At 36.8% G+C, this 72,089-nt stretch overlaps 1 long non-coding RNA gene across 1 annotated transcript; it reads left to right on the forward strand.

The window, feature by feature from the left end:
- Positions 1-26,210: 26,210 nt before the first annotated feature.
- LOC108311811 lies at positions 26,211-46,283 on the forward strand. Its single transcript, XR_001828372.2, has 3 exons — positions 26,211-26,224; positions 37,284-37,286; positions 46,203-46,283. It is a non-coding gene; the product is annotated as an uncharacterized LOC108311811 (long non-coding RNA).
- The last annotated feature ends 25,806 nt before the right edge of the window (positions 46,284-72,089 follow it).

Consider the following 72,089-nt stretch of genomic DNA (forward strand, 5'->3'; position numbering starts at 1 on the left):
AGTTCTCAGTGTCCATTGCTCCCATCTTGTATTTTTTTATTATTATTATTATTTTGAGAGGGAGTCTCACTCTGTCACCCAGGCTGGAGTGCGGTAGTGTGATCCTGGCTCACTGCTAGGTTCAAGTGATTCTCCTGTCTCAGCCTTCTGAGTAGCTGGGACTACAGGCACACACCACCATGCCTGGCTATTGTTAGTAGAGATGGGGTTTCACCATATTGGTCAGGCTGGTCTACTGTCTACCAACCACCATGCCTGACTGGTCTACCAACAGCCATGCCTGACTCTACTCTATTGTTAGTGGAGATGGGGTTTCACCATATTGGCCAAGTTGCCCAGGCTGGAGTGCAGTGACACGATCTCGGCTCACTGCGACCTCTGCCTCCCAGACTCAAGCAATTCTCCCACCTCAGCCTCCTGAGTAGTTGGGATTATAGGCACACACACCACAATGCCTGTTTATTTGTTTTGTATTTTTAGTAGAGGTGGGGTTTTGCCATGTTGGTCAGGCTGGTCTTGAACTCATGACCTCAAGTGATCCACCCACCTCAGCCTCTCACAGTGCTGGGCTTACAGGTGTAAGCCACCATGCTCGGCCTGTTTTAAGTTTTTTGAGAAGTCTCCAAACAGCTTTCCACAGTGGCTGAACTAATTTACATTCCCTCCAATGGTATATGTGAGTTTTCTTTTCTCAGCAGCCCTGCCAGCATCTGCTGTTTTTTGACTTTTTGATAAGAGCCACTCTGACTGATGTAAGATGCTATTCCATCAAAGTTTTGATTCATATTTCTCTGATGATTGGTGGTGTTGAGCATTTGTTCATGTGTTTGTTGGTCACTTATATGTCTTCTTCTGAGAAGTGTTTGTTCATGTCTTTTGCGTATTTTTTAATGGGATTATTTGTTTCTTGCTTGTTGAGTTGTTTACGTTCTTTATAAATTCTGGATATTATACCTTTTTCAGATGTGTAGTTGGCAAATATTCTCTCCCATTCTGTCTTTTACTCTATTGATTTCTTTTGCTGTGCAAAAGCACTTTCATTTAATTAGGTACCACTTTTCAGTTTTTTTTTTGTTGTTGTTGTGATTGCTTTTTAGGACTTAGTCATACATTCTTTTCCAAAGTTCTTGTAGAATTTTTATAGTTTGACGTCTAACATTTAAATCTCTAATCCATCTTGAGTGAATTTTTATGCATTGTGAAAGGTAGGGAGTCATTTCATTCTTTTGCATGTATCTAGACAGCTACCCCTGTACTATTTATTGAATAAGGAGTCTTTTCCCCTTTGCTTATTTTTGTTAACTTTGTCAAAGATCATATGACTGTAGGGGTGTGGCTTTACGTCTGGGTTCTCTAGACTGTTTCCTTTGTCTATGCATCTGTTTTTGTACTACTACTAAGCTTTTTTGGTTACTGTAGCTTTATAATATGGTTCTAAGTTGGGTAATGTGATGCCTCCAGCTGTGTTCTTTTTGCTTAGGATTGCTTTGACTATTCAGGCTCTTTTATGGTTCCAGATGAATTTTGGTATAATTTTTTCTAGTTTTGTAAAAAGTGATATTGATAGTTTGATAGGAATAGCATTGAATCTGTAGATTGCTTTGGGCAGTATGGCCATTTTAATGACATCAATTCTTCCAATCCATGAGCATGGAATGTTTTCCCAGTTGTTTGTGTTATCTATAATTTATTTTGGCAGTGTTTTGTATTTTTTCTTGTAGAGATCTTTCACTTCCTTGGTTAGATGTATTCCAGGTATTTTATTTTATTTTTATTTTTTTGCAGCTATTGTAAATGGGATTACATTCTTGATTTTGTGCTCAGGTTGAATGTTATTGATATATAGAAATGCTACTAATTTTTGTACATTCATTTTGTATCCCAAAACTTTAATAAAGTACTTTATCAGTTCCAGAAGCCTTTTGGTGGAGGCTTTAGGGTTTTCTAGGTATAGAAGGTGGAGCCTTTAGGGTTTTCTATCATATAGTCAGTGAAGAGAGTTAGTTTTTCTTCCTTTCCAATTTGGATGCCTTTTCTTTCTTTTGTCTCATTGAATTGGTAGAATTTCTAGTGCTGTGTTGAAAAGTAATAATGAGGGTAGGTATCCTTATCTTGTTCTCAAGAGGCATGGTTTCGGTTTGCCCATTCAGTATGATGTTAGCTGTGGGTTTGTCATAGGTGGTTCCTATTATTTTGAGGTTTATTCCTTTAATGACTAGTTTGTTAAGGGTTTTTATCATGAAAGGATGTTGAATTTTATCTAAAGTTTTTTTCCACATCTATGGAGATAATCATATAGTTTTTGTTTTAAGTTTTGTTTCTGTGGTAAGTCACATTTATTTATTTGCATATGTTGAACCAATTTTGCATACCAGGAGTGAAGCCTACTTGATCATAGTGAATTAAATTTTTGATGATTGGGTTTGCTAGTATTTTTTTGAGGATTTTTGAATCTATGTTCATCAGGGATATTGACCTGTACCTGTAGGTTTCTTTTTTTGCTGTGTCCTTTCCAGGTTTTGGGGTCAGAGTGATGCTGACTCTGTAGATTGAGTTAGAGAGGAGTCCCTCTGCCTCAATTTTTGGGTTAGTGTTAGTAAGATTGGTACTCTCTTTTCTTTGTCTGCCTGGCAGAATTCAGCTATGAATCCACCTGGTCCAAAATTTTTTTTGGTTGGTTAGGTCTTTACTATTGATTCAATTTTGAAACTTGATATTGATCTGTTCAGGGTTTCAATTTCTTCCGGATTCCATCTTGGGAGGTTGTGTGTTTCTAGAAATTTATCCATTTCTTCTAGATTTCCTCATTTACAGAGGTGCAAATAGTATTCTCACAGATACTATCGTATTTCTGTGAGATTGGTTGTGATGTCACCTTTGTTTTTTCTGATTGTGCTTATTTAAATCTCTCTTCTTCATTAATCTAGTTAGATGTCTATCAATCTTGTTTATCCTTTCAAAAATCCAACTTTTGATTTTGTGGATTCTTTGCATGGATTTCAGTGTTTCAGTTTCCCAGAGATTTTGGTATATTGCGTGTCTGTTTTCATTTATTTTATAAATTTTCATATTTCTGCCTTAATTTTGTTGCTTACCTAAACGTCATTCAAGAGTAAGTTGTTTATACATCAATTGTGTGGTTTTGAGGGATCATTTTGGTATTAATTTCTGTTTTTATTCTGCTGTGGTCCAAATGTATGGTTGGCATTAATTCAATTTTTAAATTTTATTCAGACTGCCTTTATGGTTTAGCATGTGGTTGATCTTGGAGTATGTTCTGTGTTTGCACTCATTCTTTTTCATGTCAGGCTCATCTCATTCATCCCATTGATAGTCCTATGGCTCATTTCCTCCTTTATATTCTGTCCAAATATCACCCACAAACTGTTTATTAAACAGTTTATTTTCAAGATTATGGAATAAAAGCAGAAGAGAGTAGACAATAGAAGCAAGTACATTTTCAGGTGGTCAAGCAACATTTCTCTCATTTTAATTATTAAAAGTTGCAGACAGACTGAGTAGTACCATCTAAAATTACTGCTTAATGATAACTTGGAGTTTCAGGAACTGGTAAACATATTTCACCTTTTTAAAACTTCCCATTAATTTTATAAGTAGAATCACTGAAAAATTATCAATTAAAATATGTGTGCCTTTGGATGAGAATAGCCTAGTGCTGTATAATTTTAAAATCTGTTTAGTTTTTAATATAAATGTTAGTAGTGCAGTTTAATTTCCCCCAAAATTTTCAAGTATCTGCTATATACTGAACACTGATTCATATTCTAAAGAGACATAAATAAAGAAATATCCTGGTTCTTTTCCTGAAGAAATTTACAGTCTAATAAAGGAAACATGCATTTTACAAGAAGTGATTATTATCAAAGGTGTTTTGCTAGAGTGCGCATAAAAGACTGCGGGAATCTGAAGAAGGAAAAGGATAATATCTCATGGAGGATAATTAAACTAAAAGGGGATCGATAAAAGTTGTAAAGGGAATCACATTGGCCTTGAACTCTGGAAATCAGTTTTTAAATAATAGTTTGGTAAGAAGCATCACAGCGGTAAAGATGGGTTTTCAGGAAATAGTGAAAAAAGACCAAAAAGTGAATAGGCAGAGAAGAATTCATGACATTGAGATGCATTATGGATAGGATGAAAAGTTAAGAGACTCACTTTTTCTCTATATATAAAATTATAAAGAATGAATGCAACCTGACAGATTTGAAAAAGATTTCAGAATTAGATTAGACAACACACACTGACTGAATTTGTGTGGAGAGAATGGAAGAAGTCAAATTGGCTCCTAAACTTCTAGTTTGAGAAAATAAATGCGTGAATAGTAACCCAAATATTGAATAAAGTAAGGATATCCGGTTTCAAGAGTTGGATGATGGCTGCAGTTTGGAACACAATGTGGAGAGGAACCACTATAACATTGCTTGTATAGGTAAATTTATACATGAAGCCAATTCATGCAATGAATTACACAAACCATAGAGAAGTCGAGGAAAGGGAACTGAGTTTCAAGACCTGAAATAGATGAAGAACAATTATGTATGCGTTTGGCCATATAGATTTTGCCCTGTACCATTTTCGGAAGACAATTCATTTATACAATGAAGTGAATGGTGCTACTGGACTTGTTCAATGAAGGCATCCTGAGATTAGAAAAAATAAATCAGATAGAATATCTCAAGAGAAGGGACAAGAGACTTAAGATCACTGAGGAACGCCAAATGTCAGGAGTAGAAGACAAAAAAGAATCAAAATATATGAATGAGAATTGTCAGAAAGAAAAGATGTAAATTAGAAGTATTATGCTTGGAAACAGAAGAGCCTTGATTCTCAATTTTAAATTCTATGAAATGGTCAAGTAAGACGCAGAATTCAAAAAATTATTTTTTCCTGAAATTAAGGAATGATTGCTGGTACCAGTAAGATCCAAGATTAAGGGATGGATCAGAAGTCATAGTGCAGTAGGTTAAATAATAACTTATAAAAGATAACATGGAAGACATTGGTTTAATATTTTTGTTATTTCGGTGTACATTTTATCTCCCCTTCTAAACTCTTTTTTCTTTCCATTCAGAGATTATTTCTTTGGCTCTCATATGGCATTCAATGGTGTTCTACAGAAATTATACATTTTAAATTAATGAATAGACATTAAAGTTTTGCCCTTATTTACTTAACTCTACAAATTATATTTTACTGATTGACTATTAATTTACATGACTATCTGTTTAGCTCTAGTGGAGATATCTATCTCTGTGCTATTTCTAATAAATAGAGTTCTTGCTTTGAGAGCTGTATCCATAAAGATTTTATATCTACTCAACTCAAAAGTGCAAAAATATCTGTCACAAAAAACTGGGGAGTGCCCCATGCTCATTTTGAGAATAACAGCTTTATCTGTCTTTATAGCCCCAACACCTTGTGCAATTTCTGTTCCAGACAATGAATAACTATTGAGTGAATGAATGAAGATAGTCTGAATTATAGTTGATTTGAGTTGAGTCTCAATAAATAAACAGGATTCAATTTGACTTGATCAGTGCTTTTCAATCAATGCCATGATACACTGCTTGTGGCATGAGCTATAGATAATTTGCTGCTAAAATAATTTTCAAAGCCTTGCCAATTATTTCATTTAAAACAATAGATTTGATTCATGGTGTATGATTCTCACTTATATTCCAATTTTATTTCCTGAATGAAAGATAAAAGGGGAGATTTAGAACTGAATTTCTAAGAAGCATAAGAGATGCTGGTTACATGCAATTATGGTGGTGTTTCCCAGGCATGGGCTTCATCCATCATAATAATGAGGTACATAGAAAAATCATAAAAAGTGTTGAGTCACTAGAGATAAGGGAGAGAAAGAAAAATGCCAGACAGAAAGGAGGTATTCCAGGTCATGGGAATGTTAGGAACACAGAGGCTGGAAGGAGCTTGGCATGAGCAAGGACATACGCTAGCCTTGTTCAGCAGGATGGAATGCTCTGAAGAGATGCTGTAGAGATATGAAACAAATTAGGTTTCATTACTGTCATGCATGAGGTAAAATATTGGGAAATATGTTTTCCCTTCACCTGGACAAAAAGAATTGGATTTCTACTTAATGAGGGAGTCAGTGTGCTTTATTACCAAGACCAAAAAATGCGATAGAAATAAAAAGCCATGCAATATAATTGTAGCTTCTGGTTGAAAGAGGGCAATGCCACAGAAACATTTACTGGTCAGGTTTTTCAGATTGATCTTCAAAAAGTGAAATACCCATTTTCCTAACAGCGCATGAAATGCATACAATGTAAGTAAGTAATATCATTTTGTCGTTTGAGGTCATGTTAACCTTGGAGATAGAGCCAAGTACTCCCTAAGTTACTCATCAGTTACTTTGGACTTGGTGGCTATTTTGGCTTTAAGTTTTGTTTAGAACAAGCATGTGAAAGGCTGTTGAATTGCTATATTTGTTTATGTAAGGTCAGACTAACCTAGAGGTCTTCAAGTACTATAAAGTGGAAAAAAATTTAGATTAGTCCACTGTTGTGTGTTTGATTGTGCAAGGGATAAATCCTTCTTTGCCACCCTACAAGGTCATACTACTCTTAATGCTAAGTACACTTTACTGAAATAGTAACCATTCAACTGAATGTGAAATACACTTGATGCATAAGACTTATCTAGAAAGTTGTATCACAAAACATTTTTTTTTCAGTGTATAGAAGGGGAAAATGTAGACATTGAGAGTAGTGTCAAATCTTGAGAATTACTTTAAGACATCACAGAAAAAAGCCCTCAGTTATAAAGTTTAATAATTCACTGACTCATGTCTAAACAATCAGCGTATTTCTTGGTGAAGGGAAGACTACTGGTCTGAAAATTAACAATTAATTTTATATTAAGTTTGGCAGAATGGGAACGGCACAGTCAATAGTGCTAGCAAACAGCATGATTTATATATCACTTTTAATTAAACATGAATTCTTTAAAGTTATTATAAAAATGAACACATTGAATTTGGTTCCTTTATGATAAATATTTTAGTAGGGATATAATGGGTGAATTTTTATACATGTGTATTTATTACATACTATGTGTACCACCTACTAAATGCCAATATGTGTATCAAAACAATGATTACAAAGATAAATGACCCAAAGGAAAATTTCAGAACAACTGATAATGGAGCTGAGATGAATTTGATATTTTCAGTGATCTTTCTCAAAGAACAGTGTGTTATTTGGAGGTAACCATTCATTTTTATTTTAGCATTAAATGTTTTCCAGCTATTGAAATGGAAACTTGAACTAAAAACTTATGACTAAGTAAAATTCAGGGGGAGATAAAGTATTTCTATATGTTAAGCTTGGGAAAAAACCTTGACTAGGAAGCCTACTATTTTTCAAAAAATAAGCATTTTCTTTTCCTTACTAAAGTTCAGTTTACAAGTCTTTAGAAGGACTTAAGATGATTGTCTTTAAATTGAGTAACTTCAATAAAATAGAGATACATGATCTCAAGTACTGCTTTTCTAAGAAGTACAGTGCAAGAAATGTTGTGGCAAAGGAAACATGAATGATAACACAAATGAGAGGGAAACTTTTACCTCTAGAAATCTACTGATAAACTACAAAGTTGAACAATGTGGAAAAACAAACAGAAATCATACTGTAAATATTAAACTTTAGAAATATATCTATAACCCTCTAAATCTAAGTCATATTCTGTGAATTATTTGATGAATGTTTTATTTAAGAAATATTAATAGACTATTCATTAATTTCCAGTCACTGTGCTGGAAAACATCATAGTACAGGAATTTAAGAGATAGATTTGATTCCTGATCACCTACAGCTTACAGACCACTGAGGGTGACAGAGACTCCAGCAAGTATATGATTACATCTGATGCCTATAGGCTCTCAAAAGAAAGAAAAGGGATTCTGACAAAGAACTCTGGCTTTTACTGAGGATTCTGACAGTGTCTGAGCTTTGGTTTTAAGTTTGAGTTAAAATTAACTAGGGGAAAGGAGAACTCTCAAGTAATATTTGTTAAATGAATAAAAATAAATTCCAGATAGTTGTCCTGTGGCAATAGGTAGCATAATTCACCTGAAAAATTGAACGAAAGTCAGTGAGTTAGAGCACAGAAAGCAGAGTTAAATTGGTTAAAAAAAAAAAGTAGACAGAGATCAATACATGTAGAGATTTGGTCTTTGAGGAATAAGAATGTACTAGTCCATTTTCACACTGCTATAAAGAAATGCCAGAGACTGGGTAATTAATAAAAGAAAGAGATTTAATTGGCTCTCAGTTCCATGGTGAGGAAGGCTCAGGAAATTACAATCATGGTGGAATGGGAAGCAGGCACCTTCTTCACAAGGTGGCGGGAGAGAGAACCTGTGAAGGAGGAACCGTCAAACACATAAACCATCAGATCTCATGAGATCTTATTATCATGAGAACAGCATGGAAAAAACTACCTCCATGATCCAATCACCTCCCTCCCTCCACATGGGGTTTACAGGTTCCTCCCTCCACACATGGAGATTATAATTCAAGATAAGATTTGGGTGGGGACACAGAGCCAAACAATATCAAAGAAGAAGCCATTAAAGGATTTAAGTTAAGTGAAATGATCAGTTTATGGTTTTTTGTCTTTTTTTTTAAGACAGAGTCTTACTCTGTTGCTTGGGCTGGAGTGCAGTGGTATGATCTCAGCTCACTGTAACCTCCACCTCCTGGGTTCAAGTGATTCTCCTGCCTCAGCCTACCAAATAGCTGGGATTACAGGCACCTGCCACTGCGCCCACCTAATTTTTTTGTAATTTTAGTAGAGACAGAATTTTGCCATGTTGGCCAGGCTGGTCTCAAGCTCCTGAGCTTGTGATTTGCCCACCTTGGCCTCCCAAAGTGCCGGGATGACAGGTGTGAGTCACCGCAGTTGACCAGTTTATGTTTTTAAGAGCTCCCTCTAGCTACTGTGTAAAAGATGGATTCTGAAAGGATATGCATGGATATGAGCAGAAGAGGGCAGAGCCATTGCCTTGGAATGAAAATAGGTGCTTTAGCTTGGACTTTAATAGTTGTAGAAATGAAGATTGAGGCACATGGAAAGTTTCCAAGATAATTAGGAATGAAAACTGAAAGTCTTTAGCAATTGTGCTGATCAAGTTTCTTGGTTGAGAATAACAAGAAGATGAAAAATTTATTGGAAAGATATCAGAAAGCTAACAGAATTGATGGGAAATTGGAAAACTGATATTGGAAAACATGTGAGAACAAAAGAAGAGTAGCTAGCCAAAGACACAGCCAAAGTCATTCCAGAGGAGTAGGCTGGTAAGAACACCACACTGGGCTCTCAACGTCAAGATGACAACTGTGGACAATCACAAATTGTTCTTGCATCTTTGCAGCTTTACATCTCAAGAATCAAAGACCTAGCTGGACCATCAACTTTCCATGGCCTAATTTATGAGCCAGTGACTTGATGGCTCTGGAAGAAAGGAGAGAAAATATTTGCTCCTGTTCAGTTTCTGTCCTTGGATAATGAGCCCTGTCTCCCACAGTGACCCAATCAGGGAATCCCCTATTTGTAAGTGTATTCACAGTATGCCCAACAATAGAATTGCAATGAGTGCACTAGACAGTGTTGGACTGGATATGACTGATAATGGAGAACAAGACAGGAGAGATGACTACTTCCTTAGATGAGAACCCTGAAAAAATGATCTGTTTCATTTAGGTTTACAGATTTTTTTCTGATGAAAAGGGGAAATCAAGACGGTTGTGTTTTTTTTGGACAGGTAGGTACCTTTGGGTAAGACTTGGATCTAAATTTTATTATCTTATTCCCTTTGCCCCAAAGCGTTCAAATATTGATATCTCTAAGGAGGGAGCTCTGTCTGCTGTTAGTTAAAATGAGCAAAGTTGAGTCATTATTACTAATGGAGTATTTATCTTTTCCAGCTTAATCATTTAAAACACTTTTAGTTCAACATATGAATCAGTTTCTTAAACGTAAAAAAAAAAAAAAGGTGAGATGGTTCTCCTCATTCTATCGCTCTATAGGACACTTATTTTATTAGTGCTTTAGGTAACAGACATGGATGAGAAACATTTTACTGCTGGTTATTACAGGTACCTACCAAAATCATCCAGAAAATTAATTCTATGTATCACTGAATTTTTGATTAGTAACTTAAAAATGTTTTTTGCATGTTAAAAGAACTTGAGTCTGTATTTACATAGTTCAGGCTATGAAAGATATTACCTGCAAGTGAAGAATGACACTCCATGGGAATCAGTTTTAAATAGTATATTTTGAGGAAGGACTATTCTTAAAAAGGTGCTCTAGCTCCCAATTAGTTTAAAATATTAATATGCAGAGTGGTAGAAAATATTGGAATTAGTGTACAACTCAAAATAAATGATTTTTAAAGTTCTTTTTTAAACTCAGCTATAATTTGTATAACATGAAAGACACCATTTAAAAAATAATGTTTAATTGAGAAAGAGAAAATGTATATACATCTTGTATAACATGTTTTTAAATATTTATACAGTGTATAATGGTTAGATCAAGCTAATTAACATAAGCATTACCTTACATATTTATTTTTTATGTTAAAAGCACTTACAATCTACTCTTTTAACAATTTTCAAGAAAATAATACATTGTTATTAACTGTTGTCAGCATGTTATACAAGAGATATCTTGAGCTTATTGTTTCTATCTAATTGAAATTTTATATCCTTTGACCGACACCTTCCCAACTGCCTTCTTTCCAACCTCTGGTAACCATCATTCTATTCGCTGCTTCTGTGAGTTCATCTTTTTTAGATTCCACATGTAAGTGAGATCATGAGGTACTTTTCTTTCTGAGCCTGGTTTATTTCACTTAACATAATGTTCTCCAGATTCACTCATGTTGTTTCAAATTACAGGATTTGCTTCTTTTTAAAGGCTGAATAGTGTTCCATATGTACTACATTTCTTTATCCATTCCTTTGTTGATGGACAAGTAGGTTGATTCCATATCTCAGCTATTCTGAATAATGTTGCAATGAACATGGGTGTGCACTTGTCTAACATACCGATTTCCCCTCCTTTAAATATACATGCATTAGTGGAATTGCTTGATCATACAGTAGTTCTATTTTTAACTTTTTGAGAGATCTCCGCTGTTTTCATGATGGCTGTGTTAATTTTTATTCCCACCAATAGTGTCCCTTTCTCCACATCCTTGCCAACACTTATTTTTCTTTTTTCTCATGATAGTGATTTTAACAGATATGAGGTGATATCTCTTTGTTAATTTGCATTTCCCTGATGCTTAGTGATGCTGAGTATTTTTTTAATATACCTATTGACTATTTGTACGTCTTCTATTGAAATGTCTATTCAAGTCCTCTGCCCACTTGAAATGGAGTTATTTGCTTTCTTGGTGCTGAGTTGTTTGAATTTCTTATATATTTTGGATATTAACCCTTATCAGCTATGTAGTTTGCAAGTAGTCTTCTCCCATTCCATAGATTGACTTTGTTGGTCCTTTCTTTTGCTGCATAGAAGCATTTTAGTTTGATTTAGTGCCACCTGTTTATTTTTACTTTTTGTTACCTGTCCGTTAGTGTCATTTACAAAAAAATTGCCAAAACCAACATCATAGGACATTTCCTCTACATTATCTTCTGGTAATTCACAGTTTCAGGTCTTATGTTCAACTATTTAATCTAATTTGAGTTGATTTTTTTATGTAGTGTGTGATATGGGTCTAATTTCATTCTTCTGCATGTGGATGTCCAATTTTCTCAACACTATTGAAGAGACTGTCCTTTCCCCATTGGGTATTCTTGGCACCTGTGTCAAAAATTAATTGGCCATAAACATATGGATTTATTTCTGGCTAAATCTACCATTTTATAGTATATGATTCAGAGAGTTTTCAGTATATTCACTAGGTTGTACAACTATCATTGTTATCTAATTTTAGAACATTTTCATCACCTCAAAAATAAACTAATGTGTAATAGCCATTAGGCCCAATCACCTCCCCCGACAATCTTCTGCACACATTTTCCATTTGTATGGACTTGTCTATTCTGGACATTCTATATAAATAATATCATACAATAAGTGCCCTTTTATGTCTGGCTCATTTCACTTAGCATAATGTTTTCAAGGTTCATCTGTGTTGCAGCCTGTAACAGTACTTCATTTCTCTTTGTGGTTAAATAATATTCCATTGTATGAGCATAATACATTTTGTTTATTCATTAGTTGATGAACACTGGGCCATTTGTACCTTTTGGGTGTTATGAATAATCCTGCTATGAACTCTTGCGTTCCAGATTTGATGTAGATATATGTTTGTACTTCTTTTGGGTATATAATTAGGAGTGGAATTGCTGGAGTATATGGTAATTCTATGTTTAACTTTTTGATGAACAAAGCTGTCTTCCATAGTAACGGCAATATTTTATATTCCTTCCAGCAATGTATTAACATTCCACTTTCTCCACATTTTCACTAACACTTGCTCTCATACTTAAAAAAGTTATTATATTATCATCTTCATAATTGTGAAGTGATTCTTACTAAATGTTTGATTTATGTCTTCCTAATAATTAATGATGAATATTTTTAAATCTGTTTTTCTTAAAAATGTCTCTTTTGATTCTTTATTTTTTGATTGGGTTACTTGTCTTTTTATTGTTGAGTTGTAAGTGTTCTTTATGTGTTCTATATACTAGACCCCTTAACAGTTGTACGATTTGCAAATATTTTCTCCCAATCTGTGGGCTGTCTTCTTACTTTCCTGACAGTGTCATTTAAAGCACAAAAGTTTTTTTATTATAGTAAAATTTATGCACTGTTTATTATTATGCTTTGGTGACCATATCTAAGAAACTATTCTCTAGTCCACAGCTTTGCAGATTTACACCTATGGTTCCTCCTTATAGTCTTAAGGAGCACTATATATTTAGCTCTTTGATCCGTTTTGAATTAATTCTTGTGTATGGTATGAAGCAGGGGTCCAATTTCTTTCTTCTTCAGGTGACTATTCATTTTCCAGCACTCTTTTTTGAAAATATTATTTTTTCCCATTGCATGACCTTGGTACTTTGTGGGAAATCAGTTGACTATGAAGATATGGATTTATTTTTGGACTCTCAACTCCATCCCATGGGTCTGTATGTGTGCCATTATGCTGCTACCTCACTGTCTTAATGACTGTAGCCTTGCAGTAAGATTTGAAAGTGAGATGTGTGATTCTCCCAGCTTCCTTTTCTGTTTTTGAAATTGTTTTGACTATTCAGAGTCCCTTGAATTTCCATATAAATTTTAGGATAATCTTGTCTGTTTTTGAGGAAAAAAAAAAAGAAGCAGTTGAAATATTGATGAGATTATATTGAATCTTCAGAAAAATTTTGGAATTGTGATCACCTTAACAATATTAGGTCTTCAAGCCCATGACACAGGATGTCTTTTTAAAATTATTATTAATGTATATCAACAATGTTTTATAATTTTCAGTGTACAGGTCTTTTACTGCTTTGGTTAAATTTATCCTTATGTGGATAAAGAAAGTATGCGTACACCAGAGAATACTATGTAGCCATGAAAAGAATGAAATCATGCCTTTCCCAGGAACTTGGATGGGATAGGAGGAGATTTTACTAAGTTAAATAACTCTGGAAAATTAAATACCTCATCTTCCCTCTTATAAGTGAGAGCTAAACAATGGCTACACATGTTCATAACGATAATAAACACTGGGGACTCCAAAAAGTAGAAAGTAGGACTGGGTTGAGAGTTGTAAAGCTACCTATTAGGTTCTCTCCTTGCTATTTGGGAGACAAGTTTACTAGAAACCCAAACCTCAGCATTAGACAATATACCTATGCAACAAAACTTCATATGTACTCCTTGAATTATAATTAAAAAAAAAGAAAAATTCTCATGTGTTTTATTCTTTTTGATGCTATTATAAATTAACTTGTATAAATTTTACTTACAGGTTAATTCCTAGTGTTTAAATATCCAACTGATATTTATATATTCTTCTTTTATCCTACGACTTTGATGAATTTATTTATTAGCTCTAATATTTTTTCTATGGACTTTTAGGAGTTTATATATATAAGATCATGTCATCTGCAAATACAGATAGTTTTACTTTTTTCTCTTCAATCTGCCTAACTTTATTTGTACTTCTTTGTCTTGTCTAATTGTCATGACTAGAACCTCAAGTATAATGTTTAATGGAATGACAAGAGCAGATATTCATGTTTTATTCTTGATTTTGGAAAGAATTTTCAATTTAATAAATAATATTTTAGATTAGATTTTCTTCTTGTACTTTGTTTTGAGTGCTTGTGAACATTATTTGGGAATTTGTAAAACTCAAGTAAAATATTTTGAAAATCCATAGTGAAGCCCTCAATTAGCAGCAGCAGGAAGTAACTCATGTTTTCCCTTTTCCTCTTTTTTGTTTGCCAATTCAATTTCACATTCAAATTGTTCTATGACATTAGCTTTAAATGAGTTTTCCATTTATTGAATCACTTGCTTTTCAGCATTTTCTCTTAGCTGAAAAGCACAATAAAATATTTTATCTTTAAAAACCTGCCTGGAGAGTTATATCAACAAGATGGTGGAGATATCAGCCTTTGCCTCCCCACCAAAATAATAATAATAATAATAAACACAATTAGAAAGCTATCCATGAAAGAAAATAACCCTGAAATGGCTCAAGAGTCCAATTAAGAATATGCAGCGGCCAGGCATGGTGGCTTACACCTGTAATCCCAGCACTTTGTGAGGCTAAGGTGGGTGGAACACGAGGTCAGGAGTTCAAGACCAGCCTGGCCAAGATGGAGAAACCCTGTCTCTACTAAAAATACAAAAATCAGCCAGGTGCGGTGATGGGTGCCTGTAATCCCATCTACTCAGGAGGCTGAGGCAGGAGAATTACTTGAACCCTGGAGGAAGAGGTTGCAAGGTTGTAGTGAGCTAAGATTGCTCCATTGCACTCCAGCCTGGGCGACAAGGGTGAAATTCAGTCTCAAAAAAAAAAAAAAAAAATTGGAATGTGCAGGAACACAGTGGAGCAAAAAAGACAGAATAACCACACAGAATTCTGGGGAAGATCAGAATACTTAGGACATCTAGATATGACTAGGAGCAAAGAAGGGCAAGGGCTATCAAAATCAGACACAGGGCAGGTGACAGCACAGTCACCAGTAGCCTAATCTGCAGAGGACCCCATCAGTATTTGCTATTGAGGACCTCAATAGCCTTATGGTAACTACAGACTCCCTGCAACTTTCACAGTGAAATATGTTCCCCTAGTGTTCATTGGTGTGGATACACACACACACACACACACACACACACACACACACACACACACACACACACATATATATATATATATAAATAGAACAGAATCCAGTGCTCCGAAATAAACTCATGCATATTTGGTCAACTAAACTTTAACAAGGGAACCAAGAACTCACAGTGGAATAAGAATATCCTCTTCAATAAGTGGTGTTGGGAAAACTGGATATCCCCATGCAAAAAATAATTAATTAAATAAAAAAGAATAAAAAAGAAAAAAAGAAAAGAAATTGGACCTGTATCTTACACCACTTATACCGATTTTCTATTGGTAAAAGTTTACTTAGAAAAAATAACACCCAAATGATTAAAGACTTACATTCAAATGCAAAACCTGAAACCATAAAATTCCTAAAAGAAAACAAGAAAAATGCTCTTTGACATTGATCTCAGCAATGATTTTTAGATATGACATCTAAAGAAATGATTTTTCAATATGATATCTAAAGCACAGGCAATGAAAGCAAAATTAAGCAAGTGAGACTAAATCAAACCAAAGTTCTGCACAGCAAAAGAAACAATTAACAAAATAGAATGGTAACCTATGGAATGGAAGAAAATGTTTGCAAACCAAATGTGAGGATATACGCGTTTGTATGATTTTCTTGTACATTTTAGACTTTAAACCCTTTCTTATATCTGATAAGTATGATAATTTTTAGCATGCAGAATCAACATACAGAGTTTTTTTTTTAAACTCTTTCTGCAATAATAAGTTAAACTTAGCTTACTATAATGTTTTAACTTTATAACCCCTTATCACACAGCTGATAAGGGGTTAAAATCTCAACTGTACAAGAAACTCTTACCACTCAATACCAAAAAAACAAACAAAAAAAAGTAAATAGCCTCATTTTAAGAATGGACAAAGAATCTAAACAGATATTTTTCTAAAGAAGATATAGAAATGGCCAACTACTATAGAAAAAGTGCTTAACATCACTAATCTTCAGAAAAATGCAAGTAAAAACTGCAATGAGATATTACCCCACACCCCTTAGGATGGCTATTATCAGGAAGACTAGAGATAAACATTGGCAAGGATGTGGAAAAAAACAAAATATTTGTATACTTTTAGTGGGACTACAAATTGGTACAGCCACTATGGAAAATAATATGGAGGTTTCTAAAAGCATTAACAATAGTACTAGCATATAATTCGTCAATTGTGAGTGCATATCAAAAGGAAACAAAATCAGTACCACGAAGATATATTTGCACTCTCATGTTCATTGCAGCATTATTCTCAACAGTCAAGTTATAGAAACAATCTGAGTGTCCTTCAAAGAATGAATGGATAATTAAAATAGGTAAATAAATCAAATGTATATATAAACACCACACACACACACACACACACACACACACATACTCACACATAATGGCATATTATGGAGCTATAAACAAAAAATTCTGCCATTTATTTCAGTATGAATGAACCTTGAATTAGTCTGTTTTCACACTGCTGATAAAGACATACCCAGGACTGGGCAACTCACAAAAGAAAAAGGTTTATTGGACTTACAGTTGCACGTGGCTGGGAAGGCCTCACAATGACAGTGGAAGGTGAAAGTCACATCTCACATGGCACCATTTCCACTTCCCACCCCAAACTCCAATGCTCTGTGGGCAAGCAGGGCACCATCCCAGGGCCAACTCCACCTTGGGGCCCCTCTCTGCCCAACTGTGCTGCTTCACAGCCAGCGAGCAACTTGGCCAGGCCCCATTGCAATGGCCCCCCAAGGCAGTGGGTTCCAGGGACAATCCACCTCCTCCCCACACTCTCTCTGCAGTGGCAGCAGGCAAGGTTGGCAACATGGGGCCAGGGTCTGGAGGAACTGAGGCTCTTGGCCTGGGGGTGGGTCCCACCTGGCCACATGCAGGTGGGGGCAACCCACTTGGCTTCCTTGGGAACACAGGGCACAAAGGACTCAGGGCACAGGGGTCCCACCACAGCTGCTCCTGCCGCCTCTGCTTGCTCCTCTTCACTGCAGCAGGCACTGTGGCAGCCGCTGTTCCGGACAGCCTGCTGCTGCCATCAATGTGTTTTCCTGCGGCTTTAAAGCCAATCTAAGTAATATGATTCACAAATTTAGTGACTGATGAAGAAAAAAATAAGTTTATTTATATGAGTATATATAAAACAAATATTTTAAACCATCTTTTATTCAGAGATTTTCTTTGAAATTTTCTAAACTATTTTAAATCAAGTCTTTAAATTGCAAACACATGTGAATAATAGTTTTGCACTTCTCAAATATGCAATCCTAAAAATAATATGTTTTTAAAAGCAAGCAAACATATTTTTATTTTTTATGTAAAGGTGTTGACTTGAATAAATTAAAATTCATTTTACCGATGATTTCCATGTTCTCTGATAAATGATGATGACTTGTCCAATAAAAAGAGACTAGTTTATTCTATAATTACAGTAGAGATAATCTTTGTGGAACCAATCAGAAATTCAGATTAATCAAAATATTGAAAGAAGTTTATAGTATTTTGATAAAGATATACTTTATCAATGACAGGTTGGAAAAACAACTCTTTTTCCTCATTTCATAAGTTGATGTAATCTCAATGTATTAATTTGTTATTAGTTATATTAAGCAAAGTCAGCTTTCATGAGTATTTACCAATCTCCAAACTGATGCTTAGAGAGCCAACAAGATTCAGTGGTTACAGTTCTCTTACCATAGATACAAGGATTCTAAGTTTTTTCACTCATATCTAGTTTATTCTGCTTGCCTATATGCCAAAGATGTGATCTTAAGGTTTTACTAGATATTTGATTGCTTTGTTGGAAATGACCTTCAGCCCTCACATGAGATGACCCTCCAGATACATCTTATCTGGAACATTATGTCCTATTTCAGATGATCAGCTACAAAGGTGATGGTGTCAGGGATGAATGGGAGGATTTTTATTTTTTATTCTGAAACCACAAGTAAAATCCCTGGTCAGTTTATGACAGGGTTCAATAGTCATACAGGGCTGTTGGGGAAAAATCCAACTTGTTCGATTTAGTAAAAGGCAGCGCTCTATGTAACCATTCCATTTTATTGCTTATTGATTTGATGGCAATGATGTTCATGTGCATCTTTTACTTCTATGACAATTGATTTTAATAGCATATTATGCAGCACAACATTTCATGCTAAATATGGTGGAATTGCAAATTAGGATATGTGAAAGTCTAAGTTGTTATTGTGTTAATAAATTGTATTAAAACAGCAAGGGCACTGTTTATAAATCTAGACTACAATGGGAGCATTAGGACATCTACGTCCCATCCCCCCTTTTGGAATAAAGGCAGGATTAGCTTCGTGGGGTTAAAAGATCAGAACAGAAGGTCATCCTTTTTGTCACTATTCAAATGGAAAGCTGATTCAGACAGAAAGATACAGCTTAATGGACCAATGAACTCAGTCATTAGTTTGCCAAGAGTATTTTCAAAGTTGAAGGCTGATCTCTGAAAATGTTAGCATCTTTTTTTTAACATTTCCTAATTCAAAACAAGCTACCTTTACTGCCTTGATGACGACCTAGTATTATAACAAACCATGCCTGTTTAGTAGTGACTGCCGACGTGACAGCTTATACCACACATTTCCAATGACGAAAGTTACAGAAGCTAGGGTAGATGCAGAATTTTTGAAAGTTGAAACCTCATATCTTCAATTTTAGATTTATGCAGTGGATAACAAAAGTCATACTATATGCCATATTTTCACTCCACAGAAGATGTGTTGGAAATTGCACAGACTTAGCTACATATTTTCAAGGACTTGAATCACTGAAACCTAAAACTGAAGGGCAAGATCATAAAGTTCACCCAGGAATACTTTACCAGGCATCATCAAATGCAAACAAAATACAAAAGGACTATTAAAACATAAATATCCTCTTTTACTTTAACGTTTTCCATAAAACATGCAACTTTCATCTGGGAGTAAATGACTACGAATTCTTTTTGTGACAGTTTATTCTTTAAAATGGTAGGGACATCATGATGTTGTTTGTTAAAAGTAGACTGCAAATAGCAATTTTTATCAAATTAAAATTTACAATAGTTAATAAAGCACATTTAATCATATGCATATTGTTATCATAAAATGAAAAACCAACCAACTATACAGCATTGACATAAATGACTATTAATTTCATACAGTCAAGCCTTAAATTTGTTCTTCCTTCGTTTTCCCAATTAGTTCTTTCATTTCTATAATCAGGATCAAGATGGAGAGGAAACCATTTAGTCATCACTGTAGGTAGACACTCTCTCACAGACACATGTTAAAACAAATGTTCAGAGATCTGACCTCTCTGGCCCCAGGCTGATGGTCTCTAACCCTTTTCAGTATCTTTTCACCTCTCTAGTCCTTTCTCAGACCCCAGGAACCCACTGGGCCCTCAAACAGCTCATGCAGCTGCTCCTTCTGCACCCTGACCTTTCCTGTTTCCTCTCACCCCTGAAAAATATTCTCTACATTCTGGAGGGCTTGTAGTAACTAAAAATCTTGACCTTTAGTATGTTTTTTTTTACTACTTCAGATAAAATTATCAATTCTATTTATTGAATAGAATGTGAATCTTGATATTAGAAGATATAAGCATTTTTCACAACTAATGAATTGAATAAACCAGACTCATCCTCAAGAACAACACTCATAATATAGTATGACTTCATTGGTTAAGGGAAGATCTGACAGGTACCTCCTTGGTGGTTGGTGTCTGAACTTTCTTTAAGGTGAAAAATGTACTCTATAAATAAGTTAAAGATTAAAGACTAAAAATACCACTATAAAGCCAGAGAACAACTGATTGAGGTCAGAGCTTCTCTCATGGAAGTAGTAAGGGAGGTGGTAAGAAGGAGGATGGCTACACTAGAGGGGGCATTACAAGACAGCAGCTTTAGATAAATTTTGGTTCATGGCAGCCTCGTTTAATATTAATCATGTTGGAATATAGAAAAGACATTACATGTGCTATTCATTTCTGGGAACAACAGTTCTAAACCATGTTAAGAAGGCCATTTAATATTATCATTTTACTTAAAATAGCCAGTTGTATCAGGCATCTTATTTTGCGCAAACTCCAAATTATTCCACATTTTCAGTTTTAACTGCCTCACAGTATTTCACTCGGTTTTCAATTCAACAGATGGTTGTAAAATACCTACTCAGTGTCAGCCACTTCGACAACACCTGAGGATGAATAAAACAAGTTACATTTGTTAAAGTGTGTAGAGTCTGGTAGCAATTCTACTTTTTAAAAGGTAAAATTTAAAAAATGTGGTAAATGGTATAGTGTTGTATGTAGTCTGGAATAGAGCAGAAAGAAAAATTTGCCTAAATTTACTTTCTGAAGTGAAGGAAGCTAACAGAGGTGCTATAGGGTATCCTTTATTTATTCAACAAATGAACATATTAGAGACAAGGCCTCACTCTGTCACTCAGGCTGGAGTGCAGTAGCACAATCTCGACTCACTATAGTTTTGACCTCCTGGTTTCAAAGACCCTCCCACCTCAGCCTCCTGAGTACCTGGGACTACAGGTATATGCTGACACACCCAATAATTTTTTTTTTGTTTGTTTGTTTTTAGAGATGAGGTCTCACTATGTTGCTCATGCTGGTCTCAAAATCTTGGGCTCTCAATCTTCCTGCCTCAGCCTCTCTAAGTGCTGGGATTACAGGTGAGACCACCACACCTGGCCCACTCAACAAATATTTGCCAAGTACCTACAAATACTAAGAAAATACCAGTAAGTACAGAAGGTACCATTGTGGGCAATGAAAACAAAAAATCTCTGCCCCCACAATACATATACTCTAGTGGGTAAAACATAAATTAATCAAGATAAATAATTTATAATATATAAGAAGTGAGAATAAAACATAAAATAGAGATCACTGTAAACAAAAATAAAATAAAAACTTAAAACCTCAAACTATAAAACTACTGGACAAAAACAGGAGAGATGCTTCAGAACATAGGTGCAGGCAAACATTTTATGGCAAAGATATCAAAAGCACAGGCAATGAAAATAGCAATAGACAAATGGGGCTGTATTAAACTGAAAAGCTTCTGCGTAGTAAAGGAGACAATCAACAGAGTGAAGAGACGACCTGTAGAAAGCATTTGCAAACTATTTGTCCAACAAGGAATGAATACCCAGAGTATTCAAGAAACTCAAACAACTCAACAGCAAAATAAATAAATAAGCTGATTAAAAAGTAAGCGAAGAATCTCAATAGACATTTCTCAAAAGAAGACATATATTTAGCCAACAAATATATGAAAAAAAACCCAGCATTCAACATCACTAATCATTGGGGAAAAGCAAATCAAAACCACAGTGAGATATCAGCTCACCCTAGAATGACTATTGTCACAAAAACAAGAAATAACAAATGCTGGAACTCTTATATATTATTAGCGGGAATCTGACTTTGTACAGCCATGATGTAAAACAGTGTGGAGGTTTCTCAAAAACTGAAAACAGGCCCACCATATGATCCAGCAATCCCATTACTGGGTATTTTCCAAGAAAAAGAAATCAGTATATCGAAGGGATATCTGCACACATATGTTTCTTGCAGCACTATTCGCAATAACTAAAATATGGAATTAACTTAAATATCCACCAGCAGATGAATGAATGGTGGTATATATACACAATATTTAGTCACAAAAAATGAATTTCTATCATTAATGCCAATGTGGGTGAGCCCGGAGGGCACTAAGCTAAACAAAATAAGATAGGCACAGAAAGATCAATACCAAATGTTGTCACTGATATATGGAAGCTATGAAAGACAGTTTGAGCCCAGGGAAGTGGAGAATAGAATTGCAATTATTAGAGGCTGAAAAAAAGAGAAGAGAGGGGATGGGGAGGAGAAGGATATTAATTGGTATAAAATTGCATCTAGATGGGAGTGATGAATTCTAGTGTTCTGCAGCCCTGTAGGGTGAATATGGTTAACTATAATTTATTGTATATTCTTGAAAATCTAGAAGAGAAGATTTTAAATGTTCACAATGCAAAGAAATGATAAATATTTGAGTTGATGGATATGCTAATTATCCTGACTTAATCATTATACTTCGTATACACATATCAATATATCACTCTATATTCCCCCAAAACATGTACAATGACTATGTATCGATTAAAAATAAAGAGAAAATAATGGAGCAGAGGAGAAGAAAATGAAAGTTGAAAAGAATGACATTTGGGTGTTCATGGATGATCTCTTTGAGAAGATGAGTTATGAATGAAGATTTGTTTGGGGAGAAATTTGCCAAGTAAATGAGAATGTAGAAGAAACATTTGAGACAGAAAACTTGCAGCATAATAGATGTTTAGGGAATAGTAAGTTGTGGGGTTGAATTGTGTGGGTGTGAGCGCATGCACTTGTACTGTTGACAAGAAAAATAAGGTAAAGGTTGGATTGGGATGAAGGTGTGAGGCATTCTGCTCACTTTGCTAAGGAATTTGAGCCTTATCAGGACAATGAGGCTATCTCATAAGCTTTAAACATGGTAATAATAAGCCTTATGAATCTAGAAGGTTGGCTAGAGTAGTGTCACTGTGGCATTGGGGGGTATGGCTAGCGTTAAATTGTGTATATCCCTAAACAAACCAAGACACTAAACAAACCACGACCTACTCAAGCAGTCGTGAGCTCTCCTTGCACTTATATATACAGATTTCATTTTGTACATAGATGGCAATGGACAGAGTTACTGATGTCCAAGAGAAGAAAAACAAATGGGAAGGTGACACTACAACCAAAAGAGGTCTAAATTGGTGCTACAAAAAAAAATAATAAATAAATAAGAGAATCTTACGAAAAGGAGAGAAGAACTGGGTGGTAAACATTTAAGAACATTTTTAGATCTAGTCCATTAGTTATTACATACATGGAAATATAAAAACAATAAAATTGTTTTGTATTTTTAAAGTAGCCGTTCTCAATGCTGGATATGCAGAGTTGTTGCGGTCTCCAAGACTTTTTCAGGGATCCACAAACTCCAAACTGTGTTTATAATTATGCTATGAAGCCATTTATTTTTTTACTGTGCTGACATTGAAACTGATGGTGAAAAAGCAATGGTGCTGTTACTTTGGTATGAATGGAGGTAGTGGCACCAGACTGTAACAGCAGTCACTGTGGTCTTCATCGCCACACCCTCATAGAGAAAAGAAAATTTAAAAAGCTGATTTCACATAAGAATCCCTTATATTAAGCATTAATTTCATTAAACCTTTACCTGCGAATACACTTTTTAAAAATTGTGTGTGATGAAAATATACTTACATGGGAAATGCATGTAAAGTTTGTCTGCTGATGTATGACAGTTGTCATGAGGAAGATGTCACTTATGTAACCAGCTGAACCAGCCATTTTTTTGTTTTTAATAGAACATCATCTCTTCTTGAAAAAAGACTATGGTTATTGATACTTGCACATTTAGCATAAATTTTTTTAAAATAATAAAAATGGGCCTGTTACTTCAAGGAAAACAACTGTTAGGATTTATGGCCAATGTTAAAACTTGAACTTTCAAGCAGAAATTATTATTTTGGGGAAACTTCTATCCACTTCCTTGGGCTTGACATCTTCTTAATACTTAAACAGACTTCTCTTATGAAATTAGTGGTGATATTAACAAATGTGACTTTTTTGATATTGTAAAAAGGTCATTTGAAAGAACTACATACATCAATAAACCAGTTATTTTTCAAATGGCCAATGTCCATGGTGTTATAAAAATAAGGCCAGAATAAGATCCATTCACAGCATAAGACAGACAAACAGATTTTAGTGTGGCCAAATATGAAAAATTCACTGCTATGGTTTCAGATGTTTTATTGCAACTAACCTTTAAAAAACTTTGAGTTATTGGCCGGGCATGGTGGCTCATGCCTCTATCCCAGCATTTTGGGAGGCTGAGGCAGGCAGATCACTTGAGTTCAGGAGATAGAGACTAGCCTGCCCAACATGGCAAAAGCCCATGTCCACTAAAAATTAAAAAAACAAAACAAAAAAATTAGCTGGGTGGCTGGGTGTGGTGGTGTGTGCCTGTAGCCCCAGCTACTCAGGAGGCTGAGGCAGGAGAATTGCTTGAAACTTAGAGGTGGTGGTTGCAGTGAGCCAAGAGATTGTGCCACTGCACTCCAGCCTGCACAACAGAGCAAGACTAAAAAAAAGAAAGAAAGAAAGAAAAGAAACTATTAGTTGTTGATTTTGAGTGTAGCATCAAAGAATAATATCCACAATCAGCTAAAAAAGCATTAAGATACTCTTCCCTTTTCTGAAGTACATATCTATGTGAGGCCATATTTTTTTCATGTAATTTAACCAAAACAACATACTGCAACAGTGTCAGGGAAAATGTAGTAGGAGAGTCTACCTACCTTCTATTGAGCTAGATATTAAAGGGATTAGCAAAAATGTACGCCAATTTGTTCATCATTTTTAGGAAAAATGAATATTTTTCATGAAGTTGTTACTTATGCAATAGGTCTATTGTTATATCAATGAATACAAATATTTTTAGTTTTAATTTATGATATATAAAATACTAATAGATATAGCTAGCATAAACAAAATGAAATAGCGTTTGTCAGATTTAGCAAATAAAAATACAAGACACAGAGTAGATTTACATTTTAAATAAATATGAATACTTATTAGTATACATATGTCCTATGTAATATTTGGGGTATACTTTTTTTTTAATTCACGGTTTTATTTGAAATTTGAATTTACCTAGTCATCCTATATTTTATCTAGAAAGCCTCCTTGGGAGTACTCAATAATTTGTAATGCTATAAAGGAGTCCCAAGCTTGTGATTTGAAAAACAATGCTTTAATGCGTTCTGTAGGTTAGCCTTTTTCCATTTTCTGTTTCTTTTTTCTTCTACTTACTCGGAATTAGTGAGGTTTAACTATAATTAATTACTATACATGCCTTATTACCTCTAGACTTAATTGCTATTGAAACTTTTGTTTTCACAGTCAGTTCTAGACACAGCTTATTCATCTATGTATATTCTGCTCAAGTAGAAAATGGATATGTTATAGCAGCAGAACTGATAAATTTATTTTAAGCATATTTCATGGAGAACAATGGTGGACCACATGCATGAATGCTATGAAACCATGTTGGAGATGCTTTTAGGAAAATATTAAGTATGATGAAATAGCTCTTACATTCTCTTTGTATAGCAATAGAAAAATGAAGTATTTGGTCGAGATATTTAAAAATTTGTGATTTTAGGCAAATGTTCCAGAAAGAGGGCATAATGAAATGTAATGTGTCTCAGAGACATGGTATCAGTTTTTTTTTTAATGCTTGCAAGTTCCTGGCCTGTCCTGGGTTGACTAAATGGCATAGTTGCCCTGCAAATAATAGCACTTATGAGAAAACAATAGACTTTGAAATGAGATGCTAAAGTTGTATAAAACTGAACCGAAATTTATTAAACAAGTTAGTTGTCTATGTTAGCATATGGTATTCATTCGTTTATATGCTGCTGATAAAGACATACCCGAAAATGGGCAATTGACAAAAGAAAGAAGTTTATTGGATTTAAAGGTCTACATGGCTAGGGAGGGCTAACAATTATGGCAGAAAACAAAGGAGGAGCAAGTCACATCTTACGTGGATGGCAGCAGGCAAAGAGAGCTTGTGCCGAGAAACTCCCATTTTTAAAACCATCAGATCTCACGAGGCCTATTCACTATCATGAGAACAACACGGGAAGGACCTGCCACCATGATTCAGTCATCTCCCACTGGGTCCGTCCCACAACACGTGGGAATTATGGGAGCTACAAGGTGAGATTTGGGTGGAGACACAGAGCCAAACCATATCACATGTAGAAACCATACCTGTGAAGAAATCAATGGACCCCTATGGGTTTTTTTGTAGGAAAAATGAAGAAATTCAGGTTGCTACAAACCCTTGAGTACTGTGGCACTGACAAAACAAATCTTATTCCTAAAAATAAAAATGTGAATCTTAAACAAAGATAAATTCATTTAAAAGTATGATCTAAAGATTTTATATTGGGGTTGGATATAACGGCTCATGCCCGTAATCCCAGCACTTTGGGAGGCCAAGGCAGGCAGATTACAATGTTAAGAGATCAAGACAATCCTGGCCAACATGCTGAAAGCCGGTCTCTATTAAAATTTTAAAAATTAGCTGAGTGTGTTGGCATGCACCTGTAGTCCTAACTACTCAGGAGGCTGAGACAGAAGAATCACTTGAACCCGGGAGGCAGAGGTTGCAGTGAGCTGAGATCACACCATTGCACCCCAGACTGATGGAGCAAGACTCTGTCTTCAAAAAAAAAAAAAGAAAAAGAAAAAAAGATTTTATATCTACAGAAAAACGTATGCATACACACAGAAAAATACTGCCATTATCACAGGATATTAGGATTATAGAGAACTTTCACTTTCTATTTCATATGCATCTATGAAATAGATTTATGTGTTTGTATTACACTTAAAATTTGAAAAAAAGCCATCAAGAAAATGCATTTTAAAAATTACCTTTCTTTTAAAAAATGAGACCTTCACAAGCTACTCTTTAACTTGTGTTTACAACATGTCTTAGATCTCTTTTCATATCAGTATCTATATCCATACCTTTTAATTGCCACATAGCAGGATATACCAACGTTGTTACCCTTTCTCAAGCACTTTTTATTGCTATTTCTAACAGTGTTGTCATAAACAAATGATTATGCAAATCTCTGTGCCACTGTAGGAAGTTTACAGGGCAGTGGGATAAAATAAAAAATTGTTTTGAGGTAGTGGCATGAATGGAAAGGAAGGATGCACACAACTATTTTTATTTGTATATCATTTTGTGGCACTTGTACACAGGACTTTATCTTCCTGAGAGCTCATGAAAGGTTTGAAAACACCAAAGAATCTGTCTTAATGGAAACTGTCTTTTTGTTATTAGGCTGTGTCCAATACCCTAAATTGCTTTATCCAGCATCCATTCTAACCTACCAGTAACCTGCAGCAGCTGGAAAGTTAAAAATTACATTTCTCAGACACATTGGAGGCTAGAACATGATTTACGTTCCTTCATACTCTTACAAGAATGTTTAGAATCTGAATCAAATAGAAGAAAAAGCCAAGTTTGAGGCATACATTTTGCTGGCGAGGATCAAGGCCGAGGTGGCAGCTATAGCAGTGACTGCCCAATGTGGTAGGTGGATTCCTGATTCAGCAGCTTCCTGGAGCAGCAGTGGCATATTTCTGGATCATGGCAGACCAGCCTGGGACTGAAGTCAGCAGTATTAGCAGCAGATTCATAATTTGTCAGCTTCCTGCATCTGTGGTGGTTGTTTACCTGCTCAAGGCAAAGGCAGAGTGCTTCTGGGAGCTGCTATTTGTTCCTGGGTGTAAGAATAAAACTGTTCTAATAAATGTGTTGGTTTTCAATTCTTAAAATTTCTTGTTACCTATATGATCTAGAGCATAGGTCAGCAAACTATAGCCCATAGGCCAAAGCTAGCCTACTGCCTGTTTTTGTATAGCTTACAAAATTGTTTTTACATTTTTAACTGATTAGAAAAAATTGTAAAGAAGAATAATATTTTGTGACATGTAAAAATTACATGAGATTCTCATTTCAGTGTTCATAAATAAAGTCGTATTGGAAGACATCACTTTGATACATTTGCATATTAGCTGTGGCTGCTTTCGCACTAAAACAGCAGAATTGACAAGCTACAACAGAGACTATATGCCCACAAAGCCTAAAATATTTATTATCTGACCTTTACACAAAAGTTTGTCAATCCCTAAATATACAGTGAACTCTCTTGATTCAACTGAATGCTGAGTACTATAGATGCCACTGTATTAAGACATGTAAGAACACAGAAGCACAAATTATAAACAACACATTAATTACATTGCACTTGAAGTTGCTGATATCTTTTCTATTTTTCATATCTAGTCCTGTCAGATAATTTTCACGTTGGAACAATAATCTATAAAGTGACAAAGGGTTTACAAGTGATGGTAGCCATTAGCACTGTTCACCAATGATTTCTGTTCCTACTCATGGGTTTATGGCAAAGCTGTACTTCTACATCCACTTGATATTAGATATGACCATGTGGCTTGCTTTGGCCAATAACATTTGAGCAGAAAGAATACGTCTCACATCAAAGGAAAAGTTTAAGAGCCAGTGTACGACTCACTATGTGCTCTTTTTCTCCTGTCATGGTTATTTATCAGCAACCTTGTGATGATGATACTCATCAACCAAGGTCTCTGAGTCACTATGATGAATTGTAGCCCCTCAACCCTCCTGCATATAGCATGAGTGAGAAATTAATTAACCTTTGTTGTTTTAAGGGAACAAGATTTGGGGGATTTGGTTACTGCAACATAACCAAACTATCCTGACTGATACTCCATTACATAAATTGTGATGATGTCTTTAAATCTTATAGGTTAGATATGTAAAATACAAACATGCTTTTTCTGTTTCTAAAAAAAAGTACATTTTGATCAGAAGATCCCATTCCCACAGATAGTGGGGAAATATGTTAAAACTTGTCAATAATGAGTAACTTGTTCTTTGTTATTGTTAATACGTCTCTTTAAATCAATAAAGAAATTAAAAGTGTTTTTGTTGGGTGAAGAAATATTCAACATATCCAAAATTTAAATCCTTACCAGAGATACTTCTTTACTCTCAACAGATGTGTTTTTCCCTTCCTTGCAAAGCTGGCATCTAAGTGAATGGGGATCCCTAAGATTTATAGGGGAGGGTTGGGGCTGTAGGTATATGTCCTCTTCCCCAAGTGTTTTTGCTTCAAATGGCTGACATGTGTTGTGTAGTCTTTTCCCTGTGCAGCTGACAATAATGAGGCTAGATGGCCATGCTCATTAGATCTTGGGGCACGATACTGGCACTTGCTGCTGAACAATGTGAAGGTCTCTGTACACCATGGTGTTCTCCTCCTGACTCCAGGTTCTGTCATCCTCTCAGCTCTTCTTTCATTCAGTGGAACTCTTAAGTTGCTTTATCTCACTCTCACCTGAAGTGCACAGAGCTCAGGGAAGCTTTTTCCAAGCTTATCTTTCTTGGCTTTTTCTAACCTACTGCCTGGTTTCTTGTGGAATTTAGCCCTCAAAAGGCAACTTCTCTAAGAGAGTTGTTATTTTATTTTCCAGGACGTGTCTAGGATTTCCCAAAGCCTATGTGAGTATTTCTATGCCCGTATGTCTTTGGATTTGAACCAAAAGGAGGAAGCAAGAGAGCCCACATGTCTTACTCTTGCAGTTATCTTTCTACAGTTCTCAACCTCCCCTTTATCTTTCCGAGTCAGGGGTCTTTCCACTGCTTCTCCCAGCTGGTAGGAGTTTCTCTATGCTCATTCTTCTTCATTTCTGGGTATTCATCCTTCTCTCCTCTATTGTAATATAGGTGAAGAGCCACAGGGCATAAATTTGGCTACCAGGAAGAGAATATTACTTCAGAAGGTATTTCAAAAATATTATCCTTATTATGTTACTCCCTGTATTAGGCCATTCACACTGCTATAAAGATACTACCTGAGACTGGGTAATTTATAAATAAAAGAAGTTTAACCGACTCACAGTTCCACATGGCTGGGGAGGCCTCAGGAAACTTATGTTCACGGTGGAAGGCGAAAGAGAAGCAGGCACCTTTCTTTACAAGGCAGTAGGAGAGAGAGAGCATGCAGGGGAAACTACCACTTATAAAACCATAACATCTCATGAGAGCTTCCTCATTATCATGAGAACAGCAGAGAGGTACCCTCCCCATGATCCAATCACTTCCCACGAGCTTCTTCCCTCCATACCTGGGGATTACAATTTGAGATGAGATTTAAGTAGAGATACGGAGCCGACCAATATGACTCTCCATAGACCCAATAATTAAGAAAACAAAAATATTATATATGTTTAAATATAAGCTGAGTTGTTTTTTCAAAATTATCACTTAGAAATAAGAAAGTCATCTGAAATAATTTTTCATGTTAAATAGTACCCTAGCATTTTAACAATAAATTTATATTTGGGAAAGATCCATTAACCCCAAACACTTATGATATTACATTTTTTTAAATAGACAAGTAGGTCGGGTGTGGTGGCTCACGCCTGTAATCCCAGAACTTTGGGAGACCGAGATGGGCAGATCAGGATGTCAATAGGTGGAGACCACCCTGGACAACATGGTGAAACTCTGACTCTACTAAAAATACAAAAATGAGCCGGGCGTGATGGCGCACTCCTGTAGTCCCAGCTAGTTGCGAGGCTGAAGCAGAATCACTTGAACCCGGGAGGTTGAAGTTGCAGTGAGTCAAGATTGCACCACTGCACTCCAGCCTGGAGAGAGAGCGAGACTCCTTCTAAATAAATAAATAAAAGAGGCAAGTAAATAGACTTACATATACTTAATTCCTGGAATACGCCATGAGAATCACAAGTTTTGGCTATCAACATACCTTTTATGTATCACTTCCAAAAGTAAAGTGATAATGACTAAGTTGTCCAAATAATAACTCCCAAATGAATATTTGTGGCTTGAGGTAAAATTTAAGTGATCGCCTTTCCTGCAAATTATAAAAAAGCTGTATCTCCAACAACTTATGTGGAAGGGAAGGTCATAAGCTCTTTGGTTTAAAAGACTCAAAAAGTAATCTAGTTATAGCAACCATGAGGTCTAAAAGATACTTAAAAAAATACTTTTCATTATATAAAGGGATTATAAAGTATTCATGCAAGTGCTGAGGTTTTCTATGGTTGCTTCCCAGAATGGAAGCAAAAAAATAGCAACATTTGGTCATCAATGCGTTATTTAAAATAATATGTAATTTTTAAATTGTGTGTAGCCAATACAGATGTTCTTTGCCCTATGATAGGGCTATATCCTGATAGACCCATTGTAAATTGAAAATATTAAGTCAAAAATGAATGTAACACAGCTAATCCACTGAACATCATAGCTTAGCCTACCCTACATTAAATGTGCTCAGAAAACTTATATCAGCCTACAGTTGGGCAAAATAATCTGACACAAAGCCTATTTTATTATAAAGTGTTGAATATCTCTTGTGCACAGTACTTTGCCAAGATGGGGAAAGTTGAAAATTCAAAATTTGCAGTATAATTTCAATTGAATGTCTATAACTTTCCCAACATTTTAAAGTCAGAAGGTCATAAGTAGAATCATCATAAATCAGACTGCCTGTAATTGAATTTCATAAAAAGATCTTAAAGCCACATCTCTAAAATAATGTATATTCAAGTTAACAAACAGAACAAAACAAACACTCATTAATAAAAAAAACTCCTTTTAGAATCCTCCCTTAGGAAAATGGGGGATCATCTTACATTCAGGTCTGCTTAGTATTGAATACATTACAGAATTTTAAGTCTCTCCAACCAATTTATTTTTTGCATGAATGTAGCTCCTACTATTTAGGAATGAAAGTTTTCAAATTTCTGTCCTGATGAGCATTCTGTAGTTAGCAGGTTTATACACATTTTTTGAAGTTTTCATAATATCTTCTATTTACTAAATTTCAAGCTAACATTTTCAGCATCTCTTAACAGCATTATCAGCAACTACAACCTAATGAAAAAAATCCTTTCTCATTGGATATTGCTATTCCTCTTCTACCTATTCTCAGACCCCAAACTAAATCTTGGGCAATTCCGGTATGATATTCATTGGACCCCAACTGGTCTCTGTTAGATCTGTCTTTCATAAAATTACAGTGACCTCTGCTTTTCAAAATTTACCCCAAAGACTATTTTTTATGTCATTTGACAAAAACAAAGGAGCTCTTTAGTTTGAAAATAGAAACTATTCTACAGCAGATAAAGAGAGAGGAAAAATGCAAAAGAAGGAGAAAAGACAACAAAAAAATGAAGAGCGTGAAAGGCCCTGTGGAAAGCTAAGGGAATTTGGTGCAAAACCAGCTTGCAGTGTCTAAAAATGTGATTCCAAGTTTGGAACCACTTTCATTTTCCAGAAATGGCAAATTTCTGCTTGAAGAGGTCTTACACAATTTTTTTTTAAATATTCTTAATTACCAATCTGAAATAAACCTAGAAGAAAGTATGTATTTCCTAAATTCAGGAACTCTTTTTAAAATTGTCCATCCCCACAGTTGTTTCTACTTCTTAAAAGAACTTTCCTCTGTTTTATTTTGGAATAGACAAAGGGGAATTATCTCTTCCTTTTCCAAGAAAGCCAAAGGCAAAATAGGTTCAGTGACTTGCTCAGGATCACACAGCTAAGCCAGAGGCAGAAGGAGGACTGGACCAGACCCAGGGTTCTCCTAGCATCACTGCACTGCCAGCTTCAATTATGTAAAAAGTCTCCCAAGTTCTCATCTGGATTCAACAACGTTAGCAGAAGAGATGCCCAGTAACAACTCTCATCTAGTATTCTAAGTCACCAGGGCAAGGTGACAATAATTTAACCTCAGCAGTTTTTTCCTCTTACCTTTAACCTGAGGGATGAATACATCATTCCAAGAAGCAACTGCCCCATGGCTGGTATTGTACATTACACTCTAAAGGCTGATGATTTATTACAAGTGGTTACTATTTTGGGTCCAACAAATGGGCTCAACCCCAGTAATCACATTGCAGTTTTCCATGCAGCAGAATCTAAATCTACTTTCTTTTCCTACTTTTTGCCTCTGTGCTAGTGTGCACAGGTGCACCGATCTAGTGTGCCAAAAGCAATCTCTTTGTGCGTGCTGAGTGGATTTCGTACACTCTTAGCAGAGCAACATCTACATTTGGGCAAACACCAAGAGAAAGTTGCCTCAGCAAATTTTCAGTCATTTTGGATTTAGGGATTAAAAAGATCTGATCATATTTTTGTGGTGTTCCCTGTGATTAATAGCTAATTTCTGGAATTAGCCACAAAGAAAGAGAAGAAAACGTGGCTCTAGAGTTTTTCATGCTATTGTGGATAGGGTTTTGAATGTCTTAACTGACGTGTATCCACAGGCGTAACGAAAACAAGTTTCCGAGGTCTTATTCACATTATAAATCACTCTGCAACAGTTCACAGAGTATGTTGATACTTGCTGGCAGAGGAGGAGAATATTCAATTACAGGAAGCATTTCCTAGTGATGTGTGAAATATGTCGTGAAAAATCATGACTAGACAAATGTGCTACCTTGGTCTCTGAGAGGTATCAACTGGGTGGATCAACTTCATTCTCCCTTGACTTCAACAAGGCTACACTCTTCAGGTTCTCCTACTTTTCCAACAACTTCTTAATTTCCTTCCATGATTCCTCTTCCCCAAAAGGAGATAGCATTTCCCAACATTCAATCTTCAGTGGTCTCTTCACTTTGTGTCCCTCATACTTTATCCTCTCAAAGCTGTTAATCTGAATAGCCATTACCTTCAATGGCTTAATTTTAAGCCTTCTAACAAAGCATTTGAAATTTAGTCAAACTTTGCTATTAGAATCATCTCTACGTCTTAATTGTGCCTCTTAAAACGATTTTCAGACAGATATTTCTCCTTCAACTGACTGCTTTGGCATTTAACTCAAATTCCACATTACTAAAATGTATCATTTCTAGGCTATCCCTGTCTCATCTCTTATCCAAACAATTTCCTCCCCAACTTTCCTAGCTCCACTAACTTGCCTCTCTGCCTTCATTCTTTCCCCGGCAAAGCAGCCAGCAATCTGCTGCCAGATTCATCTGTCCAAAGAACAGTCATTAGCCTGCTAAAAACCCACAAAATGATCATCTTCTGCCCATAACTAGGACTATTCAGCCTGAAATACAGAACCTGCCAAAACATGGTCTTATCCTGTCTTTGCAAACTCTTTCATTGGTACTTTAGGGACTCTACTCCTGTTTCCTCAGAGTTTCCAATACATTTTGAATTTTAAAATCTTTTTCTTTCTTTCTTCTTCTCTCTTTCCTTCCTTCCTTCCTCCTTCCTTCCTTCCTTCCTGCCTTCCTTCCTTCCTTCCTTCCTTCCTTCCTTCCTTCTTTCCTTTGTCTTTCTTTGTCTTTCTTTCTCTCTCTCTTTCTTTCTTTTTCTTTCTCTCTCTCTCTCTTTCTTTTTCTTTCTCTCTCTCTCTCTCTCTTCTTTTCTTTTCTTTCTTTTTTTGTTCTGTTGCCCAGGCTGGAGTGCAGTGGCATGATCTCAGCTCACTGGAACCCCCATCTCCCAGGTTAAAGCGATTCTCCTGCCTCAGCTTCCCAAGTAGCTGGAACTACAGGCATGCACCATTACACCCAGCTGATTTTTGTTATTTTTAGTAGAAATGGGGTTTCACCATGTTGGCCAGGCTGGTCTCGAACTCCTGACCTTAGGTGATCTGGCCACCTCAGCCTCCCAGAGTGCTGGGATTACATGCATGAGCCATCCTAGTGGTCCCGGTTCTGCACCACTTTCTAAGCACTGGTTATTCATAGCCTCATGTTGTTATAACTTTATCTTCATATCATCTCGTTTAATAACTTATATGCCTCCTGAGAGCTTAGAGTTCCAAACAACTTATGTACATTTACATTTATAATTTTTGCACAACAAAACATCAGCAATTTGTTGGTATTCGTTTTTATTAGTATTATAACAAACAATATTCAGAAAATGTGTTATAGACATACATACATTTAATTATGTGTACACTTGGCTGTCAATGAATTACAGTCAGATGAAACCTGAACACAAGCAGAGTTCGCAGTTATATGGAGTGGAAAGATAAAAATTTAATGTCCAGCATAATCAAAAGTGAGAATAAAATAATAAATAAGACAGAAACCATTATTTTACTTCTTATAATGCATATGAAATAATTAAAAAGGGAAGCAGGTACGAAAGACTTCAAAAATGACTTGGTGGTGCCCGGGGGAATTTTCTTGCTAACATAATGCCAAAAATGAGAAAGAGAATGCTACATTCTCAGCAGTCAACTCAGAGAAATAATAAAAAGTGTAATATTGTGGATGCAATTTTATATTTATAAAAGTAATAGATGTTTGCTTAGGCAGCACGGTGAAAATTTACAAACTTTAAAAAAGGGCATAGAAGTAGATTATTTAGTGTTACCTATATTTTTCCTAAATAATGTCTATAATGCTATGATTTCAGGTCTGTATTCTCCCTGCCAATCTTGCTGACACTTCTTCTGTATTTGTTAGCTCAAACATACGACTATAATTTCACCTTGTATTAGGTCATCAGCCTGTTTTACTGGATCCATCTATTTTGCAAAGTAAATAAAATGTGTGCTGTTAAATTTTTTTACTATTGCCATGGAAATTTCAGCTTCAATGTTACTAATGGCTTGTGATTTTTAATTAACAGATTATTTGATTTTTATAAATATGTGTATGACCTTCCTAACGTCATTTTAATTGATTTTGTTTAAATGGCTTTATTTCTAAAACTGCAATCAATATGGTTCCTAGAAAAAGGAAGCAGATCAAAAATACTGGATGTAAGCCATTTTACAAGATGTCTTTCTGTTCACACAAATTATTTAGAAGAAAGATGACCTTTTAATTATACTATTCAATTATTTTCTACTATACTGAATGTATTTCAGTTTTTCGTGGTTGTAAAGGAGTCTTGCCTGGGTCATTTCAATGAGTTCTCAAACATATGCTCAAGAATACTTGCAAAACTAACTCATTCCTGTTAATGAAAACAAAAACTATCACTGTAGGTGGTTTAGACCCTAAGCACATGAAAAACAGATTATTTTTTAAACATTTTTTATTATAGGTCACGGCAATTTTTTGTAAGCACGCTTGTCTTAAAAACAATGCTCATTTAAGTAAGTATGTCTGAGTACATACTGGAAAGGATATAAATAGGAGACATCACTTCCAGTGTAAAAATTCATAGTTTTCGTAGTTCCTTTTGTTTGATTGATTTCATGTGTTTTTCATGTCAATGGAAACTTGTATTTGTGGAGAACTCTAGAAACAATGAATTACAACTGCAGGTAAGACGAAATGCAGAGAAAATAGCCATAAACATTCCATAATTTCATGGTTATCTATCCCCCACCCCAAATTTCTCTGATAAATCATTAATACTTAGGAGTGTACAGGGAAGAAGAGGGAGAAAGACAGGAAAAGGAGGATCTAGTCTCATGACTGTTGGGATACAGGGAATATTGATTTTCAGTCAACTCCTGTGGTTAATGGGAGTACACTAGTCTGTTGAACACTAGCAGATGGGCCAAGTACTACAGATGGGTAATGAAAAGAATTGAGTTTGACTTAGAGGGGTGTTAGGGGTGCTATGAAAATGTAAATGAGTCTAATACATTTTGTAGCCTAAAATGAATTTTGTTAAGCCTGGTGATCTTCAAAAACTATTTGTCTGTCTGAAATAAGCAATTTTTTGATACACAAGTCTACTTAGAGTCACACTTTTTTTGAAAATATATTTAGGGGGTAAAGTACAGATTTATTCCATGCATATATTGCATAGTGGTGAAGTGTGGGCCTTCAGTGCACCCATTACCCAAAGAATGAACATTGTGCCCAATAAGTAATTTTTCAAACTTCACCTCTTTCCCACCCTCTTGCCTTTCATAGTCTCCAATGTCTATTATTTTGATTAAAGATACGCTTTGGAATATCCTTATTTTTCAATGCTATATTAGGTTATGAAATTTTTGCCTATTTATAAAATCATTGAATGACAAAAAGAAATGAGCAACTAAGTCACAAAAAGGTATAGAGGACTGTTACATGAGTGGCATTAAGTGAAAGATGCAACTGAAAAGGCCACATACTATATGATTCCAAAGATTTGACATTCTGGAAAAGGCAAAACTATGGAGACAGTGAAAAGATTACTGGTTGCTAGGGGCTCAAGGGGAGGGAGGGAAGAAGCGATGAACAGGTGGATCACAGAGGATTTTTAAGATGGTTAATACATGTCATTATACATTTGTTAAAATCATAGAACTGTACAACACAAAGTGTGAACCTTTATAGAAACTGTGAACTATGGTTAATAACAATGCATCAATATTCATTTATTAATTATAACAAATGTACTAGACTAATGCAAGCTGTTAATAATAGGAGAAACTGTTGTGGATGGGAAGAGTATATGGAATTCTATGTACTATCTGTTCAATTATGTTGAAAATCTAAAACCGTACTAAAAATGTCTATGAATTATTTTTAAAAGCTATTCTCATATGTTTAGTTCCCATTATTTTTATTAAAATAAGAATGGGTTTTTCCCCTAAAGAAAACAAATATTTTCTCTTTATAGGTTAAAAAAATAGTTTTCATTCTTAATATTGAAAAAGTTATGTGTTTGTTTTTACCATTAACTCAGTAGTTCAAAGTGACTAGTGCTTTTTGTTAAACACCAAGTCACTAAATTTTTGTAGTTAAATAAAAAGATATGATGACAGTATATGTGTAATTTTATTAAACTGTAAGTTTTCCTCAGCATTGAGAATCCAGTAAGTAAAAGGTTAAGAATTCTAAGTTGTACATTTTTCAAATATATCCCACCTCTGAAGTAATAGGGATTTCCCAAAAAAGTTGACTTCATATAAAGGATTGTTTCCTAGTGGCTGAGGTCAGAGAGGGAAAAAAGCAGCCTTTGAAACAATGTATGCTCAATATTTAAGGTCTGTTGAGCCAGATGGCTATGAGGGGGAGAGAAGCGCATTTACCTTTTGTCTTCTTTATGTTATGGCTTCTGATTGTTCTTAGCACTCCCAGATGTTCCTTGCTTTAAACCTCTTTCTCTCCTCATTCCTAACCTCTAGTCTTCTGTATTTCTCCTGGAAAGGTCTGTGGAATTGCCTTTCCCATATTGTGCTGGGATTAAGTCTTTAATAATGCATTTCCAAACGACCACAGCATTTTACTCTAAGACTATAAAAGTGTTTTCTATCTTTCCTATCCTCACTCTTTAAAAGATCACCTATAATAGCTTAATTCATATTCTGAAAATAATTAAAATGAGGTCACCCTAGGATAAACTAATGCTGTGATGTGTGTGGTTTCACTTATAGCATCTCATTTCAAAGGTAATAAATGTATCTTTTAACTCTTAACTTTTAACACACTGCTAAAATTATTATACATGCCAGAATTTCCAGCATGTTTTTGATTTTAAATACGATATTTTCATGACCACGTAAAGTATCAGTAAGGCCTTCCAAGTTGCAAATTTTAGCAAATAGTGATTAAGTTACACAGGCTCATAAATATTAAAATAAAAACATGCAAATAAAACAGCAAAAACCCTTCAGCACCAAAAAAGGGAAAATATAGATATTAGTTGTAACATAATTAGTTATATAAAATTATATGTAGTTGTATAATTATATGTAGTTATGTAAATAACTAGTTTTATATATGTAAATGCATGACTGTGATGCTTTACAAAATACTAAGGCTGTTTAAATCTTGAGAATATAAAATATTGTCGGTTTATGAATGTTCCAGCAAGACAGCAATATGAGGTGATTAATAGAGAAAATACCCCCAATGTATCATTCTAGTTATTGTTCTTGTAGTTTGCTATTTATTTGAAATTGAATAACTTAAAATTTTTAATACTATCAAAAGTTGTCTAAAGTGACAAGGCAAAGATTACTCTTAAAGAAACTTTGCAAGAAAAATGAGTACCTTTTTCTAAAAGAATACAATATTCCCACACATTATTTTACTCTCAATATGTTAGCTAGGTAAACATTGCCCTTTCTGAAAATCTGCCATTAGTTTACATGTTCTTCTTATCAAACAAGCAGTATTTGCCTCTTGAGTAAGTAGTTAAAAAGAATATTTAAAATGACAGATAATCCTCTTATCATAAGGTTTTGATTTTATAAAAAAGTACAATTGGATATTATCCTCTGAAAAAGAGTTTCAGATTTAAGCATGCACATTTAGTCTTGTTTTTTCACTGTTTATAACAAAAATTTCATCAAAAATGAAAGCAAAGTAACTGTAAAAATACATCGCTTTCAAAGCAAAGAAGATTTTTCTGACAGGTATTAGAAAAAATCACTCATCTCATCCTTATGACTAATTTCTCTATCTACAAATATAAAGTAATTTCTGTACTGAATTAGCACATACCAAAGTGGATGAGAAACACTTAGATAACAAAACTCGAGGAGGACATCAGGCATTTGAAATGAATAATGATGGTGGAGGTGGGCGGAGAAGCCATGTGCTGGTGATAGGGTGATGGGGTGAACATAGGCAAAAGACAGTCTACGATAATAGTATAAGGGTGTTCCTTGTGAACTCAGAATGTAACCAGAAAGGAATAATGCAAAACTGTAGCTGCCTGGGAGTGGGAAAAGTTTGCACAACAAATAAATAGAGTGTGAGGTTTTTTGTTTTGTTTGTGTTTTTGTTGTTTTGTTTTTTGTAAATTAGAGACACTGAATATGCGGTGACTGCGCCATCAGGAAAACTCACATTGACTAACACTGGTATTCCAAACATTTAAAAATACATTGCAGTGTTCATTTACTGCAATCCAGGGGTCATTTTTATACTGATTAAGAACACTGAGGTCCTGGACAAGCGTTGGATGCCCATTGAAACCATTTAACCAATCTTTTTTAGTACAAATGAATTAATAGTGGCTTGCCAAGATGTAGTTGATGAAAGAAAGACAAATGGCAATTCAACAAACGAATTTCTTCAAGGAAGTACAATAGAACATCAACTTGAACTCTGCACTGGACAGGCCAAGTCTGAGAAAGCCCTGTCACACATGCACATCCTTTTCTGAGGGAAAACACCTCACCCACCTCCTGTTTCCCACACATTAGATATCAGTTCTCACACTCACTGCTGATCAGACCAGAACAGGGCACCAAACACAAAGCTGGCTAGAACGTTATGGTATGGCCTGAGGTTAAGCAAAAAGGAGATGGACCAAGAGATTTCTTCTATGGATTGAGTCAGCTAAAGTGGGAGTTAAAGCACAAAGGGTATGATGGACACATGGCAGATGAATCAGAGGGCATGATGGGAAATGTCTGAGGCAAAGTTGTCACAGGAACCGCCAATAAGCAGAGAAAGGCAATGAACTAGAGATCAAAGCAGGATGCTGAGGGAGAACGACAGTGCTGCTTCTCTATAGCCTATACCTGGGACTTCCTTGGCCTGGATCCATTTCCAGTGATAGATCTAGGCCACATGTCGACTTGCAGTAACTCAAATATACAGAACCAAAAAATTCTGAAGAGAACAATTTCAAGTCAGCTTGGCACTGTTGTTAAAACAAAGATTCTGGAGTTAACCTGCCTGGTTCAAATTCCCACTCATTCACTCTCTAGCCTGTGCCAAGGGCAAGTTACTTATGTTCTCTGTGTCTCAAATTCTACCCCTTTACAAAGAGAGAATAAAGACAGTAACCATCTCGTTCGTGGAGGTGAGGCTACATCAGTTAATATGTGTAAAACCTACATCTACCAAGAGCTATGTAAATGCTAATTATTGCTTTATTAATTTTGAGTGACAAAATTCACAGCACAAGCTTTGTATTATTTTGACCTCAAAAGACCAAAGTCTGAGTCTTTTACCTACTATCAGGAAGAGGAATTCAGTATTGTGTCTGAAAATAGTGAAGTTTTTTCCCTTGATGGCTATTCACCTGTGAGAACCATGTAAGTTTCATGTAAGGAAAATGTATGTGCTGCAGTCAAGAATAGGCTGAGGCAGACATTCAGTCCAACATGACTCAATGAGTTTGGAGCACAGCACACAGCCCCGCACATTAGGTAACCACGCCATGTGAGTTGCATTAGGTGATCACCCGCATGAGCTGGTGCCTGGCTTGGAGCCACTATTGTCTGTAAAAGGTATAACCTGCTAACCCTACACATACAGCTCGCTCGTGCCTGAGCTCTCACTTCCAGGTGCCCAGGCTCACTCATGCCCAGAGAAAGAGTAAAGCCATGTTGAAACTGTCTACTATTCCTCAAGTGTTTTTCCAGTTATCCATCACCCCACCGACTCCCCTCAAACCTCAGTTAAAACCTAACATTTCTATTGCACATCAATTAAATTACTCTTTACTGATAATTACTAGCAAACACTGGGCAACCATGTGACTCAGAGTTCAGCTTTCTCTGAGAACATTAATTGGGCTTGTTTAGAGCTATAACGGTAACAATGTTGACAACTTTTCAGGTTACAACCAACCCTGGCAGTTTTTATAGCTGTTCTACTAAAAATGGACTAGACTTACCTTTGGGAGAAGTGGGCTAGGCAGCATTCAGAGCTAATAAAGAAACAAGGTTCATCTTCTTAGAGTTCATTAAAAATACTATCGCTATATTAAAGCAAATATATTTTATTGAGATGTGTACATTGTGGAATCACAAGCAGAGATTTAAAAAAATTGTCAATTTATGAAGCAGATCTTTGGGCATTGACCCCAAATCTAGATAGTAAAAGTTTAACTTGACTTTGCCATTAGGAGAACCTTGATGGAAAAAAATGAGAAGCTTAGCCATATTAGATAGCAACCTCCCATTTCACCATCTGTGGCATGAGAAGATTCAGCTCACAACACTAGTTAGGGTTCCGAATTTTCTAATTATAGATTGGCCTTTTACCAATTCATGTGGATTCTAAATCTTACTAATCTGTCTTCATCATAAACATAAAACCTCAGCCAAGGTCCTCACCTGAGGGTTGCCTCCAGCAATTTGCTATAATCTGGCTCCTAACAAATAGGAAGTATAAACCAAGAACCAGTCTCAGCATTTCATGCCTCCAGGCAATCTAAGTTTACCCTTGGATCAGAATTGAACACAAGCTGGCACCACATTCTCTTGGCTCCTCCCAGAACTATCTTTCTCTCTAATATTTTAATATTATGGTTTTGACTTTTATTGAAGGCCTTTACAAGAAAGAGCTGCATGAGGCCCATTTCTGCATTTGCTGTGAAATTGGCATAAGGACATTGTCCATTATATTACTCAATGTTCCCTACCTAAGACCCACAAGAGAACTTGGTCTGAGTTTAGTACCAGGAAAATGATGTGCCTTCCTTGAGAAAGCTGTAAATTTTCTTCTTTTCCATTAGTTATTTATGTAACTCACTGTGTGTGTGTGTGTGTGTGTGTGTGTGTGTGTGTGTGTGTGTGTGTGGTGTTTAACTTTGGAGGCCAAAACATATAGCCAGTTTTAATGTGCAATCATACCCACTGGACTGGCCTCTGCAGTTGGCATGCTTAATTCTTCTTTCTCCTCAACTTTCTTTCCTCTAACTTATTCTGATAATGTTAGTGTAAAGATTGTTTTCTATAAGCCAGCTAAAACCCATATTGGAAAGAGGATGAGTATACCCAAGTCAAATTTACAAATAGATTGCTTTACTTGATATAGATTTTTTAAATATATATTCAGTTTTGTTTCATAAAGTAATATCTAATTCAGTATAGGTTAAACACTTCATTCAATGTATAATTCAATGTGATGTAATCACGTCTTTGGCAAAATTTCCTAGACGTAAAGTTATAAATCAGGGAAAAAAATCCTTAGGGGCAGAATCACAGTAGCTGTAGTGAAAATCAATTCATTCATTCGTCATTTTACTAAAGTTCAGCATTTAACAAATGTTTCACAGTGCCAGCTTTGTGTAAAGCAGTATGCTGATCAGTGTGTAGAATAAAAACTTGGATTAAAAATGGATCACCCAAAATGAATTTATGGTTTAGCAAGGTGTTTACCAATCTTACTTAAAGCAGGATTGAAGTATTTCCTGTCTAGCAACACCTATGTCACTAAGCCAAAATTTTCTTTTAATGAAGTTGGAAAAAAAGAAAATTTGTTGGGAAAAATTTTGTTACAAAGAAAAGAAAAACTTTACACAAAACATTAATAGGTAAGCTTCCCTCAAACTGAGTTATTTGATAAAATAGAATTATGAGAAGTAAAAATACTAAGCATGACATTATTGCCATCTGTAAGTAGTTATATGTGTAGAATTTCTTTTATTTTAATGTGAGCAATATTCCTTCAAAATAGCACTTTCTTAAAGGCAGAAGGCATTACTGACAGTTGTATGTGGGCTGACAGTATAAACATTTTATCAGTGTCCTAAGCCCTCACACAGGAAGTAGGGTCATGGGAATATTTTTACAGCTTGCAGTTGGCCTTTCAGGAATTGAGGGTAGAAGGTTGCTACAATCATTTGCTTTTCATATTCTGCTTGTCTTTTTTCATGAGGTGAATAATGCAAGGGTCTGGACACCCACGCTGGATGGGGGTTTTGATTAGAGATCTGTTTAGATTAGTTACCAAGCTTCTCAGCTTGTGGTCATTGAAGGTCACTTGGTTGATGGCTAAAATTTCAATTGGAACCTTGTCATATAATCAGGATTTAAAGCCCAGCTGAGACTTTGTCTCTCCTGTGAAAGGGGAGGTTGTTTTATGATTAGCTTCAGAATGTTAAATTAGGTGTTGGCAATTATGAACCATTTTTGTAGCTAAAATTGCACTATAGAAACACCTGTCCAGAATAGCAAAGGAAGACAGGCTTAAAAAAAAAGTCATGATTCTCTTATGCACTGATTCTATTATGCATGAACAGTTCTACTTTCATTATCAAACCCTAGAATCCACACTTAACCACTCTTGAGAAAAAATACTTTTCGTATCTTTTAACAGTGATTTCCAAGAACAAGTACCAAATGAAGGATATTTTTTGTATGTGGCACAGAGAAATGATTTGCATAAAGATTCAGTTTTTAAAATGACTGAAATGTTTCCCAATTTATTTCCAATAATGTTTTTTTCCTTCCAGTAGTAGTCCTCATGTTCTTAGAAAAAGTCTATTGATAACCCATAAAATCATGTCCTAAAGTGGGCAAGGTTCAATAAATTCTTCTGTTATTTATTATAAAGGAGATTCAGTACCTTCAAGTAAGAGAGAATTGAGCAAAAAGAGAATCAAGAAGATAGGAAAGAAACTGAATAAATTTCAAAATTACTAAAGTCGTTCTTATCAAAATAATACATCTTTTTTTTTTCCCCTTTCCAGGCCATGCTGGGATAGGGGCTTGGTACAGAGTGAGCACTGATGACACTAAACACACAGACACACAGACACACACACACACACACAGACACACAGTGTTTTGTCATATCTATATACACACATACACATATACACATACATTTGAGTGATATTGAAGTATAGATTTCCATTTCTGGCTAAGATGGAATCACAAGGACTGAAATCACCCTCCTGCCTAAAACAAAACAATTTAAACAATGGCTCTCAAGACACTGGACATCAGGCAATGAAGTAAGTGATCTTAAAGAGGTGAGACCTTGCTTGCACCCAGCTTACTCCTTTCAGAGTTTCCAGCTGTAGAATAGGCAAGGGGGACCCAAGAGGAGCCTGGCAAACTCCCTGAGTTGCAGAGACAGAGTTGAGACCAAGGCAATCAGAGATCAGTAGACAAAGAGTACTGGAGAGGAGGGGGATGTACAGACGTAAAAAAATTCAAAAATCTGCTAAGAGTTCCTTTCAAGTGGCATTCAACATAGTACTGATTAGCACATACATGTAAGAAAATGACTGATGGATAAGAAAGAACCATCTAAGAAGATGAAGGGAACAGTGTCTGGAACTCACACAGGGGCTGGAATGGTGCTTCTTTCTATTAAACTGACTGGGAAAATTCGCTAGCATCGGGTACAAAATTCAAAAGAATCTTAATTAGTCCTAGTAAGCACTATTCTGGTCTCACCTAATGATTCTTAAAAGCAAGACCTAAAAATGACAGATTGTTTCCAAGAAATTTTACTATGCTGCAGATCAAAATTCGAGAATATTTGTAGGAATGCAAATCACTTAGGTTCAAATCCCATCTTTGCCACTTACCTGCTGTGTGAACTCAGGTAAGTTACTTAGCCTCTCTGATGCTTTGTTTCTTTATCCTTGAAGTAAGTATAATGGTGAGGTTGTTGTAAATATAAAATTAATCACAATATATGTAAATTATTTGTATATAGTAGGCTCTCACTAAATATTGTCCAGGAATGTCTTTCTAAAAAAAGCTAAACATGTACATAATGTGTAAATTACACACACACACACACACATATATATATATATATATATATATATATATATATATATATATGTTTAACAGGCATGGAACAAGGTAAAATTCACAGTATCTGACATACAATCAAAGATTACCAACATGCAAGAAATGGGAAAATACAACCAATAGTGAAGTTCAGTCACTCAACTAAAAGTGACCCAGAACTGATACAAGTATTAGAATTAGATGAAAACAGCATTAAAACATATATGACTGTATTCCATATGTTCAAAATACTAAGTGAAGACATAGAAGATATTTAGAAACATCTAAACTGAATGTCTAGGGCAGGAGTCCCCAACACTGGGCCACAGACTTGGTACATGGCCTGTCAGGAACGAGGCCACACAGCAGGATGTGAGCCACAGGTGAGCCAGCCAAGCTTCATCTGTGTTTTCATCTGCTCCCCGCTGCTCACATTACTGCCTGAACGCCACTTTCTGTCACACCAGCAGCAGCATTAGATTCCCACAGAGCACAAACCCTATTGTGTACTGCACATGCAAGCCATCTGGGTTGTGTGTTCCTTTTGAGAATCTAGTGTCTGATGATCTGTCACTGTCTCCCCCCACCCCCAGATGGGACTGTCTATTTGCAGGGCAATAAGCTCAGGGCTCCCACCGAGCTTATTTTACATAGTGGTGAGTTGTATGATTATTTCATTATATATTACAATGTAATAATAACCGAAATAGAGAGCACAATAAATGCAATGCACTTCAACCATCCTGAAACCATCTCCCCCACGCCCTGTCTGAGGAAAAATTTTCTTCGGCAAAACCAGTCCCTGGTACCTGAAAGATTGGAGACTGCTGGTCTAGAGATGTTCCTGACACCTCTACAATTTGAAAGTCACGTCTCTACACTGGAAAACTATCATGTGTAAGATGAAAATATGTTGGATAGGATTTATAGTTGATCAGATGCTGCAGAAGAAAAGACTAGTGAACTGGGAGATATCACAATAGAAACTATTGAAAATGAAGTACACAAACACACAGAAAACAAGAATAAAATGAACAGGCCATCAGTGAGTTTGGGGGTAACTTAATCAAATTATACATTGTTAAAATATGCAGTCTACTGTATGTCAGTTATATTCAATAAAGCTGTTTAAAAATAAGAAATTTGACAGTACGCTGAAGAAATTTATAGTCTAGTCATTAAATTAAGGGAGATTATAAACAACATGTGACATAGTAGCACAGAGCATTACCACATTAAAAACACTAAGGTAGTATTCATGTGAAACAATTCTTACTAATACAATTAAATCATACCTTTTCCATACAGAGAAGTTTTAGCATCTTATACTTTTCAATATCTTAAAATTTTCAGCATGTGTTAACAAACCTAATGCTACTGAAATAACATTTAGAATAACCTCTTTTAACCTTTATAAAGTACATTATCCCAATTCACATTTTCAACATACAATTAATTTTTTTAGAGATAAAACTTTTGAGTAGATTTAATTGCCAAAATAACTACCTCGGAAATAGAAATAACCTTCAATTATGAACTATGATCAAAAAGAGCTTTTTCATTTTTCACATTGTTTCATGAAATGACTTTCATTCCCCCATCACCTTCTAAGTAACTTTGACATAACATTTATTTTTTATCACTAATAAAATACTTTTGGTTGAATACAATTTATTGAGACAAAGCCTTTAGCCAATTCTAACACAAATAGATTTATATTTTGGGGAAAAGCACAGCCAGGTGCTAAAATGAAGCTCTCTTGTCTTGACATCATCCATGTTTGAATGCTTCAACCAGACTTTGTGGATTGCAAGGCATGAAGGCTTACTGAAGCTGACTTCTAAATCAGTCATAAGGAAACATCTCCTGTCATTAATTCACTAAGAATATATGGATCTCTCTAGCAGTATTAGAAAACCAAATTTATCTTATTGTTTCACGATTCTCAAAGACTTTGCCTCATTATTCCCTAAATAAATTAACTTCTGGAAGATAAAAACGAAGAAAATGGATAGAGAACTTAGAAGCTATAGAATAACAATGGAAAGTCCTCATTTCTGAGAAATGTTTTCGGAAGAGTAAACAGAATTTTACGTTAACAGGTTTTCTTTATTCTAGAACTACATCAGTTACATAGTGAACCATCAATTTAAGAACTTGTTACATTAAATGTCCACATATTGTAAGATGCAACCCAATGTCAGAAAGATTTGAGTCTTTCAATCAAGGAAACTTTACCATAATCAGAAGTTTAAAATTTTAATATACTTTAAACAAATATGTATATGAAAAGAGAACCTTGAAAGTAATACATCAGCTTCAATATAACTTTTATCTGTAGATACATTTAAGGAAACTGTCAAATATATATGACTTTACACCTGAATTCATATACTTCCAGCTCTTCCTACACCTTTAGAAATTGTATGGTTATGGTGCAAAAGAAGGAATGAGTTTCTGTAGCCAGGAGAAGTGCGATTATTATTTGGTAGATTATAGATGTTTTCATTTTACTTTTAAATAGTTGCTTTTAGGAATTTGAATCTATCTGAATGCTACCTAATTCTTCCTCACATGTTTAGCTTAAGGTCCATCTTAAATTGCATAGTGAAATATTTTGCATATGTAACTTGCTCAGAAAAATTAAAGAGATAATGGGATTTAAAATATTTCAAAATTAGAAGTAAAGTTTATAAATTGACTCCCCTTTCGTTAAATCTCTCTCAATCCGCAATCTGTTCATCAATAATTACTAATTGGAACTTAACATACACAAAATATTTCATTACACTTTCATCAAGTGTAGAAACACAACCAAACACTAAAATCTCTAAATTGGTAATATTAACACATTAAACGTGAACACTGAAAGTTGTTTCCTTTACATAAATAAATGATGTCAATATCACTGGCTGAGTAGCCAACATCTGGAAAGCAGAAATGTTTTAAGGCTAGAGGAATGGAATGGGAATGTGAGGCTCCCCAAACTATTTCAAATATTTTGAAATATTTCAAGGTAATTATTGATGAGCAGATTGTGGATTGAGGACTCTTGGAAAAGATAGAATCTATGCAGGAGGAGGTTGTCTTCTATCTGGCTGAAATACCTTAGACATAACTCATTCAGTAGTCAAATAAGGCAGCCTTGAGCGTGACATTAATCTGAAGGAAAATAGTGCCTTCCCCACCATTCATTTTCAAGACCTGACTTGCCTGCTCCTGCCTGTTTTCCTTGTTCATTAAAGTTCTCTTCATTTCATTTCTCTTCTGTTTTCTTGCTTGGCTCCCATCAGTGCTTCGCTTCACACTAATTGCAGTTCTTATGAACTTCCTCCAAAGTAGTTGGTGCATGTAATTTGGAAGTGAGCTCCTAAAAAGTTTCTCATTAGTATACTGTAAGAGTTAGAACATACCAGGGTTTCAAATATTTTGGAAGATCTCTACAATTAGTCTTGAGTTTGAAAGACATGCTTTATGCTAGTAACAACCTGGATCACTTTCTTTTTTTACTGTTTTGAGAAATTCTTCTATATTAATGTATATAATATTCTTTTTGTAGATTTTTCTGGAAGAAGTTTCATAGCTTACGTCACATTCTGAGATATCTTTGCCTTCCCAAAAGGATCAAAGTCATGGTTCCATGTGCTTTCTTCACTCAACCAGTATTCATGAAGACTGTATTATTATCCTAATAGTATGTTTAATACTGAGAAACAGAGATGGGTAGTAGCTTCTTTCCTGAAGGAATTTTTTGGATAGACAAACATCTAAACTGACCACTGTAGTACAATGCAGCAAATTCTGTAATAAAAGTTGCTGAGTGCTTGTTAAGAACAGAGGAGGGAGAAACCGAGTCTAGGGAAAATTCGAAAAGTGTTCATCAAGTTGGGACATTGTTCATGGGTCTGGGAACCCAAGGAGAAGATGAGCCGTTGTTGCCCCATTCCTTGGATCATGGATGGATTAACTGTAACACGCAGCCATGGAGGGTTTAGAAACTGATAATCCTAGTCTCTCACCAGTACTTAAAAGGAGTGTAGTCCAAACTTCAACTGGCTTCAGAGATTCTATTGACTTCTCGCTCTCCAAGAATCTCTTCCACTTCCTAGTTACTTGTCAGTTTTCTGCAATATAATTCTGCATCCATTTTGAAATTACTCTGTCTGGGCATTCCTCTCCAGCCTCCTTATTTTGTCCCCATGCTTTTTTTCTACTACCAATGACTCTCAGATAGTCTCTTCTCTGTTGAGCACAGTGGGCTGCCCATGACTACTGGTGATTCCGTTAGCTGGGGCCCAGGAGTCCAAGTCCTGCCACGTCTCATCGCTTTGCTAGTGGGGCTAGGCATGGCCACTTGAGGAAAAAGGATTCTGTTACTGCCCAGAGACGATTGCTCAAAAAGCTGTCGCTTCTGTTTTCTGCTACTGTTCTTGCTATGACTGCAGCTGGCAGTAAAAAGGGCAAGGTCTGTGATTATTCTACCTCCTCGCCTGCTTCTCCATAACCAGATGTATTGGATACTATTGGTGTTCCTTCACCTCTCTGTTGCCAGTTTTTTATGCCATTCCCAGCTCTGTGATCTACTGACGGCTTGCACCTGCAGCTTCTCAGAGGCCTGCTCTTAAGTGGCAGAAGCAGAGCTGGAAGTATCTGGAATTTACAAATCCTCATTCCTACCTGCCTTGCCCAGCCTGTAGCCAATGACTAACTGCAGCTAGCTGCAAGCAGACGCAATTCAAGCATTTGCCTGAAGGCAGGGCAATATCTGAAGTGCAATATACACTCCAGAGTTCCCCAGAGGGTAAAGCCCAGTCAGGGACTCTACCTGAAATTATACCCTTTTTTGGCTTTTTTCCCCTCACATACCCTGTTTTTCCTGTACCCATTCCTATTTCCTCTCCATAAACCAGTTACATGCAAATCCTCTCACGTCAGAATTTGTATTGTGGAAACTCAACTTAAAATAATAGGTTAATATCACGCTTGGAAGCCCCTGGTCTTGAGGAAGATGTTTCCCTAGCCCTCAGATCAAACACATACCTTATTGCTTGTCCCATATTGAAGAAGTTCCCAAGATGTTTGACAATCATCACATTTTTTTCTTTTTCAGGGAGACAAGTGTGGCCTTGCCTCAGGGCACCAACAAGGCAATCTCGAAATAGGCTAATATTAGTAGTTTCAGTATCTGGATTATACAATCTATGGTCACAAAACTTTTTTCAGAGTTTGAGCTGGGATGGAGGGGAGGATCTGATAGTACGCTAATATTGCAGAAGAAAAGATTATCATAAGAATTCCAATATGACTGGAGAATAGTACATGCAGCTGTGAATGGTAGAAGATGAGAGCCCAGATGCTGGTGGGCTTTACACCACACTGAAGAGTTTGACCTGTATCCTACAAATATCAGGGGTGTTTAAATGAGGTAATGATATGAAGCAATGCATTCATGCATGCTTTTTATTAATAAAAGATAAAAGTCAGAATGAACTGAAGGAAATAACAAGGGAAGATGGCTGGACATACACATAGTGAAGTCATCTGCACATGGAAATATAGCTCATAATATAACACTGTTGATAAAAATGGGATTAGGTAGGGCTGCCGTAAAATAAAATAAATGAAGATCAAGGATAGAGCCTTTACATTCTGAGGGAACGCCCATACAATGCAATGGGTGAGCCCAGTGAAATGTGGAAAAGCAAATACATAGAAACTAGGAGAGATTAGTGATGGCGGCGGTGGCCTGCCTAGAGCAGCTGCTGCCACGACTCCAGCTGCCCTGGGGGAGGCTTGGCTGGGGCTGTGTGCTGCCTATAGCTGGTGGGAGTGGGAACAGGCAGAATCCCCACGCCCTTCTGAATTGATAGGGTGGAAGCTTCCTACTCCTTGGGTGCAGCTGCAGACCCAGGCCTCCCTGTACTCTTAGGAGCAGGTAGCAGGCAGGAGCCCCACCCTACAGGGTGCCGTTGCGGCGGCCCAAGCTGTGGCTTTGGACCTGGACATCTCTGTACTCTCGGGCCCAGGAAGGCTCCCCTGCTCCTGCAGCCTCTGAAGTGCCTGCTCCCGCTGCCTGGCCTCTCATTGTTGGCAGCACCTGCTCCAATCTCAGAGTAAAGTTGAGGCTGAGCCTGGGCACTGTCACAGCCTGGCTGGGTGTGTTCTCACTCGAGGCAGTGCTGACACAACAGCCACCTGCTGCCACAGCTCCCTCCAGACATTGGGCTCCAATGAGCAGGGGACAGGGGCTGAGGGGATGCTGAGGGTAGCTCCTTGGTTGCCTGCAGGTGCCCCTCAGCATAGACAGCTTGGGCACCATGAACAGCAGCCGGAGGCAGACAGGTTCCTGGGCAGAAAGGGGCAGGTCTCCCATGAAACCCCACCTTCAAGTAAGAAAGGCCTGGATCTTGCAGGAGTCCCACAGAGGAAGTGGTAACCTATGGTGCTTTTCCTGGACCCACCCATGGCTGCCCATGGACTAATCAGCATGTGCTTCCTCTGTCTGAAGCCCATAAGTCTCCTGTCCGACCACAGGTCTCAGACTCGGAAAGGTAATGGGAACACCAGCTGAAGAGAGGAGTTACCCACCCCAGGGTCTCCTTTCTGCTGAGAGCTGAACACTTGACAAGACACCTTGCCTGCAGAGCTACACACCATCGGAGCTACCCACTGCAGGTCTCCTCTGAGCTATTCTGTTGCTTAATAAAACTCTTCTTTGCCTTGCTCACCCTTCACTTGTCTGCATACCTCATTCTTCCTGGACACAGAACAAGAACTCAGGACCCAACGAATGGTGGGGCTAAAAGAGCTGTAACGCAAACAGGGCTGGAACATGCCCCTTGTTTGCCATGTTGCAGGTGACAAGAGAAGAGAAGACTGCAGTCCTTCGGGGACCCAAGACCTAGGACCTCCCCAAGCCAGGCTGCGACACCCTCTTTGGGGTTTTGCAGTTCCTGGCATCTCCAAGCTTCTGGGCACCACCACTGATCCTGGTGCCAGCTGTGGAAGCTGCTTGCAATAACCTGGTACAGCCACAGCCTTGCAGGGAGCCGGCACTCATGCCAGCACCTGGAGCTGCCTGCCCCGCCACAGCCAGCATGCCTGACTGTGCATAGTGGCCGGACCCCACACTTACTCACACACCCCTCACTACTCTGTGCCTGGCTCATCCTTGGCAGGCATGGGATCTAGGCTGGTAGTGTGAACTGAGTGCAGCCTGCCAGGCCAAGTGGGTGTAACAAGCCTAGTGGGCCCAAGCAAAACTTGGGCAAAGGTGCCACTGGCCACAGAAGTTTCTGTCTGGTGAAGTGATGCCCCAAGAATCCCATGGCATTAATATCCTAGAATTCTTACAAGAAATAATATTAAACATCAAATTTTGTAGGGAAATTAAATAATGTGACAAAAAGCAAAAGATTTGGTGATGAGAATGTCATTTGTGACTCAAGGGAGGACAGTCTTCTTAGGGCAATAAGAAAGGACACCAGATTGTAATAAGTTAAGGACTGCGTGAAATTCAAGAAAGTGGAGACAGTAAGTGTGTTCTTTTTTTTTTTTTTTTTTAACTTCCCCCTACCCTGTGAAGCACATTAAGCATAGTTGAAAGAGAAATTAATAAGTAGCTTAATTAGAATCTAGGGATAAGAAAACATATTTTTGAGGGTAAGGAAGACTTGGACATATCAATATAACTAGAAGAGGATTTCAGAAGAAAAAAGAAATGTGGGGTATTTACAAAAAGGGGACCTAAATTATGATCAAGGTCCTAGAGAATGGGGAAAGGATTTCGTATCAGTCAAGGTTCTCCAGAGAAGCAGAACCAAAAGGATGTACATAGGAAGAAATTTGCTATGAGGAGTTGGCTCACTCAATTATGAAGGCTGAGAAGTCCCATGATCTGCCAACGGCAAGCTGAATTCCCAGGAAAGCCAGTGGCTAATTTCAGTCTGAGTCTAAAGGCCTGAGATCCACAGGAGCCGACGGTATATATCTCAGTCCAAGGGCAGGAGAAAGCTGATGTCTCAGCTCAAGCAGCAAGCCAGAAACAAAAGGCAACAAATTTCTCCTTCTTTCCCCTTGTATTCTATTCAGGTCCTCAATGGATTGGATGATGCCCACATATATTGGAAGGGTGATATTTACTGAAGCCACTGATTCAAATGCCAATTATAGCCTGGAAATTCCCTTGCAGACACACCCAGAAATAAGGTTTAATTGGAGCACTCCTTGTTGATGCACAAAATTAACCATCACAGATATCTTAGAGAGAAGACCCAGGGATACCTTGCTCTAAAACAGGAGAGAAGATGGATAAGAATGGACTCCACAAGAGGAGGCCAGCATGCCAGGGAGAAAGGGTCCCAATTGTCTTTCCCTTGTTTGAGGAATCAGGCAGAGTTGACTGCTGGGGCTTAGAGAGATGGGATTAAGAAGACAAAATGAGCAGAATAAAAAAAAAATCTGAACAGTAAACACAGAAAATATAAAAGGGCCAAAATTATACACAAGAAAAAGAATTATCCAGTGGTACTGAGGGACCAGTTGGTTTGGAAAAAATGTGTAGTGGTACCATTCAGCACCTTCACAGAATTCTAACCTTCTGCACCAAGGAAAAATAGTAAAGAAAAAGGATGGTTATAAACAAAAGGAATGGGCATATTTGTTTTTGATTGTGTATTGCCATCGTGGTGGCTGGAAGCAGATAATGGCTAAAGAAAGACGAAATAGGAGAGAAATTGAGGGTGCTGATGTCTAGGGATTGTCTAGAGTTGGAAAGAAATTGATTTCAAAAGGAAATTGTCAAATCTAGCGAACCAGTAAAACATAGCAGGCAAGGAGAAGAGGATAAAGAAATCTTCAGAGAGAGGACGAGCCTTCACAACGTGTAATGATAGTAAGGGAGGCCCAACATGGGCAGAGAGGGTGTGCTGCGGTATGGAGGTGGACAGCTGGTGGGCAGTGAAAGCCCATTGGAGCTAGTAAGCTAACTGCACGCAAACAGAGAAGGGGGAAATGCCAGATGACCTTTGAAAGGAAAGAGTGTAAAGCTTAATGGAAGCTAAGACATTTACTGAAGCCACTGATTCAAATGGCACTATCACCTGGAAATTCCCTTGAAGACACACCCAGAAATAACATTTTATTCGAACGCTCCTTGACCCAGTCAAGTTGATGCACAAAATTAACCATCACAGACATCTTAGAGAGAAGGCCCAGGGATACCTTGCTCTAAAACAGGAGGGAAGATGGATAAGAATGCATTCTGCAAGCTGAGGCCAGCATGCCAGGGAGAAAGGGTCCTTCCCTTGTTTGAGGAATCAGGCAGAGTTGACTGCCGGGACTTAGAGAGATAGGGTTAAGAATGACAGGAAGAAGTGAAAGTGAAGATGATACCCATATTCCTAACTTCTTGCCCTGAAAACTAGAAGGATAAGAATATCCCTAACAGAATGGTATAAACAGGGAAACAGATCCAAGTTGAGAGGGAGATGAAGTTAGTGTAAGATGTGAGGAAACATGCAAGTGAAAATTTCCTCTAGACTGCTGGAAATACACTGGAAATATGAACTGAAATATTCTTGGGGTCAGGCCTTGAGTGTTCTGTTTTTAGATCTCAACAACTTCTGGCCTCATATATTGACCTGTTGTCACTAGGACAAACTTCCCCCACGCCATCTAGTTTTCTCCAGTGATTAACAACTTAAAATTTATATTGTAATCATTCCAAATAATTAAAACCTAGCAGAAGCCAAGTGCAGTGGCTCATGCCTGTAACCCTAATGCTTTGGGCGGCCGAGACAGGAGGATTGCTTGAAGCTAGGAATTTTAGACCAAGATACACAGCATAGTGAAACCCTATTTCTACAAAATATTTAAAAATTAGCTAGGCATGGTGACATGTGCCTGTAATCTTTGCTACTTGGGAGCCTGAGGCAGGAGGATCATTTGAATACAGGAGGTTGAAGCTGCATTGAGCTAAGATTGCGCCACTGCACTCCAGCCTGGGTAACAGGGTCATTGAGACCCTGTCTCAAGAAAAAAAAATCTGGAAGGCAGACATAAAATATTTCAACTGGAACACTAAATCACAGATGGAATTCAGGATATAGTCACTTTTGTAAAATAACTTGACTTGTAATTGATAAACAGCAGTATGGCGATATTGGAGCTGGATAGTGGTTGATTCACACGCAGTGGGGTGGGAGGAGATGGGAGGGGTGAAAAGAAGAAAAGCACCTGCCATGCTTATAAAAGTCATCAAGCATTGGCTTAAATTTTGGTACAGGTCTGCCTGGGGGCGTTATGAGGATGTTCTGTATGGCCAAATGCGTAATTTCTAGCCATTAGGATGCTTAAAACTTTAGGCAATGAAGTGACTTAAAATACATATGCCCTTCGGGCCTAATGGAGTTAATTCTCCTTCAGAAACCTAGATTTTATTTTTCTCTTCAAAGGAAGATCATGCTCATCATATTGCCAAATAATTTATTCATCATAAGTACATATGTATTAGTAATTTATGGCTTACAAATATTGTCTCTAGAACTCTTCTGTTATCCATAGCACTGTATAAATCGTCTTTATTAAGCTGAGTCCATGAGATATATCTGCTAATTCTGAGGTTAATGCAAAAGACGTGGAGATTAGCCTCTCAATCCAACTAACCAATATGTCGTTTTTTATATCACTCTCTTTTTTTCTTTTCCTACTTGAGTATCACCACTTTGGCACAATAAAGTTTTATATTTCTTATTAGAAAAAGTAAACTTTTTTTTCAAATTATAATAATACACTAGTTTGGTGGTTCAATTTTGCAACTTGCATTATTTCTTCCACTCAAAGCACAGATGAAACAGCTTATCCTAAAGTATATGAAGTTATTATCCAACCTGGAAGACTTAATTTATCAGCTTCCTTCCCAAGTATTTAATGAAACAATTCTATCCATAGCCCAACAAAATCCCTTTTATGACCAAGGGTGTATCCTTCCAGTGACTGACCAAGCACAGGTGTTGCTCATGAGGACTTAGAAATGAAATGCTCTCCCCAGAGTGCACAACTTCTTACGAGAATATTCAGAGTACAGTGTGTTCCAGGCATGCAGCACCTGTTACTCACTTGTTTAAATGTCTCATGAAGGGGACAGAGAAAAAATAGTTTCTCTCTGTCTCTGGGAACATACATAAATTTAGCATACAGTTCTTTTTCGGCCAAGCACAAGTTTGAATTACCTTAAGAAAGGCCATAAGATAAAATTTCTTGAAGATGCTTTTCACATTACAGTTTATTCCATAAAATGAGAGAGGAGGTGGTGGCCAGGAGAAGGGAGGATAAAGATGGAGATTAAAGGACTGAGAAGCAAAATGGAGGGCAAGACAACACATCCAGAAATGAAGCTGGGCCAAAAAAGGGAACTCATCAATTCATCCCTAATAGTAATGCTTGCATTATGTCAAAGTATTTGATCTTCTAATTCTATTCAATTGTGGTCATGTGAGATCCAGGTAGCTGGTTTCTAAATATTGAAAAATCTCTTTCTATGTATGAAGATGTTATTGACCAACTTGACTTAGGAAATAGACTGAATTTGTATCTTTTTGCTATATTTTGAGGTGAACTCAATCTAAATAGGAGACCTGAATGTTTTCTTTTCCCATGAGACCAACCAGCCTTAATCTCATTAAAATCATACTGGTACCTGGGCGTGGTGGCTCACACCTGTAATCCCAGTACTTTGGGAGGGTGAGACAGGTGGATCACTTGAGGCCAGGAGTTTGACACCAGCCTGGCCAGCATGATGAAACCCCACCTCTACTAAAAATACAAAAATTAGCAAGGTGTGGTGGTACATGCCTGTAATCTCAGCTACTCTAGAGGCTGAGGCATGAGAATCACTCAAACTAGGGAGGCAGAGGTTGCAGTGAGCTGACATAGTACCACTGCACTCCAGCCTGGGTGATAGAGCAAAACTTTGTCTGAAAATAAATAAATAAATGAAATTATACTGGAAAAAAACCCTAAAATGTATGGGTCCAACATTAATTTATTAAGTTTCTTAAGTAGATGATACGGTTTGACTGTGTCCCCACCCAAATCTCACCGTGAACTGTAACAATCCTCATATGTCAAGAGTGGGGCCAGGTAGAGACAATTCAACCGTGGGTGCAGTTCCCTCCATACTGTTCTCATCGTAGTAAATAAGTCTCATGGTATCTGATGGGTTTATAAAGGAGAGTTCTTCCGCACAAATTTTCTTACGCCTGCCACTATGTAAAACATGACTTTGCTTTTCATTCACCTTCCACTATGATTGTGAGGCCTCCCCAACCATGTGGAACCGTGAGTCAATTAAACCTCTTTCCTTTACAAATTACCCACTCTTGGGTGTGTCTTTATTAGCAGTGTGAGACAAGACTAAAACAGTATAGTCATTGATATTGCTGAAACCAAGGAACATTGGAAAGGAGAGCATGAATTAAGAGCACATTCTCACTTAAATCAATATAGCAATGATTGAAAGCAAATCATGATTTGTTACTGCAGAATGCACATAGTAAGTGCTTCCCCAAAGTACATGTGCGTAAGTTGCATACATACCCAGGCATATACTGACAGGCACACACATACACACACACACACACACACACACACACACACATGCACTCTGTGGTGTTCAAAGCTGTGAATGCTGAACACCTGCATCGCTTCAGCATTTCATTACGATATTAAAGTAAAACATCTGTACACACTTTGGACTTCTGTCACTTATATGTACCACTGTTTATTAATAGCCACTTTGTGAGTCGTTTTTCAGCCTTCTGGGGCTGCTTTTAGAATTGCAGACATACTCAGAAGAAGGGAATTCAAGGTCAGCAGTCAGTGTTAAGCAAGTCCTATATTTATAAAATTTTTAGAAATGAATAACTTATCATTCTTCGTCTCCATCCTTGCTGGGCTCAGGACCAGCCACTATTTTCACCAAATCTTTTTTTAACACAGGGATGAACATCTAGCGGGCATCTGTGGTTCAAGCTCACTCAAGGTTTGTCACTCTGGTGATTGGCTAAGGAATAACAGTTTGGAATCAGCTCTGCCTTCTCTTCCTGCCAATCTGGCTCACCTCAGGACCAGGTGCAAATTTCAGGGGAGCATCCAGCCTCTGAAAACCTTCACAGTCACTGAAGTTCTTTCCAGGAAGGATAAGAATGTGCAGTGATGGACAATATATATTTTTGTTATTGTATTTCTGCATATGTGTTTTGTTTACTCTACCCGCCCCCCTTTTTTTAAATTAGCTTTTCATCAAACTGGAGTGAGGGCAAGTGCTAGGTTTTGGAATCTGATCTGCCTTTGAAGTCTCTTCCAAATACAAACACTTCATTTTCCTTGTTTATTATGGAAAAATAAACAGTGAAGGTTTTGTATAATATTGAGTCTGTAGTCAATGTATAACATGGGTAAACAAAAAATTATACATAGAATTATGAACAAAGCCATAAATATCAACAATTAAAATAAAAGCTATAGAAAGCATCATAAAATGAATGTATTTGGTCACATGTGAAAGTCTTCCCAGGAAATGATTAAAGCATATAATGGGAATTCCTTAAATTCATCAGGAAACCAGGTACTTCCCTGGAATCTCACTAAAAAGACATAAATTTAAAATGTAAATAATATCTGACAAAGAATAATGAAATAATGCATACTACCATATATCATACAGAGTGGACACTTCATAAATATTTTTTCTCACTCAAATAATTGTGCAATCTATTTTTTAACAGGAATCAGTAGAATTCATGAGGAATAGAGAAAGAAGAGTGGAATTATTAGAGCTGTCCAGTGGTAATTCCTGGCTTCCCAATTTAATCATTCTATTTATTTTGGCAGGCACCTACTTACATGAGGGATGTGGCATCAGGTTAGGTAATGGGACAACGTTAACCATAAAGAACACTTAACTTTACTATAAGAGTGTTTAGGCCTTTACTTGGCTTCTGAATTAATACATTGCAATTCTCTTTAAAGCATAAATTTCTGACAAGTGTTGTTATGATGTGAATCTATCCCTCACAGTCTGATCACCAGATCTGTGATTTTTAAATTGATGGAATCAAGACATTTCCACTACTCTCCTCTCAAAATCCAACCCCTGGCCAGGTGCAGTGGCTCACACCTGTAATCCCAGTACGTTAGGGGGCCAAGGTGGGCAGATCACAAGGTCAGGAGATTGAGACCATCCTGGCTAACACGGTGAAAACTGGTCTTTACTAAAATTACAAATAATTAGCCAGGCTTGGTGCAGTCCCAGCTACTTGGGAGGCTGAGGCAGGAGAATCGCTTGAACCTGGGAGGCCAAGGATGTAGTGAGCTAAAATGGTGCCACTGCACTGCAACTAGGGCAACAGAGGAGACTCCATCTCAAAAAAAAAAAAACCAATCAAATAAATAAATAAATTCAACCTATAAAATTCAGGAAAATAGAACAAAAACAAATAAACAAAAAATTGAATATATGTATTCATTAGGGATTAATAGATATCTATAGCTCCAAGTCAGAGTTTGAAGACTAAAGTCAATGTAGGAACAATAAATAACTTAGGAGAGTAGGGGAGAATAAGCCCTTGCAGGTGGATATGCTAAGATATTTGGCCCCTAAAGGTAGAAAAGGCTCAGAAATTGTAATTACACAGAATAATTGGAAGAAATCAGGGGGATAATTTGAGAAACTGAGCCTCACTTTCCTAGTTCCTGCCCACTCTGAGCACCTTCAGATGGCTGCCCCACTTCTACACACCTGCTGTCATGAGGCCTCAAAGACAGCAAAGTACCATATTGAAAAAAAAACAAAACAGAATTATTCTAACTGAACTGTGGACGCTGAGCTTTTCTTTTCCACCAAATTCTAGAATGTTGGTAGCCAAGCTTATAACCCCCAGGTAGGAGTAAGAGAGAATGTACTGCCTCCTAGAAAACTGCTGTGGGCATGCAGGCATTTGGAGATTTCACAACACAGAAGCTAACCAGCCAGCTGTGGCAACCTCAGGAGGTCTAGCAGTGCAAAACTGCAGCCTACACCCATAGAACTTTATATTTACTTCGGAAGGACTTGATATCAATTAGAAAAGAACAAAAACATGGTAGACAATGTCTAAAATTAAAATGAGGAAAGAACCATAGTGAATTCAGGGGCAAAAAATCAAAACAACAACGACAACAAAAAGAACAACCAAAAAACACTGTAATTTATATCCCTGGAGGCAAGAGAGGTATTGAAGCCACGGAACAACATGAAAAAGCTTAAAAAGGAACACTCATGAAACAGGAAATAGATATCAGAGAATACAAATTCAACAAAAGACTCAGAAGATCAAAAACATAAAGAAATAACCAATAGGAGAGGAAAGATTAAAGAAAATACTAAGCAAAAAGGCCCAACAGCTGACTAACAGGAGTTCCATAGAGAAAATCAGATAAGTCCTCACTCTGAAAGATGGAAGTCCCCAGATGGAAAAGACTCACTACCAAGTACCTAAAGTTATAAATGAAAAAAAAAAGAAAGAAAGAAAAAAGAAAAAGAAAAAACAGGAATAAAGAGGAAAGTTTCCAGGGAGAAAAAGGGGGTACATTAAAAGCTGAGGAATAAAAATTGCTTTTGCTTTTAAATGGCAACATAGAAAGCTAGAGGGCAGTAGTGAGACAGCGAGGCACAAAGTGGTCCCCGGAGACCCTCCTCCTAGCCAGTGCACTGGGAGAGCCGGGTGGAGCCATGGGAAGTTCGCGCCCATTGCAGGGGAGAGGAACCTGGCTTCCCTTGTTCCAGAGTGGTATCTGGGGATTCAATCTGTGAAGCAAGAAACCTACGAGCAGGACTCTCGCTTTGCTGAGGGTCTCTGTTTCCCTTTTTTTCCCTTTTACCCAGTGAACCCTGCTCTTCTCACCCTTCAGAGTATCTGCGAGCCTAATCTTTCACGGTCATGTGACAAGATCCTGGCTTTTAGCTGAACTAAGGAGAAAGTCCTACAACAGTAGCACAATGCACTTCAAATTCTTCATGTAAATGACATCCATTCTAGCAGTCCACGCCCAATGGCACTATCAGCCTTACATGAAAATGAAATAAGGATATTTTATGAAATGCTGTCACAAAAAAAAGTTACCTTTGAACTCTGTTTCTCCAGGAACTAGTGGATGCTCTACCCATAATGGGACGAACCAAGACAGGCCAAGACAGGCCAGATCAGAAAGCAGGTAATCCAAAAATCAAGAGAGACAAAAGAAATGACAAGGAGGTGACAGAGTGTCCAAGATTATAGTTGGGCAGAAGCTTCACACAGAGGAGAGCCATTGCAGATGGGACCAGCCACCCCACTCAAAGGATGCTTCCAGGGGGAAGAGAGATGAAGAAAAAATGGAGAGATTAGCAGGTAGATTTGACTTACAAGAATTTGAATGAGGCAGTATTTTATAGAGCTGTTAGAAGGTGCATGATGACTTAACCATAATTTCAAGGTAAACTAAGGAAACTGAAAGAAAAGCTTTCAGTTCTTAACCGAGGAAAAGATACTATAATAATGTACTACAAATACGGTGTGCTACTTGAGTTCACTGTGAATAGCATTTACATTAGTTTTAATAGTGGTAATACCAACTACGGATTTTTCACCACACAGTGATAGGATTGGATAATGTTTAAAACTAATAATCAAAATAAAGCAATACTATATCAGATTTAGAAATAAAGAGGTAAGTACAAGAAAAGCTAAGAAAGATGACATTTCTCAGCTCCAAAGAAGGATCACATTGGTGAGGAGGATAGTTGTGGGCTGAAAGGTAAGGGAGAAAGAGGACACTGTTATACGCCTTTTAGCAGTGGTTTACTTTTGAACAAATATGATTAAAAAATTAAATTTCAAAAAAAGTTTATGATCTCATTTTTCAAAATCGAATACAAACTAATTTCCAAACATGCAGAGTCAAAAACCAGACTCTGAACCCCACCAAAACATAGCTGTTTCAGGAAGTACTGCTTGAAACAGCCCACTAACTTCCCCTTCATTTATTAGAATTGCTGTTGTTATGCATTCACTACGTCATTGAGGCCTAGGCAGGGAATGAACCAGATAATGTTCTTGCCCTCATGCAATTTGTATCTTGTCTACAACAGATTAGATGTAAAATATCAGCTCCAATTTAAGGAGGTAAAAGCAGAGAGACAGACAACATTGCTTGAAGGTGAGCCAGGAGATGATGGTATAGATGAGTTGGTTGCAAAATACTTTTAAGACCCAAATAATTCCTTAAAGTTGAACACATTTCTGAAATGAGTAATATAGAAATATCCAAGTTTTTATATCAATTCCATGGTAACTGCACTAGGGAAGAAAATAACTCAGGCTACTGTTTCTAAAAATTGGTTATGGAATTCAAATGCTCTTCTGTCAAACATTATGGGACAACATGACCCTAACTCTAACTGAATTTTCTTTAGGGAGAAAAGAGACAACAGCCCAGAGTATTAATTTATCAATATATTAAGGCTGTTGTTTTTTAAAGCCTATGCCAAAATTATATTTAATATTATACCCTTCTTATATAAACAAGGTGAATTAAAATTCACTGTACACACCCACAAACAGCAAGAACTATTATCAGCGCTTGCTCTGCTCGCAGGCTCTCTGTCTGCTGAAAACATCTGAGCTTTACTCAACAATAGAATCTTACATTACCACTCGTTGGTGCACACTACACCACAGGGACGATGTGGCAAGGTTGTTACTGAAAAATGTTCATTTCATTTATTCATTCATTTAACAGGTGAGTGCCGCCAGGAGTGGTGGCTCACACCTATAATCTTAGCATTTTGAGAGGCCGAGGAGGGAGGATCACTTAAGCTCAGGAGTTCAAGACCAGCCCGAGGCAACACTGTGAGACCTCATTCCTATTTAAAAAAAAAATAAAAAATCAGTCGAGTGCTATTAGTAACTGTTCACAAGCTGGGAGATAGTGGGTAAGTAGGAAACGTCCTTTTCTCAGCCAACTTACCTTGAAATAGGGGGAAGCAAATGATGTCACGGAGTAAATACTCCAAAAAACTTCAGCTAGAGATAACCCTATCCATAAAATACAACACAGAGAGTGAAGATGTTAACTTAAATGAAGTGCATCAAGAAAAACCTCGGAGAAATAGGCCGCCCGGTAATGTCACTTGACCTGGTAACACCTCTGGTCCCATGACCCTGGCTGGAGAATGTCCTTTTGTTTTTTTCACCTCGTTAGTAATTTGACAACTCATCTTTTTATCCCCATGGTCCAACATCGAAAGCATTTCTTGGCCTGTCTTTTGGGCTTTCGCCTCCAAGAACCTGCACTGCTGACTCTCAATTTTGCTTTCATTCAGACCTTATGTTTGCCACATTCTTCACCTACAGAGCAACCTCCTGATTTTTGACTCAGCTCACATGTGATTTGATTCTTGCAGAATCCTTTTCGGAACTTAACTGTCTGATGACCTAGAAATGTGTTTCTGTATGACTGCCAAAAATTGCATGATGAATGGCAGCCTAATAGTTCTGCTATGCAGAGTAGGTAAGTGTTTCTTCTACTGCCTCTCTTTGCTGGTACAGAAGACTTACAGACTCTCAACATGGTGTTTGGCTCTTTCCAGCATTCAGTATGACAAGACTTCAATTCTTACTGAACTTTAGTCCACAAGGGACGTGAAAGCATTTGAAAATTTATTTAACTAGCCTAATAATCTTAATTTAGTTTTTGGGTTTTATTACATCGATGTTAGATTTAATTAAAAGTAAAGAAATCCTAAAAGTGATTCTAGGTAGTGGTTAATTTTATGTTTTTATACAATTACTACTAAGAAGTAGCTAGTTTTCTAAAATGTTAGATAACAATGAGACTGCAGTGTAAATACTTTTCTGCACAGAAGATGCTAAACTCAAAGGTAAATGAGTTGAATGTTCAGAGCTTCATAAGCCTCCAACACAAACAAGCCACGACAAAGGCCCAGGCAGAGGCTAAGTGTTGCTCCTGGGCATGTCATCTGCTAATGGGCTTCCTAAGCCTAAATTCTTCTCTGTGGTTCCACAAGGAAAGTACTCATGATCTCATCTGGGTCTCCCTGTTGTGTCTTTGCCACAAAGTATAATCTTTTCCCATATGGGGTTCTTTTCAAAATGCAAGCTACTACACTTTCTTTTTACAAGTTGGATCCCAGGTCTCTAACGCTGTCTCCTGCTGTGCTGAACATATGTTCAGAGTCTTTCTACTTATTTTTCTTTCCCCACTTGCTTTCCCACTGGTTATTTCCCACACCAAATTGCTACACAAAATGAAGTTAGCAGCATTAGCTTCGATGCTTTTGTGAGCCAGGTCTTTTACATCCTATAATATCCGGCAACATAGAGAATGGCATGCTATACATCTTAGGCTTCAACAAATATTTGTTGAAAGAATAAATGGATGCCTCCTTTCTGTAACTCCTATAAGTGACTTTCAACAGATGTGACATTCTCTTTATTAAATAAATGTTTAGACCCATCACCTTATTACACACAGGGATTAACAGAAATGGGGCTTGGGAGTGACTCAATTAGTTAAACAGTTGTCCATAAGAATTGGAAACGGAAACCAAAGTGAGCCTGGACACAAGGCGTTTTCAATAAAGATGCCTTGAATGAAAATAAACTGGGCTGACTTTTTGTCACACACACACAAAAAAATACCACAAAGTGCTTTAAGCAGAAGGACAGGAAGTACAAGAATGGCAAATGAAGGTATTGGCCTTTCAAAAATAAACTCAGGTCACCAAAAAGTTGTTCAGTAGTATCATGAATCAGTTATTCAGCTGCAGAGTCACAGTCCAGGGAGAACATAGATAGCATTGAAGGAGCTATTAATCAGAAAAAGATCATGTTTTTTTACAAAAACACCCTCCTTAAATAGAAAATAGTAATTATAAACATAATATTCTAATATATCAAAGATGAAGAGCAGTTAATATCCTCCATAATATATTAGAGGATGGGAAGGTTCTAATCACCTTTTGACCCAAACCCATATCTCTCTCTCAAAAGCAAGACATGGAGAATCTTCCCTCTATTCAAGCTTTCCTTTACAATTCATGAACATAAAATGTGAGAATCAGGTTCAATGCAAATTTATCAGGTGAACGAAATCAATTCTTTTCCTAATCTGTGCATAAAATACCTAATTAGAAAAAATTGTACACAATTCTTAAAATAATTATCATTAGAATGAATTTACACACTGAATATCCAGATCTGACCGTGGGATGTCAATCAGGAAGTCCAAAGGTGAGCCTCAGTCCCCTTTCTTCATTGCCTGGCAATGGACAAGCTACCTTGGAGTCCAACATTTATTCCAGCTGTATTTCAAAACCAAATTCACAGGATGGGTGGCTCCTTCCACCCAGGAGAAGATGTTGCAACCTCCAATGGGCTCCTGAGGTTTCCAGGAGCTGAGCTGTGACAGCTGGCACCTAACTTATTAGTATCTGAGTCCAAAACATTGAATCCTCCATCTGAAGGGAAATTTGCATATCATACATTTACTCAAACATCATGGCCTATTCCAGCCATGAGCTCTGATCAGTTTCCTGTAAAGGCAACACGACAATACCTCCCTTCAGGCATTGGATAAGAACTCCTCAATCTGGTTCTAGGATGCCTCTCACACAAAGAGAAGACTGATATAAATTGCATAGTAAATTAATGCCCCCTGGGACAATTCTTGGCCATTGAGAGACAGAGGCCAATGGGTAAATATTTCTCCCGTTTTTTTTCGTTGAGCTGATGATCCCAATACATGTGTCATACCACTCAGGATGTTCTTCAATGTTGAGCAATTTGTCAGCCAACTTGTCAGTGACTAAGTGGATAACTTATACTGGGTCATTTTCTCTCTTTCCATGTATTTCTCTGCCTCTCTCTAGTTCCTGCCCCCATGAATCACACTCCAAATACACTGCTCAAACATCTTTGTTCAAGGCTCTGCTTTCAGGAAAATTAAGGCTAACACGGCCACTGTTGGGCCATTCTCTGCTTACAATATAAGAAGTAGAATTACCAGGGCACAAGTTACACTGCTCATTGCTGGCATGCTTCTCTATGGAATGCTTAGAGAAAGGGAGATATACATTGCTTCTTGTCAACGTTTGGCTTGTAAGTTTCCCAAATAAAACCCATGCTTTGTGTCGGTGTATAATTTGCCAGGGCAAATTTCCTCACAACACTGTCACAATGACAGTTATAGAAAAATTCCAATATACCATTTTTATTTTTCCAAGACTGATAACTATAGTTGTAGAAGCCTTCAAAAAGGTGTTCCAATGAATGTAAATGGATATGTATATGATGTATGGATCTGCAGACTCTTCTCAGGATTAGTTGGTTTAAAAATGACTTTTAATTTAAACAATTACTAAGATAAACTGATAAAGTAGTCTGAGATCACAGGTTCATTATTAAACCCTGAAATGTCTGTAAACCACACATTGTCGCTAGCATCTTTAGTACACTTCACATATATCATAAACGTACCAAATGTGACCATATATAAACTGCATAACACAATGTGAGACCCATGATAAGCCTTCGTTACATTTTGGTTTCCTTCTCCTACTGCCACAGCAATTTATGTTTCCTTTTTCCAGCTCTATGAAAATGAACTGAAAAATAGAACTTCCTAAATATGACAAATGTTCAGAAGTTTGCGTTACATTTTTGGCAATGCTGTTAATGTCAGTGAACTTCTCCAGAAACCTAAATTGATGTCATTTTAATATTTGAAATTGTTCATTTGGCAAACATAAACAGTACCAATAGGTTTGATTCTACAGCCTTTTGTCTGGATAATGGATATAGACTTAGGTAGCTGAATATTCTTGTTCTTCTGCTTTAGGATCTTAAAATTCAGATGGCATGTCAGAAAAAAAATGAAAGTTTTAAGGTTCCTGACATAGTATCTTCAGGAGTAGGAATGCCCTGGGCTCCAGATTCCTTAGAAATTGCTTGTAGCTTTCTCCTTTTCTCCAACTAGTCACTCAACACCTGGGAACTGCCTTTCTCTGCCAAAATCTCCCAGGAGCCAGAGTTGGAACCTTGCTCTGAAGCTCTATACTTTGATGGTGCTTGAATTTATCTTCCTTTCTGCCTTTCCTTTCCTAGAATGTAGAATTCGTTTGCACACCTTTAACTCACCTATTCACACTGTCATGTCTTTGACGACATGTGTGGCATCTCCATTTTTGTTTATAGTAAGGTTCATTCTCTCCTATGGTCTCTGGGATATAAAGAACCATGAAAAAAGCCTTATTATTTCTTCTTAGGTGATAATTTCAAGTCTATGATGTTGTCTACTAGTTGGCATCTAGCATTCCTCTATAACTGACTTTTCTGTTTCAGGAAATATTTCAGGATTGAGTGAGTTTCTGCAGGGGATTCACTGATCTTCCACTCTTATCCATAATACGAGCATATATTATCTCCTTCAATTTCTAAATCATTCTTTTATAATGACACCATTGCAAGCTCCCTGTCAGAAAAAAATAGGGTTATCAGTTAGAATGATGTCACTTAGAATATACTTGTTTCTGAAGCCTGAATATTCACAGTGAGGGGGGTTTTTGTTTCATAATAATTAACATACAGCAGTACATGGCCAGAATGACATCTCAGCATTGAACATACTTCCAAAAGCCATATTCTTTTGGAAGTCTTTGTAACACAACAGAATATTACTCTCACTAAATCAGTCTGTTCTTTTCAGCGTAAATAAATATTAGCTGCTTGTTATATTTATTTTTCTGATGATATGTTTCATTTTCTGAATTTCCCCATGAATAATGTTGTTTAAGAGAAGGCTACAACTGACAAATTTAAACATTTATAGCTTTCTTTGTAGACCACAGCCTATTAAGTGAATTACTGATTTGATAATTTTTGTTTGGTCATAATGACATGACTTATAATGTTAATTCAAAATGGAACAGTTTCCAAAATTAAATTTTTAAAAGATCACATAAATTCTCAAAGTTGAATATAATCATCCACTTGATTAATTTTAGGAATACTAAAGCTATTAATCAGTAGTTTATATAAAAAAGGCATTGTGAGTTTAATTAGGTCTCATTTGTCTATTTTGGCCTTTGTTGCCATTGCTTTTGGTGGTTTAGTCATGAAGTCCTTGCCTATGCCTATGTCCTGAATGGTTTTGCCTAGGTTTTCTTCTAGGGTTTTCATGGTGTTAGGTCTTCTATTATGTGTAAGTCTTTAAGCCATCTGGAGTTAATTTTAGTGTAAGGTGTCAGGAAAGGGTCCAGTTTCTGCTTTCTGCACATGGCTAGCCAGTTTTCCCAACACCATTTATTAAACAGGGAATCCTTTCCCCATTGCTTGTTTTTGTCATGTTTGTCAAAGATCAGATGGTTGTAAATGTGTGGCATTGCCTCTGAGGCCTCTGTTCTGTTCCATTGGTCTATATCTCTGTTTTGGTACCAGTACCATACTGTTTTGATTACTGTAGCCTTGTGGTATAGTTTGAAGTCAGGTAACGTGATGCCTCCAGCTTTGTTCTTTTTGCTTAAAATTGACTTTACTGTGCCAGCTCTCTTTTGGTTTCATATGAAATTTAAGGTGTTTTTTTCCAGTTCTGTGAAGAATGTCATAGGTGGCTTGATGGAGATAGCTTTGAATCTATAAATTACTTTGGACAGTATGGCCATTTTCACAATATTGATTCTTCCTAACTGTGAGCATGGAATGTTTTTCCATCTGTTTGTGTCCTCTCTTATTTCCTTGAGCAGTGGTTTGTAGTTCTCCTTAAAGAGGTCCTTTACATCCTTTCTTAGTTGTATTCCTAGGTATTTTATTCTCTTTGTAGCAATTGTGAATGGCAGTTCATTCTTGATTTGGCTCTCTTTAAGTCTGCTATTTGTCTATAGGAATGCTTGTGATTTCCTCACATTGATTTTGTATCCTGAGACTTTGCTGAAGTTGCTTATCAATTTCAGGAGGTTTTGGGCTGAGATGGTGGGGTCTTCTAAAAATACAATCATGTTGTCTGCAAATAGAGACAATTTGACTTCCTCCTTTCCTAATTGAATACCCTTTATTTCTTGCATGACTGCTCTGGCTAGAACTTCCAGTACTGTATTGAATAGGAGTGGCAAGAGAGGGCATCCTTGTCTAGTGCCAGATTTCAAAGAGAATGCTTCCAGTTTTTGCCATTCAATATGATATTGACTGTGGGTTTTTCATAAATAGCTTTTATTATTTTGAGATACGTTCCATGGAGAAGTAGTTTATTGAGAATTCTTAGCATAAAGGGCTGTTGAATTTTGTCAAAGGCCTTCTCTGCATCTATTGAGATAATCATGTGGTTTTTGTCTTTGGTTCTGCTTATGTGGTGGATTATGTTTATAGACTTGTGTATGTTGAACCAGCCTTGCGTCCTCGGGGTGAAGCCTACTTAATCATGATGGATAAGCTTTTTGATGTGCTGTTGCAATCGGTTTGCCAGCATTTTACTGAAGATTTTTGCATCTATGTTCATCATGGATATTGGCCTGAAGTTTTCTTCTCTTGTTGAGTCTCTGGCAGGTTTTGGTATCAGAATGATGTTGGTCTTATAAAATGATGTCGGAAGGATTTCCTCTTTTTGTATTGTTTGGAATCGTTTCAGAAGGAGTGGTACCAGCTCCTCTTTGTATGTCTGGTAGAATTCAGATGGCAACCCATCTGGACCTGGGCTTTTTTTGATTGATAGGCTATTAATTGTTGCCTCAACTTCAGCCCTTGTTATTGATCTACTCAGAGTTTCGACTTTTTCCTGGTTTAAGTTTGGGAGGGTGCAAGTGTCCAGTAATTTATCCATTTCTTCTAGGTTTACTGTTTTATGTGCATAGAGTTGTTTGTAGTAATCTCTGATGGTAGTTTGTATTTCTGTGGAATTGGTGGTGACATCCCCTTTACTATTTTTTATTGCATCTATTTGATTGTTCTGTCTTTTCTTTTTTATTAATCTGGCTAGCAGTCTATTTTGTTGATCTCTTCAAAAAACCAGCTCCTGGATTTATTGATTTTTATGAAGAGTTTTTTCTTTTTCTATCTCCTTCAGTTCTGCTCTGATCTTAGTTATTTCTTGTCTTCTGCTAGTTTTTGAGTTGGTTTTTTTTTTTTTTTTTTTTTTTTTTTTTCTTTTTTTTTTTTTTTTTTTTTTTTTTTTTTTTCGTCTTGCTCCTCTAGCTCTTTCAATTTGGATGATAGGGTGTCGATTTTAGATCTTTCCTTGCTTCTCATGTGGGCATTTATTGCTATAAATTTTCCTTTAGACACTGCTTTAAATGTGTCCCAGAGATTCTGGTACATTGTGTCTTCATTCTCCTTGGTTTTGAAGAACACCTTTATTTCTGCCTCCATTTCATTGTTTATTCAGTCAACATTCAGGAGCCAGTTGTTCAGTTTCCATGAAGTTGTGCAGTTCTGAGTGAGATTCTTAATCCTGAGTTCTAATTTGATTTCCCTGTGGTCTGAGAGACTGTTTGTTATGATTTCCATTCTTTTGCATTTGCTGAGGAGTGATTTACTTACAATTATGTGGTCCATTTTAGAGTAGGTGTGATGTGGTGCTGAGAAGAATGTATATTCTGTGGATATGGGGTGGGCAGTTCTGTAGATGTCTATTAGGTTTGCTTGTTCCAGGTCTGAGTTCAAGTCCTGGATATCCTTGTTAATTTTCTGTCTCGATGATCTGTCTAATATTGACAGTGGAGTGTTAAAGTCTCCCACTATTATTGTGTGGGAGTTTAAGTCTCTTTGTAGGTCATTAAGAATTTGCTTTATATATCTGGGTGCTCCTGTATTAGGTATGTATATATTTAGGATCATTAGCTCTGCTTGTTGCATTGATCTTTTTACCATTATGCAATGCCTTTCTTTGTCTCTTTTGATCTTTGCTGGTTTAAAGTCTATTTTATCAGAAACTAAGATTGCAACTCCTGCTTTTTTTCTCTCTCCATTTGCTTGGTAAGTCATCCACCATCCCTTTATTTTGAGCCTATGTGTGTCCTTGCAGGTGAGAGGGTTTCCTGGATACAGCACACCGATGGGTTTTGACTTTTTATCCAATTTGCCAGTCTGTGTCTTTTGATTGGGGCATTTAGACCATTTACATTTAAGGTTAATATTGTTATATGTGAATTTGATCCTGCAATTTTGATACCAGGTGGTTGTTTTGCCTATTAGTTGATAAAGTTTCTTCATTGTGTTGATGCTGTTTACCATTTGGTATGTTTTTGGAGTGGCTGGTACTGGTTGTTCCTTTCTATGTTTAGTTACCATTTGGTACATTTTTGCAGTGGCTGGTACCGGTTGTTCCTTTCCATGTTTAGTACTTCCTTCAGGAGTTCTTGTAAAGCAGGTCTTATAGTGACACTATCTCTCAGCAATTGCTTAGCCATAAAAGATTTTATTTCTCCTTCACTTATGAAGCTTAGTTTGGCCG

Source organism: Cebus imitator, unplaced genomic scaffold (assembly GCF_001604975.1).
Source record: "Cebus imitator isolate Cc_AM_T3 unplaced genomic scaffold, Cebus_imitator-1.0 Scaffold7, whole genome shotgun sequence".
Taxonomy (NCBI): domain Eukaryota; kingdom Metazoa; phylum Chordata; class Mammalia; order Primates; family Cebidae; genus Cebus; species Cebus imitator.